Source organism: Ailuropoda melanoleuca, chromosome 8 (genome assembly GCF_002007445.2).
Source record: "Ailuropoda melanoleuca isolate Jingjing chromosome 8, ASM200744v2, whole genome shotgun sequence".
Classification (NCBI taxonomy): domain Eukaryota; kingdom Metazoa; phylum Chordata; class Mammalia; order Carnivora; family Ursidae; genus Ailuropoda; species Ailuropoda melanoleuca.
The window spans coordinates 20,646,348-20,718,132 of record NC_048225.1 but is presented as its reverse complement, the minus strand read 5'-3'; the positions used below and the strand labels follow the sequence as shown (position 1 = coordinate 20,718,132).

General features: G+C 41.4%; 2 protein-coding genes across 4 annotated transcripts; both read right to left on the bottom strand.

The window, feature by feature from the left end:
* Window positions 1–82: 82 nt before the first annotated feature.
* Window positions 83–27,967, bottom strand: STT3A (STT3 oligosaccharyltransferase complex catalytic subunit A). Of its 2 annotated transcripts, none has more exons than XM_002923994.4 (18): window positions 27,811–27,967; window positions 25,625–25,751; window positions 24,462–24,522; window positions 20,516–20,637; window positions 20,006–20,151; window positions 18,719–18,809; window positions 17,757–17,863; window positions 16,969–17,133; window positions 15,401–15,581; window positions 14,466–14,621; window positions 10,185–10,276; window positions 9,367–9,522; window positions 8,933–9,121; window positions 7,955–8,071; window positions 7,737–7,839; window positions 2,174–2,362; window positions 1,260–1,375; window positions 83–646 (listed from the first exon to the last, which is right to left on the bottom strand). In XM_002923994.4, the coding sequence occupies exons 2-18, from the start codon at window positions 25,710–25,712 to the stop codon at window positions 608–610; spliced, it is 2,118 nt and encodes a 705-aa protein (XP_002924040.1). In that variant the 5' UTR covers window positions 25,713–25,751; window positions 27,811–27,967; the 3' UTR covers window positions 83–607. The 2 variants fall into 2 exon arrangements, with proteins under 2 accessions (XP_002924040.1, XP_034521936.1); XM_034666045.1 differs by lacking the exon at window positions 27,811–27,967 and adding an exon at window positions 27,164–27,250.
* Window positions 27,968–34,080: 6,113 nt separating this feature from the next.
* EI24 (EI24 autophagy associated transmembrane protein) lies at window positions 34,081–46,899 on the bottom strand. Of its 2 annotated transcripts, XM_034666044.1 has the most exons (12): window positions 46,762–46,898; window positions 44,614–44,667; window positions 44,159–44,268; window positions 40,945–41,090; window positions 40,597–40,657; window positions 39,438–39,504; window positions 38,785–38,909; window positions 38,350–38,469; window positions 37,878–37,989; window positions 37,092–37,203; window positions 36,617–36,691; window positions 34,081–35,230 (listed from the first exon to the last, which is right to left on the bottom strand). In XM_034666044.1, the coding sequence occupies exons 3-12, from the start codon at window positions 44,198–44,200 to the stop codon at window positions 35,068–35,070; spliced, it is 1,023 nt and encodes a 340-aa protein (XP_034521935.1). In that variant the 5' UTR covers window positions 44,201–44,268; window positions 44,614–44,667; window positions 46,762–46,898; the 3' UTR covers window positions 34,081–35,067. The 2 variants fall into 2 exon arrangements, with proteins under 2 accessions (XP_034521935.1, XP_034521934.1); XM_034666043.1 differs by lacking the exon at window positions 44,614–44,667 and having other exon boundaries at window positions 46,762–46,899.
* Window positions 46,900–71,785: the final 24,886 nt, after the last annotated feature.

The following is a 71,785-nucleotide window of genomic DNA, read 5'->3' as shown; positions in this document are numbered from 1 at the left end:
AGGAAAGAGCCTCCAAGGACAAGAGATGTTGAAACAGAGACATGATGGCAACACAGACTTTCCTGCCCAGAAACAGCACTCCTCTGGTTCCACAAACATTTATTCATTTAATAAAAGTTTACTGAGCACCCACTATATGCAAGGCATTGTGTTAGGCGCTGCAATTTTTGAAATGACAAAACTGTTTGTACAAGTGGGATCTGAGCTAGTCCTTGATAGTGTTCCTGATTTGAGAGAGACAGAATGCCCCCACATGGCTCACGTTGAGGGAGCTAAAAGCGTGGATGAGGTTTACTTTCTGTCCTATCAGCCCAGCACAAATTTTTGCCTTTCTCAAATCAGTCATAAGTCAAAACAAATAAGGCACATTTAAAAAAAAAGGTCCCCCCTTTAATTGACCAAAGTAAAGCCATGACGTTTCATTTGGTAACCTGCTCAGAATTATAAAAATCATTCCATTTGGCCCAGCCCATACCGCCCAGGGCAAAACTTCCAGACAATACTAATCCCATCGTGCTCTGTTCTTATAAACTGCATATTTAAAAAACGTCTTCAGCGTCCTAAATGTGACGCTCAGTGCGAAGCATATCAGAGGTGGATGTAACATTTATGTCCGTGACAAGCCTCGATTATCCAGGTCCTTTACCTGCAACACAAAGATGTCATTTTAATATTTACAGTCAGGTCAACTTGGAAGAGCTTTACTGAGTTGGGTTCTGCAGCCTGATTTGGCTTTGTGATTAAATGAGCACTGGTTTGAGACTAGCTACTCTCTGCTTAGCCTTTTGGAGTACCTCTGAGGAGCAGTATAAATGACCTACCTGCCAAATGTATCAAGGGTTCTCAATCTTTTATGTAAGAGATATAACACGCTTCTGTGTGACTCTATGCCATAAATTCTTCAGTGGGAGAGAAGAAATTATAGTGTACACGTACATACACACATATCCACACGCATGTACACAAACACACAAACACACATACACTTTCTCTTTTTTCCCCTCCAGATCTGATAATGACGAAAACAGTCAAGTACAGTCCCAACTGGAAAAATATCACTGTAACCACAGCTAAAATTATAGCAGACTAGGGTGTCTACTCTCAAAGAACAATCTAAAATAAAAACAGTAACATCCTGAGTTGTAAACTACTTTTCTGACATTAGAAATGTCCCTAATCAGAAATCTGTGGCCCATTTGTAAGCACTAGAACCAATCCACAAACATGAGAGTTGCTTTCTCAGTGCATCATCTGCTCACCTTATATATCCTGACTAGCCAGTGTTCTGTGGTATATGCTTCCTCCAGGACATCAAGTTCAAAGTCTTTATTCCCAATCTCAGCATTCCGGACACGGTCAAAGCCTGGTGGACGCTCTAGAAAGGGACAAAAAAAGGAGAAACACTTCTTTCTACAGTGCTGATTTCATAAGGAAAGAGTAAATCAATTTGGTAAATCATCAAAATATGGGAATGTTATTCCTCAGCCTGAAATTTGTTTAGAGAAAAGACATCAGGTAATTAGGACAAATGAAGTGTTACCCTGACTGAAGTCCTCTCAAGGTTGATGCTTGGCAAAGTCCACGGAGGCTACCTCTTCTAAAAGACAGGGGGCTGATTTCCCAGCCCCTCCATTCCTGAGGATTGCAACCCAGAGGCCTCTGTGTTATACTCATAACCCTCCCATGGATCAGAAAAGAACCCATCAGAAGTCAAAGGCCTGCATCCACTTCAGGTATTGTCCCTAGTGCAGAACCAAGAAATTAAAGTCAGAAGGAAGACTTAACCTAATCAGATTATTCTCCATGCATTTTTTTAAAGAAATGAAAAGTCCTTTATATCACTGTATCCTCCCTTCATTCCTCTCTCCACTGCAATACCTTCTACTCAGAGGCAATAAAATGTAATGGGTAAAATCACAGAATCTAGAGCCAGACTGCCTGAGTTTAACCTAACTCTGCTACTAGTTATGTGACTTTGGGCAGGTAAGTATCTCACTTGTACCTCAAAATCCTCATATATAAAATGGAAATAATACCAGTATCTATGTTTTGGGTTGTAATGATCAAACAAGTTAATAGGCGTAAAGCACTTAGAACAGTGCCTGGCATATGAAAAAAAACTATATGTATTAGCATCGCATAATTACTAATGTTATAATTATGAGTCACTCACTGGCTTCTGTGTAGACCTGGCCAAAGCGGTAGTAACACATCTTGTACATAAGGCAGTTGAGCAGCACTGGAGAACCCTCACGGTCTACACGGAACTCCCCAGTTGGAGTATAATAATCGTGTTCCTTAATATGTTTGCCTGTGTCTGTGCTCCCTCCAATCCGGACCATCCACAGAAACTTGTTGATGTCTAGAAAAAAGTAGAAAGAGAACGGCTGTGTGACAAAGGTTGCTGGAGCTAAATCACCTAATGAAAGCTATTATTTCTTTCCTTCTTTTTTTTTAAGTATAGTTGACATACAATATTAAAGTGACAGCATAGTGATATGACATTTGAAAAAGCCACTAATCCTAAGAAAATCCCTCAAAATATTTTTCTAATGAGACATGGTACTATTTAATAATTTTTCTTTTAGATTTTTTTTAATTAACATATAATGTATTATCTGTTTCGGGGGTACAGGTCTGTGATTCATCAGTCTTATACAATTCACAGCGCTCACCATAGCACATACCCTCCCCAATGTCCATCACCCAGCCACCTGAAATGGTACTATTTAAGTCTAATTTTTTAAAATAAGAAATACAATGTGGGGGCAAAACTTTTCCCTCAAAATTTGCAACTTTCCCTATAGATTATTAGACTTCTGAGAGCCTGTGCTATTGGTCCAGACTTAAGTCACAACAGAAATTATTCCCAGGTATTTGGTCTGAGCTGTCCAATACAGTAGCTATATATACTAGCCACATGTAGCTACTAAAACTTGAAAGGTGGCTAGTCCAGGGGCACCTGGGTGGCTCAGTCAGTTAAGCATATGCCTTCAGCTCAGGTCATAATCCCAGCGTTCTGGGATGGAGCCCCGCATAGGTCTCCCTGCTCAGTGGGAAGCCTGCTTCTCCCTCTCCTTCCCGCTATTTGTGTTCCCTTTCTCACTGCCTCTGTGTCAAATAAATAAATAAAATCTTTAAAAAAAAAATGCTCAAAACATCTTAGAATCATCATCAGGGCCCAAGTTTTGTGTGCTTTTTTGAAAACCACTTTATTGAAGTATAACTGATATACCAAAAGCTGTATATATTAACATATACAACTTTATGAGATGTGGGGTTTTTTTTAATTTTTTAACAATATTTTATTTATTTATTTGAGAGAGAGCACAAGCAGGGGGGTGGGAGAGGGAGAAACACGCTCCCCGCTGAGCAGAGAGCCCAATGCAGGGCTCCATCCCAGGACCCTGAGATCATGACCTGAGCCAAAGGCAGACGCTTAACCAACAGAGCCAGCCAGTCGCCCCATCATGTGGTGTTTTTTTTAATAGACTTGGGAGAGGCAAGAATAATGACTGAAAATGAGTTAGGGCAGGGGGAAAGAGGATCAGCCATCAAGGCAATACCAGTGGCTGTTTTGGGGCACATTTGTCCATGTGTTTTTGTGTGTTTGTAAAAGATTGAAAGGGGGAGAGAGAGAGGGAGGCAGGAAGGGAGAGGAACGGATGCAGGAACGGAGAGAGGGAGGGGTGGGAGAAATGTTAAAATGTTAAAATGTTTTAAAATGTTAAAAGGTGCCTGGGTGGCTCAGTTCTTGGGTGTCTGCCTTTGGCGCAGGTCGTTATCCCAGGGTCCTGGGATCCTGGGATCCAGCCCCGCATCAGGCTCACTGCTCGGCAGGGGCCTGCTTCTCCCTCTCCCACTCCCCCTGCTTGTGTTCCCTCTCTCGCTATCTCTCTCTGTCAAATAAATAAATAAAATCTTTTTAAATAAATATATACACACATACATACATAAATAAATAAATAAAATGTTAAAAAGTATTCATAGAAGGCACCAGCTGGAATGTTACCATGTTTAAATAATAATAGCAACAATCTCTAGATTTTGGGTTCACTCCTTTTCATCATACAAGACCTCTTGAGTTTTTCAGAATTCCAACAAATGCAGCCTAATTGTTTGACCTTGAGAAATAAATTCAATATGAGAAAATAAAACAATATTTCTTTCATGATTTTCACATGCATGTTTTCATAAATTTAGATAGTGTTCTTTTTTCAGTGGTTATCTTATTTTTTTTTTTAAAGTCTAGCTTCCATATATAGATCAGAGAAATTGTCAAATCACTACTCTTGCAACAATTCAAAAACAAAGCACAATGTCTAAAGAAAGCTTTTCTTGGGGCGCCTGGGTGGCACAGCGGTTAAGCGTCTGCCTTCGGCTCAGGGCGTGATCCCGGCGTTATAGGATCGAGCCCCACATCAGGCTCCTCTGCTGGGAGCCTGCTTCTTCTTCTCCCACTCCCCCTGCTTGTGTTCCCTCTCTCGCTGGCTGTCTCTATCTCTGTTGAATAAATAAATAAAATAAAAATAAAAATAAAAAAATAAAGAAAGCTTTTCTCTGTTAAGGTTTTCTTTCTGAGTCTTTCTTTACATAAACTTAACCTATGGTATCATTCTCACAATTATGCATCAATTTGACCTAACTAAATCTGATTGTCACATTTTTATATTCCTAGATAACCAAGTGTTTATGAAGGAAAAGTTTCTCCATCTTCATTAGAACATCTGTATTACCACCACATACAGGCATAAATGAAAGATGTGTAATGCTGAGTGTTAAGCAAGAATGCAGAGCAAGCAAGAATTTCAGACACTACTGGTAGGAATGTAAATTGGTACTACCACTTTAGAATACTCTTTGCCAGCACCTATTAAAGCTGAACACATACATTCCTTCTAAACTAGCAATTCCATTCTTTATTAAAATTATATATATGCTCACCAGAAGACAAGCACGATAATGTTCATAAGAGCATCATTTGTGACAGCCCCAAACTGAACCCATCAACACTAAAATGCATACACTGGGGCACCTGGGTGACTCAGTTGGTTAAGAATCTGCCTTCGGGGGCTCCTGGGTGGCACAGCGGTTAAGCGTCTGCCTTCGGCTCAGGGCGTGATCCCAGCGTTCTGGGATCGAGCCCCACATCAGGCTCCTCCGCTATGAGCCTGCTTCTTCCTTTCCCACTCCCCCTGCTTCTGTTCCCTCTCTCGCTGGCTGTCTCTATCTCTGTCTAATAAATAAATAAAATCTTTAAAAAAAAAAAAAAAGAATCTGCCTTCGGCTAAGGTCGAGATCCCAGGGTCCTGGAATCAAGCCCCATATTGGGCTCCCTGCTCAGCAGGGAGTCTGCTTCTCCCCCTGCTTCTGCCCCCCCGCTTGTGCTCCCTCTCTCTCAAATAAATAAAATCTTTAATAAAATAAAATGCATATATTACACATATTTACACAATGGAATACTACACAGGAATGAGAACTAGGAAATTTTTTTAAAGATCTTATTTATTTATTTGAGAGAGAAAGTGAAAGAGAGTGGGGTGAAGGGCAGAGGGAAAAGCAGACTCCCTGCCGAGCAGCGAGCCTGATGCAAGACTCAATCCGGGGACTCCAGGATCATGACCTGAGTGGAAGGCAGACGCCTAACCAACTGAGCCACTCAGGTGCCCTGAGAATTAAGAAATTATTATGACCTGCAATATGAATGAATCCTACAAACATAATATTGACCAAAAAAGCCAGAAACAAAGGGTACATACTGTACTACTCCATTTATAAAGTTCAAAAACAAGCAAAACTACCCAGGTATGTATATATTTGTGTCAAAACTTACAAATTACAGATTTTAAATATATGCAGTGTATAATATGTTAAAATGCTTCAATAAATCTGTTTAAAAAACAAACAAATGGCATTAGAAGCCAAGATAGTGGTCACCCTTAGAAGACTGGGGGTGGGGGCAGATGCTGGATGTATAAAGAAGAATTCTAGGACACTAGTTATATTGTTTCTTGATCTGGGTGCTAGTTACATGGATATGTTCCCCTTGTGAAAACTGATCATGCTATATACTTACAATATCTGCATTTAAAAAAAAGTTCAATGCAAAGTTCACTTTAAAAACTGAAACCTCTTCATCTTAGCACTATCTTTTCATGTTAAGTTACTTTGTCAAGTGTCTCACATGCTACTTTCCTTAATTTCACAGAAAAAAATTACAATATAATCCAGATAATGACATTTGTTCTTATGCAGCATTAAACATACTTCTGTTTAAAGTGTATGTATGTATGTATACATATAAAGTACCAAGTATAAAATTAGAAGATTGGTTTCCATGTGTGCCTTGTACATGCAGAAGAATGATGATAGTAGAGACATGTGTCCACAGACTTGAACTTTCACAATTTACCAGCACTGTTTGTGTGTAATCATTTATACGTTTTCAATAGTCACAATATAGCCAAATACTACAGAAAAATATTTGTGTATGTGTATATGTATTTTTATATATATGAATGTACACATCATATGTGGTAGTAAGTGATAATTTTAGATAATTAGAATGTGTATATACATACACTTTATTTGTATATATACAGACATAATCTAAAATCTAAACATCTCTAAGAAGCAGTCATATATTCAAAGAAAATTAAGATAAAAATATGAGGTAGTTATTAATTATAGGAAAACAAAAGTTATTTTAGGTAAGAATGTAACCATGGCATACTGGCTGACTCAGCAATGAATGTTTACATACTCACAAGTTTGAAAATACTTTATCTTTATTTAACCAAAAATTAAAAATTGACCCACTAAGAAGAATCAAGAGGAAAAGGAGGAAGTGGGGAGTGATAAAAAGAACGAAATTTCTTCTTTACAATTGTAAGTTGACACAGCATATCTAAAATAATCAATGAATAGAGGAATATACATATTTTTGGAAATATGAACATAAGTACTAGAAGAAACAACTGAAGAAATGACTGCCTCTGTAAACTGATATCATAGGGAGTTTAGGTTTGGGGACTGGGTAGTATCTACCACTTTTTATTCTAAACCTTCAAAAATGTTTAACATTTTCAAGTATAAAATAGTTATTGCTTTAGTTTTTTAAAGTTTTTTTAAGGCAGAGAACCACATTTTGACAAGTCTTCTAAAAACATGGTTTTGCTATTAATCACAGGGAACATGGTAACATATGCCATACATACACACACACACACACACACACACACACACACACACACACACAAATATGAAACAGGTTTTTTTAAACTGGCATATGAATCTATGGCTTAAACCCGCTAAAAATGCTAATTCTTAAGTTCATTTTCAGACACCTTATGTTCTTTTTCTTCACGTTGTATTTTACTTTGCTATTACTTTTTTATTTATATGCACTGTGAAATGAACACAATAGGTTCAGCTAAGCTTTATGTTCTTTGTTTACTGGTTGTGGAACTACTCCTAGCTCTTTAGACAATTATAACATGGCATACCTATATGAGAATTACTTATTTTTACCTCTTACTTGTTGCCAAAAAACAAAACAAAGCATAAAGTTGCAAATACTTAGGAATTTCCCCAACCAAGAAAATATGTTGATATTAGTAAAAAAAAAAAAAAAAAACCAGAAAAAGAAAAAAAGAAAATTTNACAGAAAAATAGTAGATTCATCTAGTTTTCTTAGAATCTATGACCTACAGTTAGAAATAGAATCAAGTACATACCATCAGAGGAATACCCAGTAAGGCCTCCAAAAATGACCAGCACATAGCTAACATCAAGCTCCCTCATGATCTCATAGGCTTTTTCTTCTGTGGACGCCATTGCCTAGAAAAATAAATGCACATTTCTCAGAGCAAAATTCCAAGTCATATCCTTCAGAGAGAAATATTCCCCAATAGAACCCTATGTGCCAAGAACTCAAATGATTCCTTCACTTTACCTGCCCTACTCGAGAAATATGGGTATTATTCCATGTGTTATTGTCCACTAAAATTGTTCGATTCGCCATAGCCGTAATCTGATAGCCATAATCCCACCATGACATGACTTTCGCATCCTGAAAGACAAACGGGAAATGAAAATAAGGTCACTGCCTCCAAAAATCAAATACAAGAGAAGAACTGGAAAGGCATCTGATAGTAAGTGAGGCACTGCCTAACCAGAATAAATCTTGGCACTTGGTCCTACATTTATAATATAAATGTAGGAAATCTCAGTGCAAATTATACAATCCAACATTTCCAATACTTTCATCTCAGATCACCTTATATAAACAAGCATAATAGGAAGGTAGATAGGTATAGGGGATTGCATAATATTTCCAAACAAATAATCTGGTATCATCAGATAATTATATTAAATATAATTAATGTCAGATAATTATATTAAATATTATTATTGTTAACAATATTTAACACAATACACAAAGAACAGTTAATATCAAGATGGGAGGGAATATAAACCACAGAATATCATGGACAAGAATTAAGAAATTCTCAACAGCTTTGATTAAGAGTCTAACTCAGAAGGGCTATTCCCAATAGCTACTGCAAAGAAAATCACTTCAGGTTCTCAAAAAGTACAAACCAAAATGTTAAAAGTGCTTATCATCAGGTGATGACTTTACGGAAAATCAGTATCTTTTTTCTTGTTTCTATTTTCTGATTTCTTTATAATTGGGGTGGTCTACCTCATAATAAAATCACCACGCTGTCAGAGTGTAGATGATTACCAGTAAGGATACAGAAGAAATCCTGAATTGAATGGAGGATGACCTTTAGGGCTCATTCAACACCAGGGTTCTATAGTTCCAATTTCTTCAGGCTTTCCACCCATCTAAAAGCTATATGATTCACTATCACAGCAAATGTCTCCCCCTTCCCTGTACCCCTCAATCCCACTCCTCCCAAATTTTTACCTCTGGAGTATTGTGACGAAGCCAATAGTATGCTTCTCGAAAGTCATCAAAAATGATCCTACTGCCATCCCCACCACGGGCAGACAGCACAATGGAGGGAGAAGAGTAGGCCTCACTGGTCACCCAGGTTGAATGAAAGGTGTAGGTGATGAGAAAGAAAGCCATGACCAGTATCATCCCACTTGCCACCTAAATAAGGAAGAACTGTGTTGTAAAGCAAATTAAATGTACACAAATCAGAGCAGCTTCTTACACACAATATAGATGAGATGAATCAAAACAAGTCAGGGGCTATACGAGTTCACTCTGACCACTATGATAACACTCTATTCCCTCACTCAAAAAATACACACACAGACACACACACAGACACACACACAGACACACACACACAGAGTTTCCCAAGCCTGTTCTTAGTGTTGCTTAATTCTCACTTCATTCTTAATTGGGTAAGTGGAATCCTGTTGCTTCTTGCTCTTTTTGTCTGGACGACTTATGTCCAAATTCTTCATGTACGTGGACAGCACCTGGGAGACTCCAATGCCAGAAAGAATGCACATAACAGGTGCCAACACTAGCATTAGACGCACCTACAAGAGACAGGAAGCAAACAAATACACAGTCCAATCAGCGTTTTACAAATTACACATTTCAACCTATTAGTACATCATGACATCAGTTCAGTGGTTTTCAACAAACATGATTTCTCAATGAAAAAAGAAGAAAATATGAGAAAATACTTGATATATCTACAGTATAAGTATGTATTTCTTAAACTGTTTTCAGTTATGTATGTATATATGTATGTATCCCGAATAATGATATGTTAAAGAACGTATTTAACTATGGTTTAAAAGAAACACTGTTTTACTACAATATATAAAATCTCTCCTCTTTCAACAATCTAACACTTGCCAATCCTCCCAGGGCTTCAAGGAAAAAATGTCAGCTCCTTTCTTAAGACATACAGAAAGAGAGGGGAAGAAACCTGCCTACGGTCACTTTCTCCAGCAGAGTATATGTGCCCCTTCCTGACACAAGGTTATGAATCCAAAAAAGCTGGGCCCCACAACCAGAATGTATGAGTCCATCATACATCCTTGAGAAGGAGCAGCAACAGTGAGCAGCTTTACAACTCAGTACCTCAAATGCTCCGAGGGAAGCATGTGCACAATCATAGTACATTCTGAATCCTGCCATGCCCCTCAGAGTCAGGGGCAGAACTGTTGCTAGGACTGAGGGCATTCCTCACCATGACGGCCGAAAAGTACATGCTGGTCACACCATACATGATGATGAAAATCCGGGCATCAGACAGGTTGCTGAAGCAGTAATAGAGACCAACTATAAAAGTAAAAATAAAAAGAAGTACGCAACTAAAATAAATAATCATAGATACGTGCAAAGATGTTTACTACAGAACTCTTTAAAATAGCAAAAACTCAGAAACCACCTATTTTCCAACATAAACGAGATAGTTTTTATAGTACATTTATATAATAAAATATAATACCTCAATTAAAATATTGCTGCAAGATATTATGGACCATTTGCTTTCTTTACATATCTCTGTACTTAAAACAGATAATGTATTTAAATATCATATCTCTAAAATAACACTAAACAAAAAAATTATGATTCTTTATAAAATGAAAAAAATTGGGGAAAAACTATATCATCTTATTTTTATTCAATAAATAACTGGATGAGGGGGCCTGGCTGGCTCAGTCAGAAGAGCATGTGACACTTGATCTTGGGGTCATGAGTTTGAGCTGCATGCTGGGTGCAGAGATTACTAAAAAAAATTTTTTTAATTAAAAAAAATAACTAAGGGGCACCTGGGTGGCTCAGTCGGTTAAGCACCTGCCTTAGGCTCAGGTCATGACCCCAGGGTCCCAGGATCAAGCCTCACATCGGGCTCCCTGATCAGCGGAGAGTCTGCTTCTAGCTCTGCCCCTCATCTCACTTGTGCTCTCTCTCTCTCTCAAACAAAATCTTAAAAAAAACAAACCTAAAATAAATAAATGAATAAATAAATGGATGAATATAACATCAAAATGTTAACACTAGCAACAGATGTGTGGTGAAAATGCATGAAATTTTTACTTTTTTTTAACTTGTCTATATTTTCTACAATAGACAATTTCATTTGGAAAAAAAAAATAGAAGTTACATAATTTAAAAAAAAAGGAAGCACGCCACCTCTAGTAAATCCAAAAACATATCTGGATTGGCTAGAAGATAAGTAGCTGAGTCTTTACAATCAGCCATGCCTATTCTCAAACTTCAGTACTGCCAAGAAACAAACAGGGAGGAGTAATGGATGGAGGATGGGACAGAGGTACACTGAAAGTACTCAAAAACAAAAGCCAAAACCTGAATTCAAACCCGAGTTGAATTTTAACTTATAATACAAATGAACAGAAAACTAGGAGGCTCTGAACTTGCCAGCATCTCTAACTGTTCAACTTCTGACTCCTACTCTGCCTCAAATATTAAAAAAATGCTTAGCCATCATTTGTATGGCACAGGGTAAAACAGGCAAAAAACAGAAACAACAAAACACAAGGGTAATTTACTTATTTTCAATCAATGGGAGATTCTTCCAAAAGGCCACCTCAGAACACAAGGCAGACAGACCTGGAAACATGAAGACCAGAAGCTGCAGATCAAAATAGTATGAGGACCAGGTCGTGGGCTGGTGCTCAGACACAGAAGCAATGATGGGGATGTTGTTCTTAGCATAAGAAGGATCCAGCAGTGAGTAGAAACGCCCCGTCCAGGGAGAAATTTTTCCTGGAGCAAAGAAGCAAAAAACATTTCACAATCACTCCTGAAACAAAATAACCTCTGATCCTAACTAATCACAATTTTCCATTTTAGTAAGAGTCTCTGAGACAGAGTAGGTTTTTGTTAAAATGCCATCAATACTTTGAGAATTTCAACCATCCTTTCTTTCAAACTTGAGAGTACTTCTGCCAGCACAGCTAGCAGAATAAAGTCAGGCTGTACATAAACTCAGAGATGGGAGACAAAAGTGCTTCCTCAAAGGGTTTTAGGTCAAATTTGGCTAAACCGTGGCCAACTCTATAAACTAACTCAGCTATACCCTCCAGTGCTGCTCCAAAGTAGACAATACACAGAGACTTGGACAGAATCAAATCAGCCTCTGAGAACTGAGGAAAACATGGCATGCTAAACAGCCATGGGTTAGTGCACATGGGATTAGACAAGGCCATGTTTGTAGGGTATGGCCGGCAGTATTGATTTCTCCCACCCTACCAACAGGAAAGGGAAAAAAAAAAGAGAGAGAGAGAGAGAGAGGAGAAAAATTAGCAAGGTGAGATACAGTCCTTTCACTAAGTGTGATGTTTCTGATATTAAGAGCTACTTTAACCAGACGTTCTTAACTACGCAGAATCCAAACAATGGGATGACAAGTGGACTGAATGTGAGAAGCAGGAATTTATACTCTGAGGAGGAAAAGAATGAACCTTTCTGTGGTCAAGAAATAACCCATATTTTTAAAGTTTATTATATGTTCCATACCCATTTACAAAAGCTGTGAGCCTTCCCTACCTGTCAGCATGAGCAGAGCTCCCACGGTGAGAAGGACAAAGCCTACCAAGGAAATGACACTTCGGAAAAGAACTTCAAACTGCTGTGGATTCAACTTGCTGCGCAGATAATCCACAAAGGCATGGATCTGGCAGAGACCAAAGACCCCAAAGGCCGCCATGTGCTCTGATGAAAGGACAGGCTGTAGGTAAAAGCATATATATGACAATGCTGTAAAACAATGGATCTAGCCAAGACCTGAATATCCTGACCTAGTTCGGACCAAACAAAGGGTCAAATGAATTCTGAGGCCTCAGAGGAATTAGGGCCAATGGAGGGGAGGGTCTAATTCGCCTGCTGCATTTTCCAAAGAGTCCTCCAAAGCATCCAATACTCTATCATTATCATAACTTTGGCCTTTGCTCAGGCTATTTCGTTAGCCTAGATAGCAATTTTCTCACTTTCCCAAAATTTACATTCACAGAATTTCTCATCACTCAAGGCCTAATCCAAATACCATTTCCTCCTAATATGCCTAAACTGAAATCCATTACTCTCTATGTTCCATGCCCTTTAGATCTCTTCCATTACTTATAAATTCTTTCTTTGCTTAGACCAATGGTTCTCAAACTAGTGAACACCATAAATGGGGAGGGCAAAGAAGAGTGTTAAGACACAGATTTCGGAGTCTTCCCCTATAATTTGATTCAGTGAATCTCGATAAAGCCCCAGATTTGCATTTTTTTAAATAAAAAATTTGGAATTTATTTGCTTCTTCAGAATACTGAAATTTATTATTATTTNTGAGATAGTTTTTATAGTACATTTATATAATAAAATATAATACCTCAATTAAAATATTGCTGCAAGATATTACGGACCATTTGCTTTCTTTACATATCTCTGTACTTAAAACAGATAATGTATTTAAATATCATATCTCTAAAATAACACTAAACAAAAAAATTATGATTCTTTATAAAATGAAAAAAATTGGGGAAAAACTATATCATCTTATTTTTATTCAATAAATAACTGGATGAGGGGGCCTGGCTGGCTCAGTCAGAAGAGCATGTGACACTTGATCTTGGGGTCATGAGTTTGAGCTGCATGCTGGGTGCAGAGATTACTAAAAAAAATTTTTTTAATTAAAAAAAATAACTAAGGGGCACCTGGGTGGCTCAGTCGGTTAAGCACCTGCCTTAGGCTCAGGTCATGACCCCAGGGTCCCAGGATCAAGCCTCACATCGGGCTCCCTGATCAGCGGAGAGTCTGCTTCTAGCTCTGCCCCTCATCTCACTTGTGCTCTCTCTCTCTCTCAAACAAAATCTTAAAAAAAACAAACCTAAAATAAATAAATGAATAAATAAATGGATGAATATAACATCAAAATGTTAACACTAGCAACAGATGTGTGGTGAAAATGCATGAAATTTTTACTTTTTTTTAACTTGTCTATATTTTCTACAATAGACAATTTCATTTGGAAAAAAAAAAATAGAAGTTACATAATTTAAAAAAAAAGGAAGCACGCCACCTCTAGTAAATCCAAAAACATATCTGGATTGGCTAGAAGATAAGTAGCTGAGTCTTTACAATCAGCCATGCCTATTCTCAAACTTCAGTACTGCCAAGAAACAAACAGGGAGGAGTAATGGATGGAGGATGGGACAGAGGTACACTGAAAGTACTCAAAAACAAAAGCCAAAACCTGAATTCAAACCCGAGTTGAATTTTAACTTATAATACAAATGAACAGAAAACTAGGAGGCTCTGAACTTGCCAGCATCTCTAACTGTTCAACTTCTGACTCCTACTCTGCCTCAAATATTAAAAAAATGCTTAGCCATCATTTGTATGGCACAGGGTAAAACAGGCAAAAAACAGAAACAACAAAACACAAGGGTAATTTACTTATTTTCAATCAATGGGAGATTCTTCCAAAAGGCCACCTCAGAACACAAGGCAGACAGACCTGGAAACATGAAGACCAGAAGCTGCAGATCAAAATAGTATGAGGACCAGGTCGTGGGCTGGTGCTCAGACACAGAAGCAATGATGGGGATGTTGTTCTTAGCATAAGAAGGATCCAGCAGTGAGTAGAAACGCCCCGTCCAGGGAGAAATTTTTCCTGGAGCAAAGAAGCAAAAAACATTTCACAATCACTCCTGAAACAAAATAACCTCTGATCCTAACTAATCACAATTTTCCATTTTAGTAAGAGTCTCTGAGACAGAGTAGGTTTTTGTTAAAATGCCATCAATACTTTGAGAATTTCAACCATCCTTTCTTTCAAACTTGAGAGTACTTCTGCCAGCACAGCTAGCAGAATAAAGTCAGGCTGTACATAAACTCAGAGATGGGAGACAAAAGTGCTTCCTCAAAGGGTTTTAGGTCAAATTTGGCTAAACCATGGCCAACTCTATAAACTAACTCAGCTATACCCTCCAGTGCTGCTCCAAAGTAGACAATACACAGAGACTTGGACAGAATCAAATCAGCCTCTGAGAACTGAGGAAAACATGGCATGCTAAACAGCCATGGGTTAGTGCACATGGGATTAGACAAGGCCATGTTTGTAGGGTATGGCCGGCAGTATTGATTTCTCCCACCCTACCAACAGGAAAGGGAAAAAAAAAAGAGAGAGAGAGAGAGGAGAAAAATTAGCAAGGTGAGATACAGTCCTTTCACTAAGTGTGATGTTTCTGATATTAAGAGCTACTTTAACCAGACGTTCTTAACTACGCAGAATCCAAACAATGGGATGACAAGTGGACTGAATGTGAGAAGCAGGAATTTATACTCTGAGGAGGAAAAGAATGAACCTTTCTGTGGTCAAGAAATAACCCATATTTTTAAAGTTTATTATATGTTCCATACCCATTTACAAAAGCTGTGAGCCTTCCCTACCTGTCAGCATGAGCAGAGCTCCCACGGTGAGAAGGACAAAGCCTACCAAGGAAATGACACTTCGGAAAAGAACTTCAAACTGCTGTGGATTCAACTTGCTGCGCAGATAATCCACAAAGGCATGGATCTGGCAGAGACCAAAGACCCCAAAGGCCGCCATGTGCTCTGATGAAAGGACAGGCTGTAGGTAAAAGCATATATATGACAATGCTGTAAAACAATGGATCTAGCCAAGACCTGAATATCCTGACCTAGTTCGGACCAAACAAAGGGTCAAATGAATTCTGAGGCCTCAGAGGAATTAGGGCCAATGGAGGGGAGGGTCTAATTCGCCTGCTGCATTTTCCAAAGAGTCCTCCAAAGCATCCAATACTCTATCATTATCATAACTTTGGCCTTTGCTCAGGCTATTTCGTTAGCCTAGATAGCAATTTTCTCACTTTCCCAAAATTTACATTCACAGAATTTCTCATCACTCAAGGCCTAATCCAAATACCATTTCCTCCTAATATGCCTAAACTGAAATCCATTACTCTCTATGTTCCATGCCCTTTAGATCTCTTCCATTACTTATAAATTCTTTCTTTGCTTAGACCAATGGTTCTCAAACTAGTGAACACCATAAATGGGGAGGGCAAAGAAGAGTGTTAAGACACAGATTTCGGAGTCTTCCCCTATAATTTGATTCAGTGAATCTCGATAAAGCCCCAGATTTGCATTTTTTTAAATAAAAAATTTGGAATTTATTTGCTTCTTCAGAATACTGAAATTTATTATTATTTTTTGTACTCTTTACACTCAACATGGGACTCAAACTCACAATCCCAAGATCAACTCGCATGCCCTGAGTCAGCCAGCTGCTCCCAGAATTTGTATTTCTAACAAGTTCCCAGATGCTACTGGCCCAGGAATTACATTTCCAGAACTGTTATATAACAGAATATAGACACCTGCATGTATTTCCTTCCCTGCAAGACTGTAACTCCCTTAAGGACCAGGATCCTATTTTTAATTTTTATATTTCACTGATTAGCAAACTGCATACAGTAGGTGATCAGTAAGGAAAATACTGCTGACCTCTGAATAAGGGTTCCATTTCCATCAGAATTTTACATGAGAAATCAAACATACCACATTATTCTTTGGTTTCGTAATTGTCTCTTAACCCTACAAGTAATGTGGTTACAAAGTTTGTGTTTTGCTTCCTAAAGGACTTTCACGCAGGCCCCATCAAGAAGTTCAGGGGTCATTACCAATACATGAACTCATCAACATTAAAAAGGACTGGAAATAACTTTGCATTTATATCAACTCAGATCAAAGTATCTCTCCTCCAACAAACCTAAGCCCAATTAACAGTCATTCAATTCCAACTTTAAGGAACACATATTAACGCACCCTGGAAGCAGACTTTAATGACCAATGATTCTGTCGCTTCAGTTAACAGTCCAAGGTTAGACTGCAAATAAATCTTACTCTCTTCATTGGAATCCAAGATAAATCAAGCTAGCTGGAGCTGTTTAGAGAAAGCAGAAGCAGCTAAAAACTCTACTCAGTCTAGGGCTCACCTGAAAACCCACAAAGGAGATCTGCATGGAAAGAATGGTGCCCAGGCAGTAAACAGTACAGTAGGCCACGTAGATCCGGTGGGAGAAACGTCCTGTGAGCATCAGCACCAGTACGTGGAGAGGGATCAAGTTGATCAAGAACACATAACCTCCCCATGAAGAGACCTATGCCAGAATTAAAAAGAAGAGTTCCTCTAAGCATTCCTCCTCAGGCCCCCGCTATACCTTAGGATATTACCTGTGACCTTGCAAAGAATATTTCTTTACAGTAACTATAAACTTCATTTATGCCAAGTGGCATGAAGAGTTTAAATAACTGATTTCTTTAAACAGGAAAATTAAATTCACACCTATTACTGTAACTCAATCCCCTATTCCCTTTGCCTCCTGCCATCATGATCACAAAAGAAGGACCCAACCCTCGGGCTTAATCTAGATGCAATCTATGATAATGTTATACGGAGGATTTAAGGATACGTAGCAAGTGGAAGCAGTTAAGGGAAGAAGTCTGAGTGAGCGCATAAGATTGAACAGGAAAAAATATAACCAACAGGTACCCATAGGACATATGGTATCTGAAGAACTTTAAAAATTGAAAACATTATCTCTACGTTGCTATTACACAATGGATAGACATCCACACCTGCCTTGGATTAGGCTTTGTAGGGACACAAGAGACAATAAAGACTTCTAGCCTCCAATCCATGGTCTCAAAGCTCAAGAGCTATTTCCAGTTTATATCAGTTGATCCCAAGAGCCACTCGTGGAAGAAAGGAGTGAAAAGTTACCATGTAGAAATAAGCAAGGGCACACTTGGCTGCCCAATAGATGGAACCAGTCTTTACTGCTTTGATCCACATGTAGTAGGTGAGTAGCATGCAAAAGATGGCAATCCCTGAAGAAAGAATAGAACAATTCAATAAAAGGCCATACTGGCATACTACTTAAGAATATTGTTCTGGGGGTGCCTGGGTGGCTCAGTCGGTTAAGCGCCTGCCTTCAACTCAGGTCATGATCCCAGGGTCTTGGGATTGAGCCCCGCGTCAGGTTCCTTGCTCAGCGGGGAGTCTGCTTCTTCCTCTCCCTTTGCCCCTCCCCCTTGCTTGTGTGCACTCTCTCTCTCTGACAAATAAATAAATAAAATCTTAAAAAAAAAAAAAAAAGAATATCCATTTCTCAGGGCGCCTGGCTGGCTCAGTCAGTTAAGCACCTGCCTTTGGCTCAGGTCATGATCCTGGAGTCCTAGGATTAAGCCCTGAGTCAGGCTCTGTGCTCAGCAGGGAGTCTCCTTCTCCCTCTCCTTCTGCCCCTCCCCACCACTCCTGCTCTCTCTCTCACTCTCTCAAATAATAAAATCTTTTAAAAAATAAATAATAATTAAATAAATAAATAATAAAACCTTAAAAAAAGAAGAATATCCATTTCTCTTATCTAGGAAAAAAAAAAGCAAATGATTATAATGTTCAAATATTAGTAACATTCAACACTAAACTAACTCTACTTTTATGAATCCAGAAAAGAGCAAAAGGCCTTATATAAGGAAAATTACCAGCTACCTTTCTGGAAGAGATGACAGAGAGAGAGATTTTAAATTTGTCTGAGGTCCCTTCCTGCCCATTTCTAATCTTCTCACCCAGATACCATTTTTGCTATTGCTAAACATCAAATATGAACTCAGATTCTACTGCACTTCCTGAAGATCTACTGAATAATGAGATGAACAGATAATCTTCAGCATTTTAAATCTTACCTTCATTATCGTAAGAGCCAGCCACAGATCGGGAGATATACCCAGGAACTACAGCAATCATGGCAGCAGCAAGAAGTCCAGCCCCTGCATCCTATAAGAAAAGAGGGTAACAGGAAGTTAACACCGTCCACTCCTGAGAGAGAAGAGAGAATCCACTAGTCCATTCTACTTAAAATGGGCCCAGAGAACAGTCCAACATTTTCCAAGGTAGAAGTGATGCAAGAAATGCTAGAAATGTTCGCAGCACAAGAAAGCTAAAAACTTCACAACAAATTCCCCATGATGAGACCAGCTTGTCTGAAACTGAATACACATATGCTAAGGACAGACAAATCATGTAAGCTGTCAAACATCGGACACTGTCCCAGAATGGGCTGTTTGGCTGGAGTATTCCAAGGCTTATGAGTCCCTATCTCTAACAATATCTGCACATTGCCAAACAGTCACACCTCTAAAAGGAATGCAAGGATAATCAAAGGAAGACAATTATTATTTAAGTTAAAAAGCCAAAAGGTGATCATCTATCTTGACTAACGATGCCAGGAGTTTGGATAATAAAGTTGGAATATCACAAGGCAATCTGTGAGCTCAGAAGAGAGGAACAACGAAATATGACTCACTCCAAAAGAGAGTAAGGACTGGTCTGTTGGTAAGAGTCAAATTTGGAACAAGGGCAGCAAAGAGAAGGATGAAAAGGTTTCCAAACTAAACTCAGGTGTCCCAAGACCTCCTACTAGTGTATCACCTCTCAGGTATCTCCCTGACACCATAGCCACAAACTAAGAATAGCATCCAAGGAGCCAGGATCAGCAATATAGAAACCTAGAAACAGAGAGTCAGTATTATGGAGCCTACTACAAAAATAGTTTAATAATTTTTAAATAAATGTTGAAAAAAAATCAGCACGTAATTGCTAAATGTGCATTGCCAGTAGGAAAAATTAACTGTTTTGGAACACTTCCAGTAGTTATTTTTCCTCTCCCTCAGGTTGTGAGAACTTCAAAATCTAAAACTCACATTTTACATTTTAAATGTTTTTTTTTTCCCTTATGTAAAAATTTACATTTGACCTTCAAATGTTCTCTTATAAGGACAAACGGTTCCTAATAAAGAGAAACCACATATTCTAGGAAGGGGCTGGAGTGAACCCAGTAATTCAGCCTAGCCAAAGCTGTCTTTAGTCTCTGGCTCCCTGCCCTTCTGAGGCTCTCAATCCCCCACTCTTAAGCAATTACTAGAGGGGTTCAACAACATTCATTCCCAAGCCTATCACCCCAAATCCTTCACCTTGAGCTCTTTGGTAAGGTGGTACGTGACGATGGTGGTGAAGGAAGAGAAGAGAGGGGCCAGGAACACACAGACATTCCGAATGTCGATGGTGATGTGGAAAAAATGAAGTACATGGTAGATTGCAGCAGAGGTGATCATTAAGCCTGTAACAGGAAGAAGAAACCCCATTAGGTTATCTTAGTAAGACAAAGAACTTAAAGGAAAGAGAAAGAGAAAATCGAAGTATCAATAAAGTGATAACATAGGTCCTGACAAGCCACCAGAAATACTAACACAGCAACTGTGGTAGGCCCATAAATTCCAGAATTTATGAAAAATCCACCCATCCCATCTCCCATACATATTCTCTTGTACATATTAGATCCATTTTTAGGAATCTGTAATCAGAATGAAGTGACAATTGTCACAAAATGAATATACTAGAAATAAGAGAAACTGTTCTACAATATAGAAATGCCTTATTTCTCTTAAAAAACTTAAAAAACAAAAAAATCCTGTTCCTCTCACCTGGATAAATTGTTCCTCCAATGATTCGTCCCAAAGGGTACCAGGCTCGGTCATCAAACCAGTTATGGAATTTGTAAAATCCCTCTTCAGCCAGGAACCGGGTAGTCCGATAATTAAAGTACCTATGGCAAAAAAGAAATGATCTGTGTCTCCTCCTTTTCATACTTAAATACTTTTACCAATTTGCAGAGAATCTTGTTGCTCAGGTTTCGCCACTGAGGAACTTATCATTGCTCCAATAAAAATCAATTTGGTACCAAAAATTATGGCAAGTATGAAAATCATTTTTCAGTACCATAAGTCCCCTCACTTCTAGCTCCATGCTTGTCTCAACTAAAGCACTGCTTCTCTAAGAAGGAAATGCAACTGGAGCCTAACTCAAGCAGGATCCTTCACCAGCCTGTCAATTAGTTGGCATCAGCACCAGTCAGAGAATTCAAGCACCAAACACACACAGCTGAAATGTAAGCACCAATAAATGTGGCCCTTTCCAAGAGACAGGAACATACAAAAGAACATTTTGATACCACACAGGAGGACACAAGGATACCTTCAAATGATAAGCATCTCTAAAGATGTTGTTATAACACCTATACACCTAACAATTTTTTTAATCAACTCAGTACACAAACTTTTTTTTTTTTTAAAGATTTTATTTATTTATTCAACAGAGATAGAGACAGCCAGCGAGAGAGGGAACATAAGCAGGGGGAGTGGGAGAGGAAGAAGCAGGCTCATAGCGGGAGAGGAAGAAGCAGGCTCATAGCAGAAGAGCCTGATGTGGGGCTCGATCCCACAACGCCGGGATCACGCCCTGAGCCGAAGGCAGACGCTTAACCGCTGTGCCACCCAGGCGCCCCAGTACACAAACTTCTTAACGAGTGCTTAAACTTACAAGTCCTACTCATGTTATTTAAAATAGTTCTGAATGCCACCTACATAATAGCATTAAAATATAAATTACACAAAAATAATTGAGGGGCGCCTGTCTGGCTCAGTTGGTAGGGCATGTAACTCTTGATCTCAGGGTGGTAAGTTGAGCCCCACATTGGGTATACAGATTATTTAAAAATAAGATCTTTTTAGGGGCGCCTGGGTGGCACAGCGGTTAAGCGTCTGCCTTCGGCTCAGGGCGTGATCCCGGTGTTATGGGATCGAGCCCCACNGGCCACCTACATAATAGCATTAAAATATAAATTACACAAAAATAATTGAGGGGCGCCTGTCTGGCTCAGTTGGTAGGGCATGTAACTCTTGATCTCAGGGTGGTAAGTTGAGCCCCACATTGGGTATACAGATTATTTAAAAATAAGATCTTTTTAAAAAGTGATATAAAATGCTTGGAGCTATACATGGAAAGACACAATTCTTTAGACCCAAGGTATGTAACCTCTTCTGTTTCTTATTTTAAAAGAAATAAGGAAAAAATAATTAAAAATAAAAAATAAAAGTAAGAATGACCAACAGACACATGAAAAGATGGTCAACATCACTTATCATCAGGGAAATGCAAATCAAAACCACAATGAGATATCACCTTACACCTGTAAGAATGGCTAATATTAAAAAGATAAGAAATAACAAGTATTGGTAAGGATGTGGAAAAAAAGGAACCCTCATGTACTGCTGGTGGGAAGGTAAATTGGCACAGCCACTGTGGAAAACAGTACAGAGGTTCCTCAAAAAATTAAAAACAGAAATACTATATGATCCAGTAATTCCTCTACTGAGAATTTACCTAAAGAAAATGAAAACACTAATTTGAAGATATATACACCCATATGTTTACTGCAGCACTATCTATGGATACAGAAGCAACCTAAGAGTCCACCAGTAGATGAATGGATAAGGATGATGTGGTGTGTACACACACACACACACACACACACGATGGGAATATTACAAAACCATAAAAAAGATGAAATCATGCCATTTGCAGCAACATGGATAGACCTAGAAGGTATTATGCTAAAAGAAAGTCAGACTGAGAAGACAAATACCATATGATTTCACAATAATAAACAAACAAAAAGCAGAATCAGACCTGCAAATACAGAGAATGAACTGATGGTTACCAGAGGGGTGGAGGTTGGGGGAATGGGCTAAATGGATGAAAAAGCAAGGGAGATACAGGCTAACAATTATGGAATGAATAAGTCCCGGACATAAAAGGCACAGCATAGGGATATAGTCAATGATTTGGAATAACATTGTTTGGTGACAGATGACAGCTACATTTGTGCTGAACAAACCATAATGTATAAACTATGTAGTACACCTGAAACTAATGTAGCACTGTGTACCAACTACATTCAAATAAAATTTTAATTAAAAAAGTAAAAAGAAATAAGGAAAAAACAGAAATAAATAAAAGGAATTTTTCATTACTAAAGGTAATGATGACTAACCACCTTTCCTGCCCATCCCTCTAACCCTACTCCCTTCTTGGTCAGTGAAGTTTTAGCAACTGAAGTAAGCAGAAGCAGCAGATGGCAGAAATCTCTATCCTTCTGTCTGCTGCTGATGAATGTTATTTTGGTAACTGTCAGAGAAACACAGGCAAGAGGGTAGCAGGCAGTCAACATGTGTGAGAACTATGTCCTTTACCTAAAGGCAGGGAGGGCAAGGCAGAGGAAGTATAAATTAGTGGGAAAAGGTCTGGACTGGAGTCACAACCCAGGCCTCAGTTTCCTGCTCCACCAAAGAAAGCATCAAATCACAAGATCTTTACAGTTCCTTCTAGGTCTATGGCTACAGAGCAAATAGTCTCATTTTCCCTGACCATCTCGCCTCAATGTTTGTTCACCTAGAGAATCTGAGAAAAAGCCTTAACAGACTGGTGATCAAAAACAAAAGGATATGTTTTCTCATTCATGACAAAAAAATACAAATTGACTTGACAGGCCCCAAAGAAAATATTTCTGTGCCTCCAAAGTGCTTTCAAATACCTCCACAAAATAACAAATTTGCAAATCAACTTTTGAATCAATGTTCCATAAGCTAAAATATGCTATTTTTAAAATATTAATGACACTTGAAGAACCTATGATTCTGGCTTTTTAAATTTTTAATTAGGCCTGAACCTTAAGCAATACAACATAGTGACTCTAGTGTCTAAAGATGGACAAACCTAGATTCAAATTTTGGCTCCTGCAAACATGTAACCTTCAATAGCCTCTCCCAGCCTCAGTCTCCTCATTTATATAAAGGAGAAAATAGCACCTCCATCTCCTAGGGTTGTAAGGATTTAGGGATAATCTGTAAAACAGTGTTGTTGTTTTCTTAAAGATTTTATTTATTTATTTGACTGAGAGAGAGACAGGCAGTGAGAGAGGGAACACAAGCAGGGGGAGTGGGAGAGGAAGAAGCAGGCTCCCAGCAGAGGAGCCTGATGCGGGGCTCGATCTCAGAACGCTGGGATCACACCCTAAGCCGAAGGCAGACACTTAACGACTGAGCCACCCAGGTGCCCCAGTAAAACAGTGTTTAAAACAAAATGAACACTCCCCTAAAATCCCTAATCAAACTCATGGCTTTAAATTTGCCCCAATATCTTAGAACTTAACTAACAAGCCCAATTTCTATCAGATAAATTATTAAGTTTAAAGTCATAAATCTCAAGTTCATGACTTGTGATTTTCTTCTGAGCCTTAAACACACACCAGGTCCCTTTCCCTCAATTTGTATCACTAACTGTGGACCAAGCTGAGCAGCCAGACTTCTCTTAGCCCAGCCAGATAATGAGCTTGAGAGAATTACTTGGTTAATTCCAACAGAAATTTCTCAAAAGGAAGCAATTATCTCCTTTGGAAAACTCGAGGGTTTTTCGCCCTAAATATATAGGAAGCACATCCCCATCACCGACAGCTGATTAGACTTTGCAATTTGAAACCCGTGAACCTGAAAGCTTCCCAAAGCAAATACCAGACCAAGCAAAAGTACTCACGGATCAAACTCATGGATGACACTTTCAAATCTCAGGACGGCAAAGAGACGGGTGGAGAACGCTGCAAAAACCAGAGTTAGTATTTTAATGGTAGTCTGCCATGAAAAATAATAGTAGATTATAATATTATAGAGATAATAGTATTATCTGGCACAGAAGTCACAGGAAATATAAAATGATCCCTAAATAGGGTTTCCTAGCTGGCTCAGTCAGTTCAGCACGTGACTCTTGATCTTGGGGTCATGAGTTGAGCCCCATGTTGGGGGCAGAGTTTACTTTAAAAAAAGAGAGAGAGAGAGACCCCTGAATGAAGTATTTATCCATCTCTCCCACACAGGAGAAACAAAAGAAGTTCACTTTCCCCTGACAATGACACCTACGCTTTTCACATAGGTAGTACACATTTAACTACTTATTATCAAGGCCTGTAACAATGCATTCACCTATTAATACTGCAATCAACTTACATGGTCATCTTTTTTATACGTTGACCTCCCCTCCGCACAACTAGCCTTTACTTTGGAGCAAACTAAGAGGTAAGGCAAATCAAGACTATACTTCTGACTCATCAAGAGCTAGAAAATCCGGGGCGCCTGGGTGGCACAGCGGTTAAGCATCTGCCTTCGGCTCAGGGCATGATCCCGGCGTTATGGGAGAGCCCCACATCAGGCACCTCCGCTATGAGCCTGCTTCTTCCTCTCCCACTCCCCCTGCTTGTGTTCCCTCTCTCGCTGGCTGTCTCTATCTCTGTCAAATAAATAAATAAAATCTTAAAAAAAAAAAAAAAAAGAGCTAGAAAATCTAAAAAAACAGAATAAGTTCTGAAGAGATTTTCAGAAATACTAAAGTAGGCAACTAGACTGAAGATAATTGTCTTTAAAAAATTCAGTGTCCAAGAGTCCCCAGTATATCTTTCAGCCCTATGAAAAAATAGAATTAGTACAGCATGCTTCCCATTCTTTCTCAGATGATCTCTAGCCCTGACTTTTACAATCCTGTTTCCTGTATTTTGTCTTCATAAAATTAGATTGATGGATAACAGTAAAAAGAACATATCACAATCTACTGAGAAGAACAAGGCATCTAAGAAAGCCATTCTTGATTTTTTTCAAGATTTTCTCCTTTCCATCCCCAAAGAAAGAGAGGTCCACATGCACACTCACATAACACAGCAGCCATTGACAGAATGAGAAGCTTCAGAAGTGTGTCCTGCTTCTCATAGGACAACCGCAAAAATCCCAGCTTAGTCATCTTGACATCAATGGGTAGCAGCAGATGACACTCAAATAGCTGAAATGGAAAAGTCAACAGTGTAGGTTATTAAACACTGTCAATTTATCTAATTCATTTTTATATTTTATGGTGACAAAAAACCATAAAGGAGACAGGAGCTAAGGAACACATCAGAGAGGGTCAGAGCTGATACTAACACCCAAGCCTTGCCTGAGTTATTACTGACTGGCAAGGAAGTAGGCATAAGTCAGGTCTATGTGTCAAGACTCAAAAGGAGTGATTGGACTCTATCACCATAATTCTGCTTCCTACTCCTTCACAGCTAACAAGTACATAATCACTACTGGCAATAGTGCGGTACAATAGGAGTAAAGAGCAAACACGGGAATAGAAAAAAGGTGGTTAGGGAAAAAGATGCAAAGAAAATCGGAAAGATTGGAAATAGAGAAAAAAATAATTAAATGGAGAAAGAGAGCATTCTAGAAAAAAGCAGGACTGAATGAAAAAAAGCAGGAAATGAATATTAAGTACAGAGATGAAAGTAGAAATCAGAGAAATAAGTCATGACTGAATATGCCCAATTTATTGCCCTACATTTCAGCAGCAACTGACTGGCTACAAGCTTCTTTCTGTTCCAAATCCCAACGGGTTCACAGGGTCAAATAAAGAGCATGATTGATCACTAATTCAGGTAGTGATGCACTCAAGAGGGAGAGATATGCATACACAGATCACTGCACTTTCAATTCCATATATCACGCTGCAACACTGCTCAGATCTACAGCCAATTCCAATTCCCTGTCTCAAGACTTGTCTGTAATTGACACCGCTGATTTAAGCCACTGATCTCAGAGACAGCTCATGGAACTAGATGACAATCCGAAAGGAAAAGAAAACAAGTTTTTCCTACTGAGACAAGAAAAGCGCAGGGAAGGAAAAAAACAAAACAAAACACTAGATTAGAGTAAACTGTTGAAGGAAGGAGGTTAGCTATTTCTGTTTAAGATAGTGCTACCTTCTTAAACCATAAGCTACCAAGGGCTAAATGATAAAGAACATAGTAATAAAGGATATACAACATTGTTCAAGACTGCAGGGGAAAAAAGGAACCTGCATCCCTCCCAATCCTTTTCTCACTATTACTGGAGGAAAAGAGGGGGAAAAATAACACCGGACTAGGTGGAAAGCATTAAGAATCAAACATACATTCCTAGCTCCAACATCTTTTCCATAATTAACTATCCCGGAGGGGCAGTTTTACGTGTTTTTAAATTACAACCCAAAAGTTTTACCCTATCTTGCAATAAAAAATAAACACCTAACTCTAGGAAGTCAATAATCCAGCCACACCCCACAGGTTTGTATTTTTCTGGAATGCCTGAAACAGAAAAATGTCTATACCACTGAGTTGATATGAGCCATATACCCAGAAGAGTCAGCGGAGGAAATGAGAGTACTAGAACCTCTACCTGAAAACTGAGTACAGGAACTGGTCATTTAAGTCAGGACCTTAAGGGAGTTCTCCTAGTGTGCTCGCTGGTCCTTTTAGCACATCGCTAAAGCAAATAAGGGCAAAGACACGTTTCATATACTTAGCATCTGCTCTCCTCAACGGTGGCTGCGAGCTGTGGCATCCTAGTCCCACCCTCGTTCTAGTTTCCAAGACTGCAACTTCCCCAGCCCAGTTTGCCTACACACTTTCTCGCACCCTCTCACTCTTTTACTCCCCTCCACGCCCCTCTTCGGCTCACTCTAGCGGGTCCCAACTCCCTGCCTCCCACCTTCACATAACTCAACACCTCTGACACTAGCCATCGCAGGCACCCCACCACCTCAGCATCCTGAGCGCCTTCCTCTCCAAGACTAGTCCCAGGATCCGATCTTTCCCACACCCTTCTGACCTAAGCGCACGCCCCATCCCGGACCTTTACATCCTTCCATTCCAAGGATGTCCCCACCCCACATCCCACGCCCCCTCCTCTGCAAGGCCCTCGACTCCGCTTCACACACCCCACCCGCCTCCAATAAGCCCACCTCCTGCTCTTCGTTCAGCGCCACCAATACCCCGGGCTGCACTTGCACCTAATTCTCAAGTTATAGCCTAAGGCCTTCTCACCTGGCCAGCGTTCTTCAGGAATCCGCTCGGCTCCCTCTGCCATCCGTTCAGCGGCGCACCCAACCTTGGCAGCGGCCTGGTCCGCCTCCTGGCCCGCTTCCCATTGGCTGCCTCAGGTCGATACCACACTTCGAAAGAGCGATAGGATTGAGGAACTGTCCGTCAGAGCCAGAGGCGTGGACAAAGCCGCGCTCCCACTTCTTAACTGGACAATACGGATATCACTTAGCAGTCAGAAGGCGGGACCTCGTGCTCCCGCCGAGCTGTGATAGGCTTGCTCGTGAGAGCGAGAGCGCGGAAAGAACGTGCTCGGAGAAGTTTGGTTGAGAGCCGAGGAGTGACGTGTCGGTCTGCGGACCGAGAAGGAGTCGCCGGGGTGAAGGTGTGGCGGGTTTACCCCAGTCATGTGACCAGAAGCGGAAACTACGCGGAGCGATAAACGGAATCTACAAACCCCAAAAAGCCGGGCCAGGAGACTTCTAGTCTCGGTTAGGGAGCGAATGCAGAATTTGACCGTTACCTAACGCAAGGTTAAACAAGAGGAGGGAAGACTCTTCTACCTGTTCTCAATGAAAACTCAAACGCTTTCTGGTCCAGGCCGCTACATCTTGTGCAAGATTTGTCAGAATTCGCTCAAGAACTGTTTTAGACAATGCTCCCCTGAACTGCGATAGACGAGAAAGCCCTGGCACGTTTCTCGAGGCATATGCCTTTCTGAAGCCCCCGACTTCGTGAGCGAGTATGCCTAGGCCTAAAGGGATCGTGGGATTTAAACTGTTAGGGTCTCCGCTGCCCGGCTAGTAAGAGTCAGCCACTGCCGCAGAGGCAGCCCTTCCAAGTAGTAGACAGGCTTTATCCGGAGACCCAGCACGCCGCCTTGCGGTGCCTTGTCAGCTCACCCCTTTGTAAGGTATCTGCCAGCTGCCCTAAGCACTGCTCTCTCCTCCCTCTCTCCCCCTTAGCCACCCTCCCCCCCAAGAAAGAAATGCTGAAGGCAGAGAAGAGGGCGAAGTTCAGCAGCCAATTCCATTGCCTCTCAAACACGCACGTATACACACACACTGCAGTGGGCAAAAGTTAACACTAAAGAAAATGGGAGCGTCGGTAACTCTTCAAAGTCAGTGTCCATGCCATTCATTTATCTTACTATTTAAGCTACAATGAATGCAACAACAGACCAAACATACGGAAAGCACATTTAAAACTGTGCTTCAAAATCAGTGCTTTTCACAATTCGTATGACCAGGTTAACCCTGGGACGTTATGATTCAACAGCTCTCTGCTTTTTTGTTTTGTTTTTACGGTGTGTTCAATGTAATTTTATTAACGCAAGGAAACTAAAGCGGAACCTGAAGGAATTACTTGAAGAACTTCAAGTAAATGCTTCTTCAAAACAAGAATTAGGGTGTGTGTGGGGGGGGTTCTGTCAAAAAAGAAAAAGGAACTAAAATTAGATTCCTTTAAAGTTAAAAAAAAAAAAAGATGCTTTTTGAAGAACATAAGGGAGCGCCTGGGTGGCTCAGTTGTTAAGTGTCTGCTTTCAGCTCAGGGCGTGATCCCAGACTCCTGGGATTGAGCCCCACATCAGGCTTCTCGCTGGGAGCCTGCTTCTTCCTCTCCCGCTCCCCCTGCCTGTGTTCCCTCTCTCGCTGGCTGTCTCTCTGTCAAATAAATAAAATCTTTTTTTAAAAATGAAGAACATAAGATCTTGGATTTTCATTAATTTTTTTTTAAATTATTGAACATGTTTCTTAAAGGGAATCTCTTAAGTTTCCGGGCAGTAAAACTAAATCAACTTTTTCAAAAGTCAAAATATACTACCAAAAAACAAAGTTTAAAACTGAAGCTGATTTTTTAAAAGATTTTATTTATTTGACAGAAACAGAGAGAGAGAGAACACACAAGCAAGGGGAGCTGCAGAAGGAGAGGGAGAAGCAGGCTCCCCACTGAGCAGGGAACCTGTCTCGGGGCTCTGGATTCCCAGGACTCTGGGATCATGACCCCAGCAGAAGACAGATGCCTAACGGACTGAGCCACCCAGGCACGCCTTGAAGCCGATTTTTAGGCTGATTCTTCACTACAAGTTGATAGGGAAAGTCTTATCTATAATTAAATAAAAGTCTTGATAGCAAAGTCACGGCGGAAATTATTGTAAACCCAGAAAATATACATGAAGTCAGCATATTAGTTAATCCTTCTCCCTCCTGCTTTATTGAACCAGAAGTTTAGAGTTGGTTCTTTCAGAAACACTATTTTCATTATTGCATAAATTCCTTAGAATAATGCTATTTTTGCTTGCTTTGTAGGAGTCAGGTCATTCCTGTGTAACCCGTGGTCTTTCCTGAAGTGTCTGTTTACCTCTTTTACATCATTAATCAAAAAAACACATGCCTTCATATTATCTGAGGCACACCACAGTAACAGTATTTATTTTCTTCTTGAAGATTCTCTCCCCAGAATCTACCTTTCCAAGTGTGCTGCAAAGCTACATTACTAAAATTTCTCCTTAATGCACTTATTTCGCTGTTTCGTGTTTGGTTGGATGCTTTTTGTTTTAATTAGTCATCTATTTCTTGGATTTATTTGTCCCTTTGGTAGATTTTTCAAGTAACTTTTTCAGAAAAGCTGAATGGAAAGCAAACAATGCCTTTGTTTTGCCTTCTGTAACGTAACTAGAATTATGGGAACAAAATAGGGACCCACACATTGCCTATACCCATGACCACACAAAAAAGTGTCCCTTTTAAAGCATTACAATTTTACTTTGTTATCTAGAGTTGTTCTTGAGAAGTCTAATGCCCATGTGAATCACAGTCCTTTGTAAGTAACCTATTTTTCTCTCTGATAAATGACTTTTCCTTAGATATCCCATGTAGTTGTGTTTTCCTTTCATTTTTGCTCTCATTTTCATCTTTACTCTCTGCAGGCCCTTTCTATCTGAAAATACCAATTTCATCATGAGTCCAGGAAATTTTCTTTGGTTTTATTCCTGTCTCCATGTTCCTGTTCTCATTTCTGAAAGTGCTATTCAGACGAATGTCAGACCTCCTGATTCCTGGACACTTCCATGATTAACTTTTTCCACGTCTTGATCATTCTGCTCTGTTCTGAGAAATTTCCTCAATTTTATCTTGCAATTCTCTAATTTAGTCTCCTGTCACTTTTTTATACTTTATCATTTTTTTAAAATCATGGTATGTATTCTTTAATCCCCTTCCCCTATTTCCTCCCGGCTCCCCATCCGCCTCCTCTCTGGTAACCACCAATTTTTCCTCTATAGTTAAGAGTCTGTTTCTTGGTTTGTCTTTTTTCTATGCTCATTTGTTTTGTTTCTTAAACTCCACATATGAGTGAGATCATATGTCTTTCTCTGCCTTATTTCACTTAGCATTGTATTCTCTAGCTCCATCCGTGTCATTGCAAATGGCAAGATTTAGTTCTTCTTATGGCTGAATAATATTTCGCCGTATATATATACCACTTCTTTACCCATTCACCTATTGAAGAACACTTGGACTGCTTCCAAAGTTTGGATAAAGTAAATAATGCTACAATAAACATAAGTGTGCATGCATCCCTTTGAAATAGTATTTTTGTATTTTGGGGGTAAATACCCAGAAGTGCTATTACTGGATCATAGGGTGGTTCTGTTTTTAATTTTTTGAGGAAACTCCATGCTGTTTCCCACAGTGGCTACACCAGTTTGCATTCCCATCAACAGTGCATGAGGGTTCCTTTTACTCTACATCCTCGCCAACACTTGTTCCCTGTGTTTTTTATTTTAGCCATTCTGACAGGTGTGAGGTATCTCATTATAGTTTTGATTCGCATTTCCCTGATTATGAGTGATGTTGAACATCTTTCCATGTGTCTCTTGGCCATCTGTAGGTTTTCTCTGGAGAAATGTCTGTGCACATCTATCACTTTTAAAAGCCATTTTACTTCCACAACTGCTTTAACTTCCAAGAACTTTCCTATTCTTCCCCCTTTTCACAACAATCTGTTCTTACTTTATGGATGCAATAGTTTCCCAAATTTCTATGAGAATAGTTATTAGAATTTTTAAAGTTACCTTTTGTTCTGGAATTAAATTTCCTCCAGGGTCAGGTGATATGTATATTTGGAGAAAGCTCCAGAGATGATTCTAATGTTGATTGAGAACTATTTTTCTAAATGATTTAAGATTTATCTCAATGATCAAATGGTCATTATTTTCCCCATAGGTCTGAAAGCACTACAAAATATTTAAACTTGAAATCAGAGAATGAGTACAAGAATAGGAGGCTGAATGTATAGCCTAACCTCTCACCCAACTGAGATTCCCTGAAATTCAATGTTTTATCTAGCTTTGAGACCTATGGAAATCAGTAGCTATTTGAACGTGTTATTTTTAAAAACTTGTTTGATCACTTGTCACTCTTCCTCACTGTGCTGTTAGGTCCAAGAGGACAGTAATCATCTTTCTGGTTCGCCCTTGAATCCCCCGTGCTTTGCAAAGTGCCCAACAGAGGAGGCACTTAAATGTTACATGATGAAGCCATCCATTCCCCCACTCAATCCTTGACTGGGCTCTATGGACTCGCTTTAGGTCCCCAAAATACTTCACTGATACATGGCTGTCATTGTTCAAAAGGCATGTTACACTGACCTGAAGTCAGCTTCCTCTTAACTTCTGTGGGTCATATAGCAAGGAGGAATGTTAATGGGGGAGGAGGGAAAGGTCTATTCCATTGTACTATTGAGCTGATAACCTTTACCAAAGCAGTCTTGATGGATGTAAATACGTGAGTACAGAAGCTGAATGTACTATTTCTATAAACAGAAAATACAAGAGGATGGAAAATGATTAGACGGTGAACAGACAACTATAGTTGCCTTTTTATTCCCACAGCTGTTATCTTTTTAAGGCTATTCAAAAACCTCTAGCCACTGGCTGCCCTCTTCTGGATTTGCTCCAGTTTGTCACAATTCCTCTTCAACTTTGTCTTGGCTCCTTACTAAGTGCAGAGCAATTAACAGGTCAGTACATGAATCTGTCCACTGAAAAGTTTCCAACAGACTTAGCAAACGTACTCAGGTCTGAAGTATCCACTTTCCAATTTTTCAAGTTGCTATCATGGGCAACTGAGCTCTAGATGGGACGTAAGGGCAGTGTTGTGAATCCCATACGCCTGTTCAAGCTGATGCCTATCCCTGACAAGAACTTTTGTGAACAGGATGCCTAAGATCTTACTGGTTGCATGGTTAAAACTCAAGCTCTTTCATGTTTAGCAGTATGATCTCCCTTCCTTTCAGTTACTGTCAGTTTGCCTCAACTTGCCTTTCTGAACTTAGCAAAAACAGCCTACTGTTCCTTTGATCCTAATCTCCTAACCACTGCCCTAGAGAAAATTTAAGAGGAATTCACACAGCTTTTGTGGACATCTTATTTGAGATGGTTGCCAGATTTTTACTGTAGATATGCCTAATCCATCGTTGTATAGGCCTGGCCTTTCGATTACATTGATAAAATTCTGTAGATTCCTCACTTCCAACTTTGAGCCTTTTTCTATAGCTAGGCACAGTGCTGGATAAGAATCATGTGCCTTCATCCACTTAACCCCTCACCCTTCTAAACTAAGACCAGCTTAGTTGGTACAAACACAAATTTCAGGCAGCTAAGATGTGGGCCCTTAAAGAACAAACCCAGTTGCAAAAACTTTAAGTTCACTTTAAGGTAATGGCTGCTGAAATACCGAGGTCTTCAAACCACCCCAGAGCAACCTGGTTGAATGACCAGAGGAGTCACAGGGGAATATTGGGACGAAATCTTATGTCTTTTACAATTTCTCGCGCACAAGCTGCTAGCAACACCTGTTTCCAAGATGCCCACTATTTTAAAACCTTCTGTACTTTGAACTTGCTTGTATGTTTCCCAGCAATGATTTTTACATCCTTACTGTCTTGTAAATAATGAAGGTTTCTCTCAACCAAATGTCTAATCCCTTCCCTAATGAAATGTTCAATACACTGAAACCTGAAAGGATCTCTCGCCCTTCATGAATACACAGGAGACATACATAATGGACTTAAAAAAAAAAACAATTCCCAATTCTATCATAAGATGTAAATATGATTATAATCACATAATCTACACTTCCTCAGGGAACATTTTTCAGGACTAATCTCTCAAAACTACAACCAAATTGTTCAAGGCAAAGTCACGTGTTCCACTTAACCTTTTTAACGTTTCGTGAGGTGATGATTTTTGAAAATTCAACCATTACACGCTTGTCGGAAACCAGCTCACGTTTAATTGTGACATTTTAAAATTGGACAAGTGTTTTGACATCTGCCCCTTCCCCCATATTTAGTCTCTTTAAAATGGGAAAATACCAACCAATCACAGGCTTAATGGGTTTAGTAAGTTTACCCCTTCAGTTCCTATTTCCAGCACCCAATATTCCTTTGAAATACCAGACAGACCCGGCAGTGGCCAGCAGTACCCTTCAGACCTTCAGAGTTCCAAGTTCAGGTTCTCTGGGCATTCGGTGTTGCAGTGGCACCTGTCCAGAACTGGTACCTCCCTTTAGCTGGGGGACTCTAAATGTACCAGTGAAAAAAGCTTTTTCCCCTTCAAGGGGAAGAAAGAAAATCACTCCTCAAAACCAAGCAGATCTGGCTATGAGGTCTTTCCTCCTGTCCCATCTCTTCAGGCTTGTTTTTTTGCAGTGGAGCAAGAGAGACCAAAATCTAACCTGAGTTACACGAAACAAAAGACAGTGATGGCTATAAAGGGAGTGACCAGGAGCAAATGAGATACTCCTTTACCTCCCACATCCAATATATGTGCTTCACAGAAAAACAACAACAACAACAAAAAAAAACAGGTCCACAAAATACAACAGCTAGAATTACAAAATCCATTCATCCGAGGGTGGTAGAAGGCAGGACGGGGAGCTGGGAGGGTCAATGGCACAGGGACAAAAATAGTATTCCAATCAGTCCAGGCACGGGGGCTGGCAAGTGCTAGAAAAGAGCTACAGAAAACCCTGTGGTCCATTCAGACTCACCGGTGTTAAAAATCCACACACTGGTGTCAAGAAGATTCTGCCTTAAGTGCACCAGAAACAAAATCCCAATTCCTCAGAGAGAAGGGAATACGCAGAGGGCCCTTGGCAGAGCGGGTCCTGCCTTCCCTGGCAGAGGAGGGGACAAGGAAAAGAGCTCCTACAGCCTCCTTCCAACCCCACCCATCCCCTCTGGATGGCAGGCGACTCAGTGGCCTGCAGCAGCCTTCAGTTTGGCAGGAGACGGATGCGGTGAAGGGAATTTTTCTGCAGAGGTTGAGCTACTCAGGGTGGACTGCAGGTAGACCGTCTTGTGGAAAAGTCTGTTGCTTAAGAAAACCACCAAGGAGAAGAGGCGCAGCTGGAAAAGGCTGGAAGGCAAGAGACCCAGCTTGTTAGATCCCCAGTTGGTCAAACTTAATGTTTTAATTATTTGACAACTTACTTGACTACATTAAACTTAAAATGACACAGAGGGAAACAAGACAACTGAAATTTGATCAAGGAACTTATACACAGATATTAGACACACGGGTTAACAGCTAAAGAAGGTGCTGGGTCCAGCTGCTGTCATGAGTGCAATGGAATCACCACTTGAAGTATGAAGGCTCAGAGGAAATAGTTACATTTCAGGTTAATTTTGATCGGAGAAGTACTTTTCTATGGCTGTTTGTAAACCTCCAGCTATGTCTGAAGATACCATATACTCCATGTGCTTCATTTTCAAGAGTTTCAAGAGAAAGCCAGTTACACCAGAGATTGCCATTACACTGAGCACCGCTGGGCAGCAAGGGCAAGCAAACACCCGAAACCGATCTGAAATTTCTAATACATGTAACCTCACACTGACTTAACCAAAATTGATGAAAGATTAAGCTTTTTTTTTTTAAATGGTAAAACTTCATAGGAGTACTATTATTATTGCTAACGATTCACTTCATTTTATTTTTTAAAATTTTTCATTGTTTTTAGAGAGAGAGCATGCATGCACAAACGAACATGTGCTCGAGTGGCGGGGGAAGGTCAGAGAAAAAGGGAGAGAGAATCTCAAGCAGGCTCCACACTCAGCACCGAGCCCGACGTGGGGCCCGATCTCATGACCCTGAGATCATGACCTGAACCTAAATCAGAAGTCAGACACTAACCCGGCTGCACCACCCAGGCACTCCGCTAAAGATTCACTTTAAAATACTTTGTTTTGGGGGCACCTGGGTGGCTACGTTGGTTAAGCATCCGCCTTTGGTTCAGATCATAATCTCAGGGTCCTAGGATTAAGCCCGGAGCTCCCTGCTCAGTGGGGAGGTCTGCTTCTCCCTGTCTCCCCCAACCCCTGCCCCGCCCCTGCTCTTCCTCAAGTAACTAAAATACTAAAAAATAAATACTTTGTTTCACTATCACTATAATAAACTCATGTAGCCAGATCACATGATCCACTACAAAAAAGTTGGCAATTCTTACAAAAATGGGTTTCACTACAGGTGTTTACAGTGCTTTATATTCAGTGAATTGTTAAATTTTAAAAATATGTATAATAGCATCACATTTTGAAACACATGTGCATATCTGCCTGGGGAAAATTGGGGGATATATTCCAGAAGTGTTTTTCTCTCATCATAGTGTACATTAATGTTTTCCTACAATGTAAGAGATGATTTTTTTTTTTAAAGTCTCATTCCTATGATAGCCATGTTATAGCCCTGATCCTTTACACAGACAGATAGCTCACCACACTTTAGCTAATACTGGGTAGTACTTACTATGCTTTGCCAGGGGTCTTTGCTTCATTGGCACTGATAATGAATAGAGGAAAGAGGATGGAGAAGAGGCAGCCACTGTGAACAGAAGAGAAACAGTCACCTTCATGACAGCCATGACTTTGGAGGTTAGATTAGAAGCCCAGAGTTCCCTTGCCTCCAGAGCTAACATCACGGTTTGATGAAACCTTAATCTATCAAACAACTCTTCAAAAAGATTTTTTTTTGTTTTCCCAAGCACTGTCTCTGGTAAACACTGCTCCAGGAGGCAACATAAAAGAATGCGGCATTTACGATCATGCAGACTATATTTTAATCCTAACTGACAAATGTCTATCTGTCAAGAAGAAAAAGTCTACAGACCTCCTGATGGCCAAATAAGGATGGAAAATCCCTACCATAAAACCAGGTATACTGAAAATGCTCCCTACAGTGAGTACTTTTACTAGTCCCCATCAAGTCCCTCTGCCCAAATTACCTGATAATGTATGAGGACTGCATAGCTGTGAGGAATGCCAAGGGCAAGCCAAATCCAAAGTAGTAAGGCCAATTCCTTTCTATGTTTGACAACCGCTGGTGCATTTCAACTCCTAAAACAAGAGAGCCAATATAACTAATAATTAGATTGCTTACTTCCTTTTAGTCAAATGACTAAATATGGTAGACAAATTACTTGAAGTTTGAGTTTTAGGTACACATCTGTCATTTGGAACAGTTAAAGCATATAAATGGGAATTGTCCAAATATGATACAATGCTTCTGTGTGAAGTTTTTCAATTCAATAATCACAATTTCAAAGCTGCTAGGAATTATGAATTACATCAGCAACCTTTGTCATGATTAGTCTCGAACAAAGTAAGGTATCAAATAAAAAGGCAGCCATTCTCTAAAAAAATCAATTAACCTCTTCCAACCATAGACACCTGTACGAATATGCCAAGGTCTTTAAAACATCCCCCGGAGATTATGAAAGTACTGACATCAAATCAATTTCTCGAATTCAGGAAAATACATGCTCCTTTATGCCACTGTATGGCCACATCACATTAAGCACCATGAAGGTAATGCTACATTGCCATATCCCCCAGCATCAAAGTTATGGGTTAAACCCTTTAAGCCAAGTGCAAATTCCCTCTTGCCAAAGAGGCTACTTCCTTCCAAAGACTGTTTACCAAGGGCCTAAGTATTAAACAGTTTAAGAAGTCTGCCTAGCAGCATTTCCGAACTGGACCTCCCATATCTGAGTTTCTTTAGATGGACTTACCTTTATTGAACCAACGATATTCAAAGCAGTACAGTGAGTAGAGAAGGGACATATGCAGAAGACTAACCAGCTGACCAACAAGGTGGATGGGAAAGAGACTCACAAACATCCCCTAAAGAACAAATATGGAAAATCTTAATCCTAAAACTTCAGAGACCTAATGCTCTTCACCCGCCACTCTGAGTCGTCCCCCCCTGCCTGCATAACACAGCCTCATCGAGGCTCCTCAAGTTTCTCAATAGCAGGAGAGTAGAGAACGCCCATGGGCAGGGAAGAGGAGGTAAATTCATGTTGCTTATTACTTTACGATTTTTTAATTTTCCAGTTGTTTCTGCGAAAAAATGATTAAAAAATCATTACCTCCCATAAAGCTTATCTGCCCCAGTATAAATGCAATACCCTAGCTTTGTGAAGCTCCCTCTAGTGAACCTTTTTTCAAAACCTGCCCATGTACCCAGAAGGCCAGTCTCACCTGGATGAGGAAAAGAGCTTGCAGCAAAAGGTTGAAGAGCATGTCAGCAATTATTTTGCTGACACTAGGGAATGGGTGAGGTTTCCTCCCTGATACCTCAAATGCCAGGTCAGCTATGTCCTGTAACAGAGAAAGGAGCTCACCAACCCATGAATGAGATGGCTTCACCATCCATCCCCAAAGCTAAGGCCACAGATCTACCATTAGATCTGCCAGGTGAGAAAAGTTCCTGGACATCTGGCAATGAGACGCTTTTGTGACCTGAGACAATAATTCCATTTTACAAGCCCACAAAGATCACCCACTGGCTGCATGAGCAAGAAAGGTTAAGGCTATGAAATCATTCTCTGCATGGCCACCAACCACAGGCTAAAACCTGCCACCCATCAACCCATCGTGCTGCAGGACCCAGACTCCATTCTGCCATGGACCTACTTGAAACCAAATGGCATTTACAACTTTGCTAAGCACAAACAGAGGGAGCACCCAAAGAGCGCTGAATATGGACGTAAGGAAGAATTCCAGCCACGACCAAACATCTCCATGTAGTGATGGGTCACCTAAAAAGGGGGAAAAAAGAGTTGTCAGTCTAACTGAAGAAATGAAAAATAAAAAACACTGAATATGGAGGCCTTAGTTGGTGATTTTTCTCCCCCACCCCCCATCCACTCCCTACACCTCTGTTTCTTGCCAGCATATCCCCACACCGACTTCAGATAGTTTTCTTCTTCGGACACACACCAATCGCTAGCCACAGCTCTAAGTCAGAGAAGCCATCTGTGCTGCTTACCTGGTGGTGACGGAGATGTCACAGTGCTCTAACAGCACACACTGTGCAGGAAACTACCGGGTTGCATTCAATCCCGGCTCTGCCACTTACTAATGGTTTAACCTCAGTAACTAATTTCTATTTCCTCATCCATAAAAAAGCTATCTGTGACAATACCCACTCAAAGGGCTGTAGAGAAGCTTGAGCTAAAAACATCCAAAGCTCCTGATACACAAAAGTGTCAATAAACTGAGGGAGACAGGGAGGTACCTCCCACCCCCATCCCAGGCAGATGGCACGCAGCAATGCGTATACTTACCAATAATTTGGGCTGTCACTGACTGTAGTACGGGAATAAACACTCGATAAAACAAAAGGAGACTTAACTAAAGGAAAGAAGGAATAAAGTAAACATTAAAAGCTCCTCTTTAGAACAAGAGTTGCAAGTTTCAGTGTCTTAGTTTCCAGATATAGGTGCCTTTTCAAGGAGGCCTGAACAGGCACCAAAACTGAGACCCATTTCTATCTCCCAGTACTCCCCGCTAAGGTACAAACCTGACACTGCCTGTGAAAACAGTGAGACTCTTGGGGACATAGATGAACACTGCAAATGGTGTTCAGACCAAAATACAGGTACATACTAAATATGTAGTAATACTTTATTAATTAAACATATACAAACATTCGTGAAATGTTTAGATCCAGACAACTTGAATTACATTGAATTCCAAGTAAAAAAAATAATAATACTTAACTACCTGTTCTTCAAAGTACTCAAATTTCCCTTAAGTCTATGTTAGCTCTCGATGAACTCTAGGCAACTTTTTCTGGTATGGGTTTTCAAAGTAACCAATTCTAACAGATTGATAGGACCAGATGCAAGGATAACCTTGCCCCTGTCCTTCTGCCTTTTCCTTCTGATCTCCCATAGTTGCTCTTAGCCAAAATGTCCAATGTCAAGAGAAACTCTTAACATTAAAACTGGTGAAACAGTCACTTTAAAAAAAAAGGAAAGTGTAGAAGTGCCTGGGTGGCTCAGTCAGTTAAGTGTCTGATTCTTGATTTTGGCTCAGGTCATGATCTCAGGGTCATGGGATCAACACTGGTGTAGAGCCTGCTTGAGATTCTCTCACCCTTTCCCTCTGCCTCTCCGCAGAGAGGCATCCCCCCGCCCCAGCTTGTTCTCTCTCTCAAAAAAAATTAAATAAATAAATAAATAAATGAATGAATGAATAAATAAATTAATTAATTAATTTAAAAAAGTGTACATTTAGGGCTACCCCTGATATTTACATACAAGTGTTCTCTGTGTGAGAATAAAATCACCGCTGGTGCAGACTCCTTCCTCAGTTATGGTCTTAAGCATGTATCACCACATGAAAGTTACCCATTTCAGTTTCAAGACAGGAGTCAAGAACTATTAACAATAGCAACAACCTGAGGACAAGGCACCTGGCATTTGAGGAAAAAGAACTTACCCAGAATACTCCACCATTCCAAGCGCAACACTGGAAAATTCTACTAACGATACGTGGCTCACTGGAAAAGACCACATGTATTTAGCTCATAAGGTACACAGGCTATTTCCATATCATTATTCAGTCACTCCTCACCTTAGACCTTTCATTGGTTACTGTTAGTTTTCTAGCACCTGTTATTCTCCCCATGTTCTCCTAGGGTCAATGAGAAAAGGCTAAAATACAAAACGCACATAACGGGGTCCTGAAGCTCCAAGTGACATACAGAGTCTTAATTCTATCCTAAGGACCAGTCACTTCCAAGCCCACCCCCTCAGACATTTTCCGACATCAGCCCCCACTCCTTACCTCTCCTGCCTCCTTTCTGTACTCTGGGCTCTCCTCTGCGCCAGCACACTGCCTGCCCTTCTTCGGCGCTGCTCCTCTCTCTTTTGCTGAATCCGAGCATCTAGCTTCGAGATGGTACAAATTCCCCAGATGGAGTCTTTGATTCCCTACAGACAAGGGTATTATTTTAAAGAGGAAGGATTATGGATGAGAGAAGACTTTCCCAAGTTACATACAGTAAAGTGAAGTAACAGTGGAAACCACTGAACTTATTTTGCCACATGGCTTAAGGGAGCCTTGATAGTTTGATATAATTCAAAATTTACAGCAGTTCTAAAACTAGAACTTGCAAATATCCTTTCTCAGATTTACCAATAATAAATGTGGTAAATTAATTTATCATTTACACATATATATATACACACACATTTCCCCCCATACCAGAATGTGTATTTTTTTTTTTTTTTAAGATTTTATTTATTTGACAGAGAGAAAGGAAAATCACAAGCAGGGGGCATGGCAGAGGGAGAAGCAGGCCACCTGCTGAGTAGGGAGCCCGACACAGGGTTCCATCCCAGGACCCTGGGATCAGGACTTTAGCCAAAGGCAGACGCTTAACCAATTGAGCCACCCAGGCGCCCCCAGAATGTATATTCCTAAGAATGGTATTCTCTTCTATAACCACAAGTTATTGATTCCAGAAACTTAATACTGAAATACTTTCATCCTCAGTCCATATTCCAGCTTCTCCATTTGTCCGAACAATGCCCTCTATAGCATGTTTACCCTGCATGTGTCAGAAATCAGTTCAGAGTCACATGCTACATTTACCTGTCCTATCTCCTTAAGCTTCTTTATTAGAAACAGCTTCTCAGCCTGTCTTTCTTCTTGAAGTACAGAGGCTAGTTATTTCATGGTTCCCTCAATTTAGGTTTTCTTACCATGAGACCCAGGCTACCCCACTTTGGGCAGGAGTATCTCAATAAGGCTGGTGTGCCCTTCTAGATACTAGTGGCAGAGAAAGACACCTGCCTGCCCTTGCTGGCGATGTTACTTTACATACTCAGTCAAGGTACTGTCCAGTGTCTCCACTGTATGGTTGCAAATTTCTCTTCTTGCAACTAGTAAGCCATCGGTGGTCAACGCTGCTGAGACCAAGCAAATATCCTGCTCACTAAGTTTCTCTCTCTGAGATTTAGGACCCACTGACAATTCTTGCTCAAACCAAGCTTGAATAACATGGTTGCAAAACAGTGGTTTTCTAATCCCTCCACACTTAAAAGACTATAAAAATCTGGTTATTGCCCTCCTCTATTCTCTTTATTAATATTAATCAAATACCTCTAGTATGCCTTATACCCTGTACTAAACTCCAGGGATACAAGAACAAATTAAACACTGGTCTCTAGAAAGGACCAGGGGCTGGACCACAGCTGGGGAAAGACAAAGAAATCACTACTGTAAGATGTGAATAGCTGCAGGATGAGAGCATGCCACATAAGACAGAAACAACATGGTAGTACAGATGGAGGAAAGAATGTCCTTTAAGAGCGTATGAAGGGGGAGAGGGTTGTTAAGCCTATAAAGACAGTGACAGAGGCACTTGCCCACCATACTGAAAGAGCTCCAATAACGGAAAAGTTAGTGCTACAAACCCCAGAATTGCCTATCGTCCAGTTCAGAAAACAACATTCATCCATCCATCCATCCACCCACATATTAAGCATCTTCAATGAGCTAGACATCGGTCACATGAAAATGCTCAAGAAACGTGTAACCTACAGGAAAAGTATACAACCAAAAAACAATAGAAATAGTTTAAAATATGTTCCACAACAGATTTATGTCCAAAGTAGACTGGTAGCACTGGGATAGTCAACCTCACAAAGAATAGGTGGAAAAAAGACATTCTGGAAGCAAAGGCCTATCTGGACTCAAGAATGGCATTTTTACCTACTATAATTAGCTACAACAAACTTTGGAGATAACTGCCAGGATACAGAAAGATGGGAATGGGTTATGTACTACTACTGATGGCATAAATTGGCACAGTGTGTACCTGATCTTTTTATCTCCAAGTAGAGTCTTGTTTTGCTTTTAACTTCTAAATCTTCCACAAATTGTTTAAATATTTAAGGTACTGAAGTTCAAATGGCTGAGGGCCTTGTATGTGCTAGGACGATGACTGGATCCCCACCTCTGAGATGCTTACAGTCTAAATGGGCAGACAAACATTAACAGTGCATTGTAGAACTGATCCAGGGTTGAAATTTTATAGCATAAGAATGGCGAGATGAGGTAAAGGTATTAAAAGTAGATCTCAGGGCGCCTGGGCGGCTCAGTTGGTTAAGTGTCTGCCTTTGGCTCAGGTCATGATCCCAGGGTCCAGGGATCGAGCCCCGCATCAGGCTCCCTGCTAGGTGGTGAGTCTGTTTCTTCTGCTCATGCTCCCTCTCTCTCAAATAAATATATAAAAATAAATAATATCTTTAAAAAAAAACAGATCTCATTGCATGAAGTCTCTTTGACCCTTCTAAGATACTCCTTCAATTCCCCCTTTTTTACTCCAAGGTAAAAACTTTTAAGCATTCCCACTGAAGAAGAATCCCTGCTCCCTCTCCCTTTTCTCAGGAATACAGCTACAGGGGCTACACAACCAGGGCATTAAACCTCAGACATCCACTATGATGGAATTTTGTGCGATTGGTTGGTTGGGGTTACTAAGTCCTAAACAGATGTTTATGGGCATTTTTTTCCTAGAGCATCGTCATCTGTACCATGTAGAATGGCGGGAAAGTAGGTTCTATAAAGTAAATAGGAATAAAGTAGTTTAGGTAATAGTATTCTATCAATGTTCATTTTTAAGTGTGACCAGCAGACGACAGCTACATAAAATAACTTGATGCTGGTGAAGGATACAGAGCAACTCTTTGTACTATTTTGCAACTTTTCTATAAGTCTAAAATTATTCCAAAATAGAAAGCTTTTTGGAAAAAAAAGGCTCTGGAGTCAAACTAACCAAGGTTCCAATACTAGAGACACTCACTAGATAGCTCTCCCAAGCTTCTGGAAGATGCAAGATAATACTTAATCTCCTGAGTAGTGTGGATGAGAATGAAAACCTGCAGGTGAAGGGCCCAATAAATACAACAAAAACATCCCCCCAAAACCTGAAGGATTTCCTAGTCAGTTCCTGCAGCAAAAAGACCAAGAGATAACACAACACTGTACTCACCCTGGCAAGGTCCTGGAGAAAGGTTTTGACACTGTCAGCCATCTCTTCACCACCCAAACTACCAACTACACAGACAGAGAAGCGTCTCAAAATCTTTCATCATGAAGGACCTGGAAACAGATGGAGCATAAGGGGGCAACAAATAGGTATCTTACAGGTAAGTTACTTCACGTACATTCAATGTGAGGATGTTTTTCACATACTTACTGGGGAGTGTAGCTGATTTGGGCACTCCCATAGATACTAACACAGGGAGTTAAGTGAAGGTATACCTGTCTGTAACTACTGAAACCTGAAAGCAATACAATTTTTAAGTCACTTCCCCCACCCTTTTACTTTTACATGGGGGTAAATGTGCTCTTGGACCAGGAGTCTCCTCTCTGGGCCTCGATGTCCCTAACTATCCCTCCTACACATCCCAAATACTTGACGATTTGGAAATGAGTGATAATTACATTTCAGTATCCTCTTAAAAGCGGTAGTAATACTTGATGCAGACCCTCAAACACCTGAATGAAAATACAAGAGCAAGATGAAAGTTCTGGCAAAAATTATTAAATACGCACTTCACACGCAGGTTTCTCGGGCACACAAGTAAGTTTAAGGTACAATGTGAAATCGCCCACCTAGACCATCAAATAAGCCTCCCCGTTTTCCCACTTTAAATATATATATACATACACACACACACCCAATTTTAATAAGCATCCAAGAAACAGTGATTATAAACTAGGTCAAAAAAGTCTGTGTATAAACATTCCTTAAAACACTACAGCTTTCTCATTTTAGATATTTCTCAGGTGAATGAGAACCCTAGCTCCAAAAATTATGACAGAGTTTCACTAGCATCTTGTATAAAACTCCAATTTCAAAACATAAGCACATTCTCCTTCACACATATAACCACTTCAAACTGAACCCTGCCCCAAATGGATTACTGCCACCCAGAACCAGAAGAGTGGGGAATATAGCAGTAGGAAGGCAACTTGCACAACACCCTCTGTACCATCTGCTCCTAGGGTCAAATCCTATTACTTCAGATAAAGAAGTCTCTTGGGTTCAGAAACTTCTGTGAATACTCCCGCTTAAAAACACCTCAGGGTGGGGGCGCCGGGGTGGCACAGCGGTTAAGTGTCTGCCTTCCGCTCAGGGCGTGATCCCGGCGTTATGGGATCGAGCCCCACATCAGGCTCCTCTGCTGTGAGCCTGCTTCTTCCTCTGCCACTCCCCCTGCTTGTGTTCCCTCTCTCGCTGGCTGTCTCTATCTCTGTTGAATAAATAAATAAAATCTTAAAAAAAAAAAAACACCTCAGGGTGATAGGGTAACTCACTGTCAGGTGAACAAGAACTATTCAATACACGATCCTAGCTTCTAAAGACTGTCATGGATTCACTCTTAGCCAGCTACTTCCTCCTCTGTAAATTAAGGATATTAAAATTCTTCATAGGTCTTTTGAATAGAAGGTGTTAAGAACAGAAAAATAGTAACTTCTGTATAAACACAGTTCCACTAAAGATTACGCTAGCTTGGAGTTTAAGGAAACCAATCACTTAGTCTGGATTTCTCAAAGGACGGCAGCCCTAGTCCAGCAGAACAGCTGTGTTATCTGAACCGTGGCCATTAACACCTGGCTTCCGCACGTACGGAAGGGCAGGTTACCTATTGACCAACAGCTGCCATCGAAGGACAAGTCACTTCAATTCTATACAGAGACCCTAGGAGCCTTCCTTCACGGATACTTGGTGAATTCCCCGGTTTGACAAAAAGCTGAGGCATGGAGAAAAATAGAACTTGCCACAATTTAAGACCACACGGGGAACTTTACAATTGAGCTGGAAGGAAATAAGATGCATCTGGTTCTCATCGCTTTACAGATGGAGGAACTAAGTCTCCGAAGTTAAGTGCTTGCCCAAGATTACAGCAAATGAAAGGCTCCTGCGAACTTCAGAACCCTGGCGTTCGAACTCTCAGTCGGGACTTTTTTTTACTCAAGCTTTGCAATGAGTTTGTTTAACCCGAGCATCCCACGGACAGCTTCTTTTGAACCAGGAAATACAGATGGCCCTTAGATCCCTAATAGTCATTAGAACTTGTTAAGCATCTTCTGAGGCACAATCCTGTCCTTTCATTTCTAAGCCACCAAACCCAAGTCCGGAAAGCAGGAAGCTGTTCCAGCCCACACCAGGTGCAGAAAGGGTGAGCATCCTCGCTTCTCTCCAGGGCTCCACGGACTGCCTCGGGTCCACGGGTCAGCTCGGACCCGTCTCCGTGGTAGCTCCTTGCCAATTTCGACCGGAAACATAGTCTCCACCCACAACCCAGCCGTGCACGAGGTGCGGAGCACGCTCACCTCCCGTCACACGCAGAGCTAAACATAGACGAGCCGCACCTGGGGCAGCGTCTCGCGCGGGGCTGCAGGCTGCGTCCCGCGCTCTGGCCTGAGCCGTCTCCAGCCAGAACCCTCCTGCCAAGGGTCCCCTCCCGAAGCCCGGAACCACGCACCCCCGCGCTCGGGCCCTCCCTGCCCTCGCACGCCCTCACCGCCCCTGCCTCACAGGGCCCCAGCCGCGCGCCGACTCCGGCTCAGCCAGCCTGCACCTACCCGGCCGCTCCGCCGCCGCGGCTCCGGCCCACCCGGCCCCTCGCCCAACGCGGACCCACTCGACTCCTCTTGGACCCTCCGCGCCCGGCCGCCACCTCCCGCCCGGGCGCTCCTAGGGCCGGGGCCGCTGCGCCCTCACTGGGCATGCCCGGGCCGCACGGGGCCGCTGGGAAGTCGGGCGGGCGCCGAGCCGAGCGGAGCCGAGCAGAGCGGCGCCGCGCAGGCCGGGGTGGGGTGGAGGGGGCGGGGCCAGGCGGGGCGGTGGAGCCTGAGAAACGCAGTCTGTGCGCGGACCCAGCCCGTCCCGCGCCGCGTCCGGGGCGCCCAGGACCGTCCCGCGCGCTTCCTGGACCGCCTCCCTCATCCAGTCCTGCCCGATAACTCATCCTGTTTTTTTGCCCTCCCCGTTTACTTTTGCAGGCTTGCTTGTCCTTCTAAAACGCTAAGAAGCCTAACAGGGGAACAAAATATAGAGGTCACCTTGCTTTATCTGGTCGGAGGTTTTCTGTAACCAAAGGGTACTATGCAACGATGGGCTTAAGTCAAGATCATTGAGAACAGGACACGACGCCATGCAGTTCGGCTGCATTAGGTGTGCCCTCTGACAGCAAAGTGATGGTTGAGTTAAAATTCTAAACGTGAATAGAAATAAAGCCTTGTCATCTCCATCCCCACCAATCCATTTTAACCCCAGGGATGGCAACTCCTTGGCATCCACATTAAGCCTCACCTAGAACTTTTTTTGTATTACCAGCCTCTTACATTTCACTTCCCATTTCCTCTCTTCTTTTCACTTCCTATTTTCCTTTACCTCTGTGTTTTAGAGATGCTAGTGCTAGGACCACCTAGAGGATCAGATTTTTACTACTAGAAGCTATTTAGTGCAACCTCCTATTTGTGGGACAGGAAGCCTGCGTGTCACATGACTCACTCAAGGTCAGTGGCAGAGCAAATGCCCAGGCCTCCTGACTCTTCCAGTTAAGTGGGCTAGGAGTTGTTGACCTCTTCTCCCTGGCCCAACGTCCAGCCCCATGCTAAAATAAACCAGCCCCCTACCTTGAGCCTACGGAAAACTTCCCTTCCCTTCAAGGAAGAGGATCAATGGAAAGGACCAAGATCAGAGAAGGGAATGAACCATCTAGAATAGAAGCCCTGAAGTAAAGGGCCAACCTAGGACTTATATGTAAACTCCTGGAGGTGGGTGGTGGGGGTATTTTTTTCTTACTTGTTTCAGTGATCTCATTGTCACTGAAAACAGATCTAGTAATATCCCCTCAAATTTCCTTTTCTCATGAATCTATTGATGAAGGATAGGTGGAAGAAAGTTGGGCAGGAACAAGCTGCCCCCCCCCCAAGAGGAAACCACCCTTAAAAGGATTTTACACCCCCGGTAGGAGCCCTCCACCCTTTCCCACATGACAGACAACAAAAACCTAGTTGGATGGAAGGCATAGGGAGGGTTAATCAGATTAAAACAGCCCTCCAACAGGCACATAAAACCCCTAGACTTAGAAAGCTGATGGCAGGGGCGCCTGGGTGGCACAGCAGTTAAGCGTCTGCCTTTGGCTCAGGGCGTGATCCCGGCGTTATGGGATGAAGCCCCACATCAGGCTCCTCTGCTATGAGCCTGCTTCTTCCTCTCCCACTCCCCCTGCTTGTGTTCCCTCTCTCACTGGCTGTATCTATCTCTGTCAAATAAATAAATAAAATCTAAAAAAAAAAAAAATAGATCAGTTCTATTAAAAAAAAAAAAAAAAAGAAAGCTGATGGCAACCCTTTCCGATCCCCTCCCTCTTCCAGCTCTGTATTATCACTTTACTATCACTCAATAAACTTTGCTTTGCTGCCCACGACTCAGTCAGGTCTACCTCTTCATTCTTCAAAGTAATGATCTTGTCTACCTCTTCATCCTTCCTAAGTGATGACCAAGAACCTCGGGCACCAAAGGAAAAGAAATCCTGCAACACTATTGTGTTATTTACTCTAGCACTGAAGTCTTTACAAAGAGGAGATGTCCCTATGCATTCCTTTTGACCCCCCAAGTAAAAATCTTAAGCTGTTTATCACATAAAACCGTTTTTTTTTTCTTTTGGAATTTTATTTTGATTAAAGTAAGCATCCTCTGAGGCTTAGATATTGTGTTATAAAGAGATTTAAGTGGTTTAATGATAGACTGAGTATTGTAACTATCAGTTACAATAGTAGCCATGCCTCCGGAACTTTATCCTTTCTCAAAAGTGTGAATTTAGAAAGAATTTAATACATATTAATCTCTAATTTGCTTGATGGAAGGAAAATCTTACAAATCCCAACGTGTATAATACGATCTAGAATTAAAAAACAATAATTATACTTCGTACTTTTAAAGAGCTCTTACAAACTCACAAAAGGTTAGATGCAACCTATGAGACAGATAGATAGAAGAGAGTATTATTTTCCTAATTTTACAAATGAGGGAGCTGTATGGCAGAGCACTAAACTCGGAAAATTTCACCTCCAGTCTAGCTGTGAGCCTTAGTTTCTGTCACTATAACACAAGGTTGCTAAAATAGATGGTACATATGTAAAGGCTCCTAACTCTGGGTGCCATGATTTAATGAACTGGTGGCAATATCAATCCCAGTTACCAGTCTTGGGATCTTCCAGGGGAAAGAGATACTATGATTTATTAAGCAACGAACATATAACCCGCCTTTCAAACTTACTATTTCACAGCAACCACTTAAGTGAGGTAACTAAAAAACAAAACAAAACAAAAACCCAGCCCGGTCTGTGGGATTCCCAGTGCTGTGCCCTTTTCTTCACAATACCTGGCTTTGTGGATCACTACAAGTCCTCCTAGTTAAATATAGGCTGCGTATTATCATCACTAAAGCAGCGCTCCTCAAATTTTAATGTGAAAATGAATCACCTAGAGACCTTGCTAAATAGAGATTGTCATTCAGTCCATCCAAGGTGCAGGCTAGGAATCTGCCTTTCTTTTTCTTTTTTTTTTTTTTAAGATTTTATTTATTTATTTGACAGAGACAGCCAGTGAGAGAGGGAACACAAGCAGGGGGAGTGGGAGAGAAGAAGCAGGCTCCCAGCGGAAGAGCCTGATGTGGGGCTCGATCCCAGAACGCTGGGATCACGCCCTGAGCAGAAGGCAGACGCTTAACGACTGCGCCACCCAGGCGCCCCCAGAATCTGCCTTTCTAAGAGGCTTCCAGGTGATCATTATATACACATTTATCAAGTGCCTGTTATCTACCTGGCTATCTTGGCTAGGGGTTTGGAATACATCATGTTCTCTACATGCTTCTCTCCAGCTGGAAAACAGACGAGGTAATGCAATGTCATAAGAACAAAGTCCTGAGGGGCAATGTGGAGTCAGCAAATAGAAGAAAGAATGAGGAAGGAATTCTACACCGAGGAAGCAGCATATTTAGAGCACTGTAATTTGTTCATTAAGGCTGGAACTTAGAATGGGAGGAGAAACGGCAAGAGATAAATGCCCTATTTACCAAGTGGCTTCTGTTTGCCAGACTCTTCTCAAATAATAGGATTTAGTGATAAGCAAGACAGACAAGATGTGCACATTAATGGAGTTGAGTAAATAGACAGGATGGCATAAAATAGAATAAGATAATCATGATAAATGATGAAAAAAAGAAAACATGGAAACATCCTAGAGGAGGCCTGCAGGCTGACTGCCCCTGGCCATGTGAAGGGTAGGAAGGGATGTTCAGGAGCTGACTTTGTGTTGGGATCTGAATACAGAGAAGGAGACAGCCATGTAACGATCTGTGGTAAACAAGGGAAACCAAGTACACAGCCCTGTGGCAAAAACTTGATTGGTATGTTCCAGGAAAAAAATAAGAACAGTGTGGCTGCAAATATGACAAAGTCATATCTGGTTTCCTCCCTCTTTACCTCCCACATCCCATCCATCACCAAGTACAACTGACCCTTGAACAATGCAGATATTAAGGGTGCTGCCCTCCCCCACACTTGCACACAATCCAAAATCCACATATAACCTTTGACTCTCCCAGAATTGAACCACTAATAGCCTCCCGTTGACTGGAAATCTTATTGAGTATGTGAATAGTCAATTAATACATATTTTGTATGTTATGTGTATTCTATACTGCATCGTAATAAAGTAAGCTGGATAAAAGAAAATGCTAAGAAAATCATAAGGAGGAGAGAAGTTACAGTAGTGTACTGTATTTATCAAAGAAAATCCACACATAAGTGGACCTGCATGGTTCAAAGGTCAACTGGAGTTTTGATTCTACCCCCTAAAAATCTCTCAAATCACCCTTGAATCTGTCTCTACCACCACCATTGCTTTTCACCTAAAATCTTATAAAAGTCTTCCTACTTCCGGTCAGTTCCCTCAACCCATTCCCCACATAACAGATAGAGCTTTTAGAATAATGGAAATCTGATTATTCTTCTCCCTGCCTAAAACCCTTCAGTGGCTCCTATTCCCATCAGGACAGAGTCTAAACTATTCATCTTTATTATGGTTTATAAAGACTCTGGAGACCTGTGCCTACATATCTCCTACACCACATGTCTCTCTGTACTCTGTATTTCAGTCACAATTCCTAAAACACGCCAATGTTTCTCTCTCTTCCAGGTCGTCATATGGCATTCCGTCTGCCTCCCTCTGCACCCTCCATGCACACACACCTTCCTCAGGCAGAGTCCTCCTCACCATCACATCCTCCGTGAAACCCTTCCCAATTAGCCCCAAGCTCTTCCTCTGAGCTTCTGGAGCAGCCAGAACTTCCTTTATCAAAGTACCCATCCTGCTAAATTATAATTACTTATGTAATTATCGATCTCTCCCCTTAAACGAGGAGAAGACCATTATTGCTTTGTTCTTTTCATAATCCCCAATGCCTAGCACAGTGTCTAACACTGGAGGGGGTACTCAACTATTTGTTGAAAGAACAAGTAAATCAATTAATAGAAGTTGAAATAGGCAGTTAGATCATAAATTTCTATGTCAGCCCATCAACTTTGGACACTATTTTGGTGGCAGCAAGGAGCCAGGGAGGAACTTGAAGGAAAATGATATGATTATAGTTGCATTTCTGAAAAACCACTCTGGTACCAAGAAGACACATGGATTTGAAGTGAACAAAATTAGCAGTAGTGAATGTGGAGATTGGAGGCTGGTTTTTTCCACTATTCAACGGCAGAATGACGAAAGCCTAAATCTACAGAAACAGTTTAGAGGGGCGTCTGGGTGGCTCAGATGGTTAAGCATCTGCCTTTGGCTCAGGTCATGATCTCAGGGTCCTAGGATCGAGCCCCACATAGGGTTCCCTGCTCAGCAGGGAGCCTGCTTCTCCCTCTCCCTCTACTGTTCCCCTTGTTCCCCCTGCTTGTGCTCTCTCACTCTTTCTGTCAAATAAATAAATAAAATCTTAAAAAAAAAAAAAAGAAAGAAAACAGTTTAGAGACAAGAAAAAAGCAACTTAAAGACTTGGTGATTGGGCAAGGAGGTAGAGAGAAGGGCTCAAGAATGGCTCCTACGTTTCTGGAGTGGTGAACCTGATGGATAAGAAAGGTCGTGACCTGAAACTGGAAATGTAGAGGAGATTTATATGCATGTTGAATTCCAGGTGCCTGCCACATACACAAGTGGAGATATTTCAGTAGGCAACTGGATCTGGACTCACAAAAGAGATCTGGGTAACAATACAGATTCGGGGGTCCTTGGCATGTAGGAGATAGTTAAAATGATGAAAGTAGAAGAGATCAACCAGGGAAACACACAGAAATGAAGCAGCATTGGTGAGCCTGGCTGGCTCAGTCAGTGGAGCGTGTGTGATTCTTGCTCTCGGGGTTGTGAGTTCAAGCCCCACGTTGGGTCTAGAGATTACTTAAGAAATAAAATCTTTTTTTTTTTTAAAGAGTTTTTACTTATTTGACAGAGATAGAGACAGCCAGCGAGAGAGGGAACACAAGCAGGGGGAGTGGGAGAGGAAGAAGCAGGCTTCCAGCAGAAGAGCCTGATGTGGGGCTTGATCCCATAACGCCAGGATCACGCCCTGAGCTGAAGGCAGAGGCTTAACAACTGAGCCACCCAGGCGCCCCTAGAAAATAAAATCTTTGGGGCACCTGGGTGGCTCAGTCAGTTAAGCGGCTGCCTTCGGCTCGGGTCATGATCCCAGGGTCCTGGATGGAGCCCCACATTGGGTTCCCTGCTCAGTGGGGAGTCTGCTTCTCCCTCTCCCTCTGCAGCTCCTCCTGCTTGTGGTCTCTCAAGCTCTGTCAAACAAATAAATAAAATATTTTTTTAAAAAATAAATAAATAAATAAAATTTTTAAAAAAGATTTTATTCATTCATTTGAGAGAGAGAGACATAGAGAGCACAAGCTGTGGAGAGAGGCAGGAGAGGGAGAAACAAACTCCAGGACCTGGAGATCATGACCTGAGCCCAAGGCAGGTGACCAACCAACTGAGCCACCCAGGCGCCCCAAAAATAAAATCTTTAAAAAAAAGAAAGAAATGGAGCAGCATAAACTGAAGCCCTGAGTATAATAGCTTGTAATGAGTCTGTGAGCCTTTCTAGAAAATTACTGAAACTAGGGGAGGTCCTGGGGACTCCTGAACTTGCAAGTCGTGTCAGAAATAAGGGTGCTCTTATCTACTGTGCTCCCTCTAACTTCACCATTTACCAATGTGAAAATGAAAGGCATACACAGGAATAGCAGCAGTGTTCCCAACTGCCAGATTCTGGAAACAACCAAAACATGCATCAACAATAAATGGATTAAAAAATTTTAGCATATTTATAGAGTACTGTATGAATGAAAATGGATCAATCTCATAAATATTAAATTAGGCAGAAGAACCCAAATTCAAGAGGATGCTTATTGTACAGTTCTACTTACATAAAGGCAAAAAGCAGATAAAACTAACCATGATAGAAATCATCCTAATGCTTGTATTTGGGAAGGAGGGGGGAAGGGATATGAGGAGGACATCTGGGTTGCTGGTAATGTTTCTATTTATTGATCTGGGTGGGAGTTACATGGATGGGTTCACTTAGAAAATTTACTGAGCTCTGCACTTAATTTACGCTTTTTCTGTATATATGTTACACTTCAGCTTAAAAAATTTCATTAACAAAAGCTTAAATGTGAAAGAGAATCAGGTAATTAGAACTACAAAAGCCTTTTAGTTTTTAAGCTGGGAGAAAATTGAATGTTTTTTATAAAAAGAAAGAGTCAGATACTAAGGAAAGTTGAAGAAACCTGTAGGAGAAGCTAGAGAAAGTTTCTTTCTTTTTTTTTTTTTTAAACAAGATTTTATTTATTTATTTGACAGAGACAGCCCGCAAGAGAGGGAACACAAGCAGGGGGAGTGGGAGAGGAAGAAGCAGGCTCCCAGCGGAGAAGCCTGATGTGGGGCTTGATCCCAGAACTCCGGGATCACTCCCTGAGCCGAAGGCAGCCGCTTAACGACTGCGCCACCTAGGTACCCCTCTTTTTTTTTTTTTAATATAAGATTTTATTTATTTGAGAGAGAGTGAGCAGGATCAGTGGGGAGGAGGGGCAGAGGGAGCGGGACAAGCAGATTTCCCACTGAGCAGGGAGCCCCATCCCAGGACCCCAGGAACATGACCTGAGCCGAAGGCAGACGCTTAACCACTGACTGAGCCAGCCAGGCGCCCTAGAGAAAGATTCAAGAGATTTGAGAGAGGATAAAATCAAAAGTTCTTGTGGAGCCTTGTCTATTTCTCAAGGCAAGGTGTGGGAAATTTGCTAGAAGTACACATTCTAAGGAGTCACACCAGAGATTTTGATTCAGTGTATCAGGGATGGAATCCAGAAATCTGCACTTTAAACCAGCCCTCAGGGTGTTCATGGTGCAGGAGTTATTAGACTTAACCCAGAGAAACACTGCCCTGAGGTAGTGATAAGGGCAGAAAGGGCACAGTACTGGGGATCAGAGATTTGTGCACGTTTCTCAATTTGCCACTTTACCTTCCATCAGGAGAGATTTGTATCTTTTGCTTGTTTGTTTTGTTTTAGTGTCCGCAGGTCATATACCACGCAAATCTCTGGGCAAGGTTTTGTTTTTTGGGTTTTTTTTAGAGGTGCTGTGTGTTTTGTTTTGTTTTTTAAGATTTTATTTATTTGAGAGAGCACAAACAGGCAGAGTGGCAGACAGAGGGAAAGGGAGAAGCCGACTTCCCGCTGAGCAGAGAGCCAGACGCGGGGCTCGATCCCAGGACCCTGGGATCACGACCTGAGCCGAAGGCAGATGCTTCACTGACTGAGCCACCCAGGTGCCCCACCTCTGGGCAAGATTATTCTGTTTCTGCAAGCTTTAGATGCCTCATCTGTAATGTCATTATCTACTGCAGAGTAATTAAGAATTGAATTAAATTATGTGGAAGGGAGATTTCCTCTTTTGGCCAAGATGTAGTAACAGTAACCCTCCCATATAAAACAATTACAGAAACAGACAATCTACACGCAACAATGGTTTGCTGATATTGGACATCAGGCAAAGCAGGACAGTGATCTCTGAGAGAGGGGGAAACAAATGAGATGGGCCTATGATTGATTCACCTTACCACAGAGGCTGTAACACAGACAGTGGAAACCCAGTTGAACCCAGCTGTCTCCCTGAGGGTAGCAGCTGGAGTTGGGGGTCCCAGGAGACACAGGTGACTGGAGTTCACAGGGCAGAGCTCTAGAGAAGGAAGAGAACAGAGAGAGGGTTACAGGCTCCAGGGAGCTGTAGAGAGGCATCTCTCGGGTTCAGCTGAATACACGTGAGCGCATTGATATGAGGAAACTACTCAAGTTTGAGAAAGAGCCCCCCAAAAGGACTAGAGGAAATAATACCTGAATACCTGAACCTCACAAAGAGCTAGGAATGCTTTGTGTTCCCACCAGCCAGAGGGGAAAGAACTTGATAATTAAAGGACATAAGGTGGAATAATGCCCAGAAAGATATTGTCTCAGTAGTGGGAAAAACCAGCCCTTACTAAAGGCTGCCCTCGTCCTACCTAACAAATCTTAAAAGCTGTCCTCATCCTTGAAAGAAAGTAGCAAAGTGTTCACTCTATTCCAGGAAAAAGCTCAAGAATAATTTTTTATAGGGGCGCCTGCGTGGCTCAGTCGTTAAGCATCTACCTTCGGCTCAGGGCATGATCCCAGGGTCCTGGGGTCGAGCCCTGCATCGGGCTCCCTGCTCCTCTGGGAGCCTGCTTCTTCCTCTCCCACTCCTTCTGCTTGTGTTCCCTCTCTCGCTGGCTGTTTCTCTCTCTGCCAAGTAAATAAATAAAACCTTAAAAAAATAATTTTTTATAGGAATATAAAAATATCCAACTTCCCACAAGGAAATATTCATAATGTTTGGCATTTAGTAAAAAATGACCAGGCATGCAAAGATGCAGGAAAATATAACGCATCGTGAGGAGAATAACCAATCAATAGCAACAGATCCTTAAATGACACAAATGAGAGAATAAATAAGAACACCAAGAAGAATTATTGTGATTTTATTCTATGTTTTCAAGAAGGTAGTGTGGGCGCCAGGGTGGCTCAGTCAGTTAAGCATCTGACTCTTGGTTTTGGCTCAGGTCATGATCTCCAGGTCATGAAATCAAGTCCCCCCCCCACCCCGCCCCGCCCTGTCAGGCTCCGTGTTCAGCAAGGAGTCTGCTTCGGAATTTCTCTCTCCTTCTGCCCCTCCCCCTGCTCATGAAAGTGCATGCTCTCTGTTAAATAAATAAATAAATAAATAAATAAATAAATAAATAAAATCTTTAAAAAAAGAACATAGAGAAGAAACTGAGCAAGTTAAGTAGATGCATGAAAATATTAAAAAAAGAACCAGATCAAATTTCTAGAGATTTAAACTACAATGTCTGAGATGAAAAATATATTTTATAAGATTACACAGCAAATTAGGCACTACAAAAGAAAAAATGATGAATTTAAAAACACAAGAACAGAAAATGTCCAGAATGAGACAGAGAGAAAACGTGGACCAGTGGGCCAGGGGACATGCTCAAGGGATCTAAAGAGTGCTAAAGGAGACTGAGGCGAGGAGGGGAAGAGTGGCTGAAAAATGCCCACATGTGATGAAAACTATAAGCCCACAGATCTAAGATACTCAATCACAAGAAACAGGAAGAACACTACATACACCAAAGCACATCGTAATCAAATTGCTTAAAACCAGTGATAAAGAGAAAATCTTAAAGGCTGTCAGAGAGAAAAGAAATATTATGTTTAAAGGATCAAAAACAAGAATGACAGAAACAATGAAGCCATATGAGGAAGGAGTAACATCTTTAACATATTCAAAGGAAGTAATTGTCAAACTGAAATTCTATGCCCAGAAAAATATTTTTGAAATAAAAGGTGACGTAAAAAGAATTGACGTGGGGACTCAAGTAAATAACAGGTGCAAGAATGTTCTTCGCAGCATTATTCACAATAGTCAAAAGGTGGAAACAGATTAAATGTGCATCAGTGGATGAATAGCTAAACCAAGTGTGACATATACATACAATGTATTCAGTCGTAAAAAGGAATGAAATATTGGTACATGCTACAATTGTGAAAAAGGAGAGTTACAAAAGGTCACATATTACAATAATTCCTTTCATATGAACTACCCATAAAGACAGACAGCAGATTGGTGGTTGCCAGGGGCTGGGGAAAGGAAGAATGAGGAGAAGCTATTAATGGGTACAGTCTTATTTTGGAGAGATGGAAATGTTTTGGAACTATATAGAGGTAGTGTAGGAATTTTTCTCTGGCTGAAGTGATAGACCAGACAGAGCGTTGGGCAGCAAAGCAAGGTTCATTGAGCGATAGCAAAGTGATAGTACAAAGCTCTCAAGGCGGGAGGGGACCCGAAGGTGTTGCCACCAGAGTTTCTAAGTTTAGGGGTTTTTATGGGCTTGTTAGTGGGCTGTTTCCATCTGATTAACCCTCCCTGAGCCTGTCATCCAATTAGATTTTGTCACCTATCTACCCTATGGGAAAGGGTGAAGGGCTCCTTCCAGGGCTCTGTAAAATCCCTTTAAGGGTGGTTTCCTCTTAGGGTGAGGGCCCCTTGTCCCTGCCTGCCTGCCTTCCAATTACCCTCCTTCAGTAGTAGTTATACGACATTGTGAATGGACATTTAATTTTATGCCACTTAACTGTTTGCTTTAAAATGATTTTTATGTTATGGGAATTTCACCTCAATACATTTTTTTAAAGGTGAAATAAAGACTTTTTCAGAGATAGAAAAGGTAAAAGAATTCATCACCAGAAGACCTACACTGCAAGAGATAGTGAAAGATAGTAAAAGTTAGTAAAAAGTTAGTAGAAGTTAGTAAAAAAAAAAAAAAGATAGTAAAGATAGTAAAGTTCTTCAAGAAAAAGGAAAATTATAACAGATTGAAACTCAGATTTACACAAAGGAATGAAGAGCCCTAAGAATGGCATATATGTGTATAAAAGATTGATTTATTTGTTTATTTATTTGTTTGTTTATTTATTTTTAAGATTTTATTTATTTATTTGACAGAGAGAGAGACAATCAGCGAGAGGGAACACAAGCAGGGGGAGTGGGAGAGGAAGAAGCAGGCTCATAGAGGAGAGCAGGGAGCCCGATGCGGGGCTCGATCCCAGGACACTGGGATCATGCCTGGGACCGAAGGCAGATGCTTAACTACTGAGCCACCCAGGTGCCCCTATTTATTTATTTTTAATGTATGTATTTGAGAGAGAGAGAGAGTACAAGTAGGGAGAGGGGCAGGCAGAGGGAGAAGCAGGCTCCCCACTGAGCAAGGAGCCTGATACTGGACTCCATCCCAGGACCCTGGGATCACAACCTGAGCAGAAGGCAGATGCTTAACCGAATGAGACACCCTGGCACCCCTGTGTATAAAAGATTTAAAACAATTTTTTTAGATCTCTTTCAGAAATAATGAGCTGCTTAGAGCAAAAATAATAATAATTTGGAGGTTCATACCACGTGTAGAAGTAAATTGTATGACAATATTACAAAGCCCAGGAAAAGACAAATGAACATATATTGTTTTAAGCTTCTTAAAAGACACATGAATACAATATTACTTAAAGGTTGAAGGTAGTAAGTGAAAGATGTGGACTATATCCCCTAGAACAACCTGTAAAATAACAAGTAAGAGCTATAGTTAAAAAGCCAACAAGGCNCGTGATCCCGGCGTTATGGGATCAAGCCCCACATCAGGCTCCTCTGCTATGAGCCTGCTTCTTCCTCTCCCTCTCCCCCTGCTTGTGTTCCCTCTCTCGCTGGCTGTCTCTGTCTCTGTCAAATAAATAAATAAAATCTTTAAAAAAAAAAAAAAAGATGTCAGATTTAAATTTAGTTATACCAATAATTAAATTATTGGAAATGGTCTAAACACCCCAATTAAATGTATGAATCTAATGACAAAAATGCCTCTTTGGCTATTGCTGGAATCTGGTGTACTAGGAGTCTTGGCCATAGGGCCCATAGGTAGATAGTAGGAAGGAGCCGAAGTTCAGTTGGCAAAAGTCCTCTACACAAATAAACCAGTGAAAACGTATTTCTGCCATTGAAAGATGTTATGAATAATAGATTATAATGTCCTATCAGGCAGCAATTTACAAATGACACTGTAGAAGCCTTACTTTATTCACTTGAACTAAAATAATTTTTTTTTAAGATTTTATTTGTTTATTTGAGAGAGAGCACAAACAGGAGAGGAGAAGGAGCAGAGGGAGAGAGGGACAAGCAGACTTCTCACTGAGATCAGAGCCCCACACGGTGCTCAATCCCAGGACCCTGAGACCATGACCTGAGCCAAAGCCAGATGCTTAACTGACTGAGCTACCCAGGTGCCCCTGAACTAAAATAAATTCCAGATCATCATAACTACTATTTACTGAGGGCTTCCTAAGTAGCAGAAACTGAGCTTGTATTTTATATTTAAAAAAATTTTTTAAACTAAGCTCTACATCTAAGGTGGGGCTTGAACTCACCACCCAGAGATCAGGAGCTGCATGCTTCAGGACTGAGCTAGCTAACCGCCCCTGGGCTTGTATTTTACAATCAATACTTAATTTAAACCTCAAGGCTACTCTATAAGAATGGTACGTTATCAATCATTTCTCTCTCATTCAATGGATAAGGAACCAAGATTTAGGGAGGTTAAGTACTTGACCAAGGACAGACAGATAAAAAGTTGTGGGACTATTCCAAACACAGATCCATGGTATTCCAAGGTTTGTACATTTAACCATCATTCTATACAGTCTTCGAAAATTGCAGAGAGAGACTCTGCTTCAAGATGGTCAGTAATCCCAAATTATCCATCAAGCATCTGCTTTGGACCCAGGCCTGACTCAAGTGCTAGGGACACGCAGGTGACTCGTCCATGCTTTCAAGGGATCCACACAGTGTTGCAGGAGACATTTGCTAATACGGGAAACATTTATATGTAAGTAATTACAACAATGTGAAAGTGTAATCTGAGGTTGAATAAGGGACAACTCACAAGGAAGCTCTATTGCTTGGCTGGAGATATCGGGGAAGGCTTTCTGAAAGAAGTGACATTACTGTTGAGTCTTGAAGGTTTGATAAAATGTCTGCAGGCCAGAAGGAAGAATCACCATCCTGGTTTAGGATGAGGAACCGGTAAGGTAACCACAAGGACAGAACCCATGGAAGGAGGAACAGGAAGGAGAGGCTGGTAAGGTGAGCAATGACCGTTATGGAAGGTGGTAAGGAAGGATCCCTGGGGGGCTCAGTCAGGCTCAGTCAGTTAAGCATCTGCCTTCAGCTCAGGTCATGATCCCAGGGTCTTGGGATCAAGTCCTGGGTTGGACTTCGTGCTCACCGGGGAGCCTGCTTCTTCCTCTGCCTGCTGTACCCCCTGCCTGCTACTCCCCCTACTTGTGCTCTCTTTCTCTCTGACAAATAAATAAATAAAATCTTTAAAAAAAATAAATAAACAGGGACGCCTGGGTGGCTCAGTTGGTTAAGTGTCTGCCTTCGGTTCAGGTCATGATCCCAGAGTCCTGGGTTCGAGTCCCACATTGGGCTCCTTGCCCAGTGGAGTCTGCTTCTCCCTCTGCCTCTGCCTGCAGCTCCCTCTGCTTGTGCTCTCTCTGTCTCTCTCTCTGACAAATAAATAAAATCTTCAAAAAATATATATAAATAAATAAACTTCCTAGGAATTTTAGCTTTTTGTTTTTACTTTTTTTTTTTTAATCAGTTACAGCTAACTGAGTTCTTTGTGTTTCTCAGTTCATGGCCATCATTGGTCTGGGCAAGGCCTTGCTCGTTTGTTTACATTTCTGCATTCCCCTGTATCACCACTCTCCACTCCCTGCTCCCCATCCTTTCCGACACAGATGTTCCGTGTGTTTCATATCATTTTATTTGAATATGTCCTTGTAAAACACGAATCGCTTTATAATAGGTCCATAATTTTAATTTACATAAATGATGTGTGATAGATGTCAGCCTGCTTCTATTTTTTTTTTTCACTCGGCACTGTGTTGAAGATCACACCAAGGTGATACGGACATCTCATTCTTTACCTGTTGCTGCCTAAGGAGACAGTTTTGTCTTGAGTCTTTTCCTGTAGACCCACAGGAACCGTTCAAACATGGCTTGTAGGGGCGCCTGGATGGCGCAGTCGTTAAACATCTGCCTTCGGCTCAGGGCATGATCCCGGCGTTCTGAGATCAAGCCCCACATCAGGTTCCTCCGCTAAGCGCCTGCATCTTCCTCTCCCTACTCCCCCTGCTTGTGTTCCCTCTCTCACTGGCTGTCTCTATCTCTGTCAAATAAATAAATAAAATCTTAAAAAAAAACACACAAAAACATGGCTTGTAAACTCAGATGTCTACAGGCCCCCTGAAGCAGGCTGAGCAGCACGGATGGGGTGGAGGAAGTTGTTACTTGGCTCTGGGGAGTTGCTGCTATCTGGTGGCAATGCAGAAAATGTTGCTACATGATAAAATTCTTCGAGAGGCCAGAAATCAGGATTTCCATGTGTAATCTTCTGATTTTCTAAATACTGGAAAAACTGAACGATTCAGCCATGCACTGCCATTTCTTGACTTTTACATGAAAACATTTGGATCAGGCATGCCTGGCTGGCTCCGTGGGTAGAGCATGTGACTCGCTTTCAAGTTGTAAATTTGAGCCCTATGTTGGGGGTAGAGATTACTTAAGAATAAAATCTTCAGAAAAAACAAAACATTTGAATCAGGGAAGGAATGAGATCAGCTTTGTGTTTCAGAAATTAAGGGAAGGATGAAACAGGGTAAAAGGTAGGAGATTCCACCTAGTTAAGTACTTAGAAAAGTGGTTACCAGAGGCTGGGAGCAGGGGAGAAGGGGGTTATTGTTACACAGCTATGAAATTTCAATTTGGGATGATGAGAAAGTTCTAGAGATGGAACAGTGGTGACAATTGTAACTAATGCAAATGCATTTAATGCCAAACTGTACACTTAAAAATGGTAAATATGCTAAGTTTTATCTTCATGTATATTTTACTGAGCGCGCGCGCACACACACACACACACACACACACACACACACAGACTCTCAAACTAGCCTTTTCTGTCAGTAGGATAAAACTGAGTTTACTGTGGAAAAACACACCACTGGGGGCACCTGGGTGACTCAGTAGTTAAGCGTCCTGTGTCTGTTGGTTTCTGCTCTGATCAGGGTCTCAGGGGCATGGGATTGAGCCCCACATGGGGTTCCATGCTCTGTACAGTCCATTTGAAATTCTTTTTTTTTTTTCTTCTAAGATTTTATTTATTTACTCGTGGGGGGGGCGCACAGCAGGGGGGCGGCAGGCAGAGGCAGAGGAAGAAGCAGGCTCCCGCCAAGCAAGGAGCCCATTGTGGGGCCTCCATCCCAGAGCCCTGGGATCATGACCTGAGCCAAAGGCAGTCACTTAACCAACTGAGCCACCCAGGCGTCCCTCCACCTGAGATTCTTCACCTCTGCCCCTCCCCTCACTCGCTCTCTGGCAGTGACTCAGAGGGCAAGGTAAGTCAACAGGTACTGAGAATTTGAAGTTTGGTTTCAAGTAATTCTTTCAATACTGGGGACTTGATTGAAGATAAGATTGAATAAGAATCATGATACAACAGTCTAGGACTAGGGGAAAAAGCAAGGCAAGGATGTGAGAGGAGGGATTTAGAAAATTAAAAATATATAACAACTATATTGAGATAATAATTCCTACTTTATACAGTTTGCCATTTAAAGTGTACAATTCAGGGGCGCCTGGGTGGTGCAGTCCTTAAGCCTCTGCCTTCAGCTCAGGGTGTGGTCCCAGCGTTATGGGATCGAGCCCCACATCAGGCTCCTCCACTATGAGCCTGCTTCTTCCTCTCCCATTCCCCCTGCTTGTGTTCCCTCTCTCGCTGGCTGTCTCTATCTCTATTAAATAAATACAATAAAATCTTTAAAAAAAAAGGTTAAAAAAAATAAAGTGTACAATTCAGTGGCTTTTAGCGCAGCTCCTGAAACCGTCATCACAATCAATTTTAAAACATTTTCACTCCCTGTAAAATAACCCCCTACCCATTAGCAGTCGTTCCCCATTTCCCCCAGTACTCACCCAGCCCACCCCCACCAGACAGATACAGGTGCACTTTCTGCCTTTCTATAGATTTCCCTATTCTCTTTCCCTGTGTTGGGAGGGAAAACTTCTCCTCTACCAAGTTCAGTTCAGGAATAGGGGCCTTTGAAATAACAAAAGATAGATGAACAGAAGGAAAAAAAGTTTTATTTATAGGCATGTGGGACCATTCAGCTGAAGAGGCTCTCTGAACAGCTAGAGATAGGGGTTTATAGATCAATTTAATAGGGGAAAGGTAGGGGGTGGGAGACAAAGGGTTTCTGTGGGAAGAACAAATGGTTTAGTGGGGTTTTTTGTTTGTTCTCAGGAAAGACAAATGGGCTTTCAGGGAAGCAAAGGGCATGACAGTTTGCAATAAAATTTGTTTATGCAATTTCTCTTCCCCGTGTGAGTAGCTCATCTTCTTCCTAGAAGTAAGCACCCCGGGGATATTTATGGCAGTTTCACTCTTGGAGCTCTTTTTCTTTTAGTTAGATAAGGTGATGTGGTTTTGGAATATCGGTTAGGTTCAGTGGGGTGGAGTCCAGAGTTGACGACCGAGAAGGAATTCTTGAGACATCTTTGGTGCAAAACGGTGGTTTATTAAAGCACAGGGACAGGACCTGTGGGCAGAAAGAGCTGCTGCCCTGGGTTGTGAGGGGTGGCTGATTATATACTAGGGAGTTGGGGGAGGTAAAGAAAAAGGGAGGTTTCAAAAGGATTTTCATATGTTAAAGAAGACTCACAGGATACCGGAGGCCTTGCCATTGTCAAGTTAAGGTTGTGTTTCCCTCTAGTAAGGCATTAACATGAAGATAGTTGGGGGCTTCCTGGAAAAACATCACCTATCCCACCCAGGAGTAGGGGGTAGGGGAAGTTGCAGGGGGTCGGCTTATGCTTTGTCTTCAGCTTGCCTTTTGCTCCCTCATCAAAGGGAATCTTTGAAAAGGCTTCTTTCTGCATCTGCTGTGTCTCAAAGTCTTCAGTTAAAAATAATCTTTCAAGGAACTCCAAAGTCTTAAAGTGGGTCTCCATAACCATGGTTTCATATAAATGGAATCATACAATATGTGATCCTTTTTGACTGTTTTTTTTTTTTAACTTATTAGGTCCACCCATGTAGTCCCAAAGAAATGAAAGTGTGTCATTTCTTTTGATTGGCACATAATGTGATTCAAAGAATTATAGTGCGCAAACCATCATTAATGCTTTCTACTGAAGGGCTGATGGGAATTTCATGTAATGGACCATTGAGCCATTTGCTTGGGCAGGACAGTCCAGAACCGTCCCAGTAAGTAATGCTAACAAAGACAGTGAAATTGCAATCTTGTGATGCTAAACGGTAAGGGAAGATTTTGGTTCTGATGGGGTACAGGTGAGGTTCAGTGGGGTGCAAGTCCGGAGCTGACGACTGGGAAAGAATTCTTGAGGCGTCTTTGGTGCAAAATGGTGGTTTATTAAAGCACATGGACAGGACCCATGGGCACAAAAGAGCTGCTGCCCTGGGTTGTGAGGGGTGGCTGTTATATACCATGGGGTTGGGGGAGGAAAGGAAAAAGGGAGGTTGAGAAAGGACTTTCATATGTTAAAGAGGACTCACAGGATACCGGAGGCCTTGCCATTGTCAAGTTAAGGTTGTTTACCCCTCTCATAAGGCATTAACATGAAGATAGTCGGGAACTTCCTGGAGGCTGCAGATTATAAGGACATTTAATTGTATCTACGTTCCCTTCCGGAAGCTAGGTTACATAGAAATGCTTTGTTCTTGTAGACTGCTAAGACATTTGTACACCAAAGGAGACTCAAGTCTTTGCAGGATTGTGGTCTCTATAGGTTAACTATTTCTTTGTCCTTTAGGGCAGCCAGGGGTGCCTGAGGAATGTCACATACAACCCATGGTGGGGGTTGTGGGGTGTCTGTTACTGCTTTGTCCTCAGCTTGCCTTCTGTTCCTCATCATCTGCACATCCCTCATCAGTTCTCTGTGCTCAGGCTGAGTATAGGAGTAGAGAGTTCTGGTTCTTAGTACTTCACGCATAGGGATAATGCAAATAAAGTACTTAAAATGGTGCCTGGCACTCAGTACTCAGTAAATGTAAGCTCTTATTATCCCTAGACAAATTTCTTCTGATGTGATTACCAGAGGAATAGCTAAAAAATAAAGAAGGTTATGATGAAATCTTTAGGACAGTAAATGTTTTCCCTCTCAATTTGCTGGAAAGTTTCTTGATGATGAGGGAACAGAAGGCAAGCNTCCCTAGACAAATTTCTTCTGATGTGATTACCAGAGGAATAGCTAAAAAATAAAGAAGGTTATGATGAAATCTTTAGGACAGTAAATGTTTTCCCTCTCAATTTGCTGGGAAGTTTCTNTTTGCTGGAAAGTTTCTTGATGATGAGGGAACAGAAGGCAAGCTGAGGAGAAGCTGAAACCCCACAACACCCCCCATCCCCCAGATGGGATACATGTGACATTCCTCGGGCACTCCTGGCTGCCCTAAAGTTAAGGGAAGGAAAAACAAATAGTTAAACTTACAGAGATCACAATCCTGCAAGACAGGAGTCTCCCCCAGTTTACAAATATCTTAGTGACCTACAAGAACAAAGCATTCCCATCAATGGTCTAGCTTCCAGAAGGAAACGTAGATACAATAAACCGTCCTTCCAGCCTGCAGCCCATTACAGATACTTGAAGTGGGCAGATTGTAATGTTCCTCCAGGAAACCCCCAACTATCTTCTTGTTAATGCCTTGCTAGAGGGAAACACAACCTTAACTTGACAATGGCAGGGCCTCCGGTATCCTGTGAGTCTTCTTTAACATATGAAAGTTCTTTCTCAAAATCTCCCTTTATCCTTACCTCCCCCAACCCCATAGTATGTAATCAGCCACCCCTCACAACCCGGGGCAGTAGCTCTTTCTGCCCACGGTGCTGTCCCCGTGCTTTAGTAAACCACCATTTTGCACCAAACATGTCTCAAGAATTCTTTGTTGGTTCCGGACCTCACCCCACCGAACCTCACCTATATTCCGAAACCCCATCAATGATGTACTGGGAAAAGCCCCAACCAGAAACAGAAAGGCAAAAGGGTTTAAAAGGATGCACTCCAGAGCGCCTGGCTGGCTTCGTCGGTAGAGCATGTGACTCTTGACCTAGGAGTTGGGAGTTCAAGCCCCACATTGGGGGTAGAGCTTACTTAAAAAAAAAAAAAAGAAAGAAAAGAAAAAAAGACAAATTAAAAAAAAAAAAGAACAAATTTCTTTCACAGATTAAACAATAACACGTTAAAAATTTAACTAATTATTAATGTGGGACTCCGTAGAATGTTACGACCAGTTTAAAGGAGAAGCCAAAGAAACACAAATTTATATGGAGCAAAGGAAAGTCGGGGGCACCTGGGTGGCTCAGTCAGTTAAGCATCTGCCTTTGCTGAGATCATGATCTCAGGGTCGTGGGATCGAGTCCTAAATCGGACCCCTGTTCAGCGGGGAGCCTGCTTCTCCCTCTGTCTGCTGTTCCCCCTGCCTGGGCTCGCGTGCGTGCTCGCTCTCTCTCTCTCCGCCCCCCCCCGCCCCCCTCCATGAAATAAATAAATAAAATCTTAAAAAAAAAAGAGGAATGTCCAAATGAATTTACAAATGGATGATGATCTGACTTTTTCCCCAAGGTTCAGGGAAGGGGGAAGAATTGAACCTCCACTTGACAGAGTCAATTTGTGTGACTGTAGGGAAGAATTGTTTTGCATTTCTAGTTGTTATTTGCAATTTACAAAATTGCGGAAGTAGCTGAAGGGCAACGAGGGGTTCAGAACATGCCACCCCCAAATGCGCTGCTTTGATCTACCAATTATTTTGAGCTGAAGAAGCTTGAGAAACTACAGATGCGGGAATCGCTCTCTGACCTCCCCTTTCTACCTAAAAGCTGGTCAAAACATTTCCCATGAAAAGGGTGCCCTCCCTTACCAGCAAAACAAGTCTTGTCACCAGAGACTGGAGTTGATGCTGAAATGGATGGGTACACACAGACCTACCCAAATAACCCTGATCTTCTAGTAGTTTCCCCCACATACTTCCTGGTAACTTCCCCAGTTTACTGCCCTACTTCAAACCCCTTCATCTTTTCATGTCTTCACAAATTTATCATTTCTTTATTTAAAAAGTATATGAGGTCTTGGTCCTGACTGCTTCTTCTGGTCTTCATTTTCCTCATGAAGACTCCCACGGGTACATAAAAAATATTAAATAGGGGCGCCTGGGTGGCACAGCGGTTAAGCGTCTGCCTTCAGCTCAGGGCGTGATCCCGGCGTTATGGGATCGAGCCCCACATCAGGTTCCTCCTCTATGAGCCTGCTTCTTCCTCTCCCACTCCCCCTGCTTGTGTTCCCTCTCTCGCTGGCTGTCTCTATCTCTGTCAAATTAATAAATAAAATCTTTAAAAAAATTTAAAAATATTAAATAATGTGTATGCTTTTCCTTTGTTAACTGGTCTTTTAATTCACAGCCATAGACACAGAACCTAACAGTAAATGGAAGCTTTTCCCACCCTCTAGAGATGAAACTCTGAAGACAGATAATCCATAAGAATGTGCTCTAAATGTGGCTGGTTTTCCATTGGAGACACCCAGTAAATCCTTTTTTCTTAGGCAAGCTGACAGGAATGATATTTATTTCTGAAAGAGGACACCTACCTCTGTGTTGACCTCAGTCCGTACTTTTCAATTGACTAAGTTCTTCTTTCCAGCTTTATTTTTTAACTGCGCAAACAGCGTGGGACCCGAGATTACCCCCTCAAGCAGTGACAACTGTCCTAATGATGAGGTTACGGAATACAGGTGAGGTTCAGTGGAGTGGAGTCCGGAGCCGACGACCAAGAAAGAATTCTTGAGGCGTCTTTGGTGCAAAATTGGTGGTTTATTAAAGCACGGGGACAGGACCCGTGGGCAGAAAGAGCTGCTGCCCTGGGTTGTGAGGGGTGGCTGATTATATACTAGGGAGTTGGGGGAGGTAAGGAAAAAGGGAGGTTTCAAAAGGATTTTCATATGTTAAAGAAGACTCACAGGATACCAGAGGCCTTGCTATTGTCAAGTTAAGGTTGTTTTTCCCTCTAGCAAGGCATGAACATTAAAGTGGTTGGGAACTTCCTGGAGGCTGCAGATTATAAAGACATTAATTGTATCTTCATTCCCTTCCCTTAGAAGCTAGGTTATTGATAGAAATGCTTCATTCTTGTAAACTGCTAAGACATTTGTAAACTGAGGGAGACTTAAGTCTTGCAGGATTGTGGTCTCTATAGGTTAGCTATTTCTTTGTCCTTTAGGGAAGCCAGGGGTGCCTGAGGGATGTCACATACATCCCATGGTGGGGGGGGGGATTTTCAGGGTGTCAGTTTCTGCTTTGTCTTCAGCTTGCCTTCAGTTCCCTCATCACTGACACCAGCAAGACCCCACTTCATTGACCCCAAAATAAGGAACAACCTGACCTTTACTGCCTACCTGCACATACCCACCGACCTTTGTCCCCCATTTTCCTTATATGAACCTGGGTGTATTTTCAGCACTTTGGAGATGGTCTTTGTGACGTGAGTCCCTGTCTTCCCGGTGTTGGCCTTACAGTGTGGATTTTGTCAGCCACCCATAGCTGAACTTCTACCCCTGTACCTGGCTACATCAACGTTACCACTTCAGAAATGATGACATTGAAGCAAAAGAGAAATCAGTTGCCTGGGACCACACAGTGTAATGTTAGGGACTTGCCTCTCCATGACTACTTAGGAAAGTAGTCTACACACACACACACACACACACACACACACACACACACACACGCTTCCCCTGGATGATGCCCAGGAATTAAAGAAACAATACAACTATGGCAGAGTTATTTATGGCAGAGTTAAAAATAAAGGTCTGGACAGAATTTGCTGCGCCCAAGAATTAGAACCAACTTTAAAGAATTCCTCCTTAGTTAACTAGGATTCAGACCAAGGCGCCTGCCTTGTTTGATTTTTCTTGTTAAGCTACAAGAGCTATTAGAACCCAGCCATTTGCTAAGACCTAGGTATTTCTTTGTGATTTTTTTTCAGTTTTTAAAACAGCTTATTGAGGTCGAATTCACCTACCATACATTTCCCCCATTTAAAGTGTATAACTCATGGTTTATAATGTATCACAGAATTGTCCAGCCATCATCACAATCTAATTTTAGAATTTTTATTTTTTTGGTCCCCAAAATAAACCATACCCATTAGCTATTTCTTTCCCATTCCCACCTCTCTGCCCTAGCCCTAGGTAAACACTACCCATTTTTTTTTCTTTTCTTTCTTTCTTTCTTTCTTTCTTTCTTTCTTTCTTTCTTTCTTCCTTTTTTAAAAATTTTATTTATTTGACAGAGAGAGAGAGAGCACACGCAGGGGGAGCAGCAGAAGGAGAGGGAGAAAAAGACTTCCAACTGAGCAGGGAGCTGGATGCTGGGCTCGGATCCCAGGACCCTAGAATCATGACCTGAGACGAGGGCAGACACTTAAGCGACTGAGCCACCCAGGCGCCCCCAAACACAAATCTTTTATCTCTGTAGATGCCTATGCTGTATGTTTCATACAAATGGAATCATACAATAGGTAGGTTTTTGTGTCTGGCTTCTCTCACTTAGCACAGTGTTCTCAGGGTTCATTTACATTAGAGCATGTGTAATACTTCATTCCTTTTGTAGTGGATTAATATTCCATTGTGTGGATACACCACATTTTGTTGATCAGTTCATCAGCTGACGGACTTTTTTGGCTTGTTTCAATTTTAGGTTATCACGAATAATGCTGCTATGAACGTTCCTGCACAAGTTTTATACGGACATATGTTTTCGTTTCTCACGGGTACGTAACTAGGAGGGAGAGTGCTGGAGTGTGTGGTAACTATGTTTGTTTGGGTTTAATTGTAGCAAAACGCATGTAACTAAGATTTATCATGTAAACCTTTTTTTCAGTGTACAATTTGGTAGCATTCAGTATATCCACATTGCCGTGCAACCAATCTTCAGAACTTTTTCTTGTAAACTGAAACTTTTTACTCATTAAATAACAACTCCCCATTTCCTTCTTCCCCCAGCCCCTGGCAACCATCGCTCTACTTTCTGTTTCTATGAATTTACTCTAGCTACCCTTAAATGGAATCGTACGGTATTTGTCATTTTGTGACTGGTTTATGTCACTCCGCAAATGTCTTCAAGTTGCATACACGTGTGAAAATTTATGAAAGGACACTTTGTTTATAACCATGACTATATAGCCAACACTTTCGGGTATTTAAGAGCATGAACTTTACTTTCAAATAGACCTGAATTTACTTTGCATAACTTATCCAAGCTTTTTGAACCTCAGTTTCCCCGTCTATAAAATGGAAAATTTAAAAAAAAGTATCTACGTCATAGTAGGCGTGTATGGGTTAAATGAGGTAATACAACTAAAGCACACGGTACAGTGCCTGGCATATGGTAGTTGCTCAAAAAGGTTGATTTCTTTCTTTTTATTGCCCTCAAATACCGTATTTACTCAACCCTTCGCTTACTTTCAAATAATACACCGGTGTATTATTTATTATATGTTATAGTTGGCGGCATCACAGACTTGTGGTTAAGAGCTCAGATTCTAAAATTTAAATGTGTGTTCAAATGTCAGCTCTGCCAATTACCTGCTGTATGACTTTGAGCATCTGTAAAATTAATGTAAAAGAGAGCTAATTCAACAAAAAAGAAGGAAACCTTGTTTAGAATTGAGTCAGGAGGCCAGCAGGGGGAGCTCTCATGCCCTTTCACTCATCGTTCATCGCAGACCAACAGGAAGAGATGGACTTTGCCCATCTATACGGCTTTACTATCCCAGCAAGAGGAAAACAAGCTTTCCTCCTCCCCCAGCAACAGCCTGGCCAAAGAGAAAGGGAGTCCCAGCTCAGCCAATGAGAAGCTGCTATATTTCAGTCTTTCAGATTACTCCAATGGACTTTTTGTTTATAACAATCCTTCCAACTCCCCCCTTTCCTGGATAAAAGAGACTTCCTCCCCTTTGTTCTGCAGACTTGCCTGTGATTTTGCCAGAACTTGCTCATCCCAGATGTCAATTCTCTGGTATTCGTGAATAAGCCTATTTTTTTACTGGTAAAATAACTGGTAGTTTTATATTTAAGATTAACACGTGCATGTTAGATAGCATGTGTCAGAATTTCCTTCCTTTTTAAGGCTCAGAAACCTTCCATTGTATATATATGCCATATTTTGTATATGTGTTCACCCACTGATGGACATTGGTGGTGTTTCCACCACTTGTCTGTTGTGAATAATGTTGCTGTGAAAATGAGTGTGTTAGGAAGGAAAAAAATTTTTCTCTGCACTCTCAAGTTCTGTACCTGGAGCCTGTG

Bases quoted from the DNA above. Each gene is read 5' to 3' on its own strand.
- STT3A (XM_002923994.4), bottom strand. From the start codon at position 25,712: ATGACTAAGCTGGGATTTTTGCGGTTGTCCTATGAGAAGCAGGACACA. The intron at 14,622-15,400 runs GTAGGGAAGGCT...TCTTTGCTCCAG, and splicing joins AGCTCTGCTCATGCTGACAG to GAAAAATTTCTCCCTGGACG. The intron at 9,523-10,184 runs GTGAGGAATGCC...TGTCTCTTGTAG, and splicing joins TGTACTTTTCGGCCGTCATG to GTGCGTCTAATGCTAGTGTT.
- EI24 (XM_034666043.1), bottom strand. From the start codon at position 44,200: ATGGCTGACAGTGTCAAAACCTTTCTCCAGGACCTTGCCAGG. The intron at 38,470-38,784 runs GTAGGTCCATGG...TCTCTGTTACAG, and splicing joins TAAATGCCATTTGGTTTCAA to GACATAGCTGACCTGGCATT. The intron at 37,204-37,877 runs GTAAGTCCATCT...CTCTTGTTTTAG, and splicing joins ATATCGTTGGTTCAATAAAG to GAGTTGAAATGCACCAGCGG.